This window comes from Cupressus sempervirens, chromosome 6, assembly GCF_028749045.1.
Source record: "Cupressus sempervirens isolate cs-2001-9-10 chromosome 6, ASM2874904v1, whole genome shotgun sequence".
Classification (NCBI taxonomy): Eukaryota; Viridiplantae; Streptophyta; class Pinopsida; order Cupressales; family Cupressaceae; genus Cupressus; species Cupressus sempervirens.
Window position 1 is genome coordinate 684693914 of NC_143123.1, and position 72089 is coordinate 684766002.

Sequence of the window (72089 nt, forward strand, 5' to 3'; positions counted from 1 at the left end):
AATAAGTAAATAAAAGCATTTTATTTTTTATCAATTAATAATTACAAATGTTAATTTATCTTGTTTTTCATTTTTAAGTTTAAGAAAATTGAAATAGTTTTAGTTTTACATTTAAAATGATTAATAATAATCTAGGATTTTATAACAATGTGTTAATGGAGTAGTTTTGCAATGGGTATTGACATCCTAGAAATTTGTACTACTTCGTTGGCTATGTGAGCATCGATGCCTAGATTCAATGATAAGTGCTAATTATAAAGTGACGTTTGTTCAGTCATTCATTCTCATTGTGAAATCATATAGGTTCAATATATATGTAAAGTACAACTCATAAAACACGTTATATAGATTAATGAGTATAATAGCAATTATATGTTGAGGTGATAAAATACAAGTAATTGATAATAAGTCTTTTTCGTTTGAGGAGATAGACTTGGATTTTTCTTTTGAGTGTATAAAGGGTTTTTATATTTTTATTTTTTGAGGAGTTCATAGAAAGATTTTGAGTGTTGATTGGGGTGATTTTGAATTTGTTTCTAGTTCAATATCAATTGAGAGGATATTCAAGAAAATTAATTGATAATGATGTATTGATAGGACAAAAAATCCATCAGTAATTAATTAAGTTTATAAAAAAAGTTAAAGACTGTATTGATATGATGAAAAAAACATTAATTATTAATTTAGTCATTTGTTTTGGTGATTGATTATTATTGAACAATTATTTAGTTGTTGATTTGATCATTTATTTAGTCACTTATCTCTGTCTAACCCTATGATTTTACCAAACAACCATATTAGTCATTTTTTTAGTCACTTATACTCATAAATTACAAAACATTACAAGAATTTGATCAATTTTAGTCACGTGAATAAAAGATTTGGTCACGTGGTCTTTTATTTGCCAAAATTCTACTAGTGTCAATGGGCTTTTTATCCAAATTGTGCTGTTAAATTGTTCTAAATTATTGAGCAGTTTGGATTAATTACAATATGTCTTCATCTCCTGGCGAAACCCTCATTTTGAAATTTATTATCTATGCCAGGCACCTAAGGTTTCTCTGAGACTTTCATCAAAATGCCTTACCCGAAGCAAACCCTTGTTTTTAGGCTTGCACTTTTCAAATTTTAGACTTTCAAATACCTCAAGAAATTGGTGCTTTATGTTAACCTTCTTGTTTCTAATGAAGGCTCATGTGTCTTAAGTGTGTGACTAACAAATATGGTTAGTCGTAAGGTCAAAGCCCTCTATCAAACCACAACAACAAATGGCGTGACCTGGTGAAGCAAGTTTTTTCCTTTGATTGCTTTGTCATAGCAAATTGGCAATTAAGTTTTTCCCTGACCGTGACCGAGCGAATCAATTGAGATGGCTTTGATCTTACAGTTGCCTTAGTAATATGTTATGTCTAATTTTGGTCGCGACTGTGTGATGATGCTTAAGAGCTTGTAAACAATCTTCAATCATGGGTTTGCATGAGGTTTAGTCTAATCTTGTGTTTGAATCACAAAATGGCAAATTGCTATGGATCTCATGATCGTCAGAGTTAGATCGAAACCATGGGTTAAGGTTACGAAGGTGCGACATGTCACCATGTGAATTGATCTTGGTGATGTGGCAATTCAGTGTCAAAGCGATGTGGCATAAAGGTAGTTTATAATTGGTCAAGGGTACTGGCATAAATAGCAAGCTGAACTTTTCTAGGACCATCAGATTGAAGTTAACCAAGGGTTATCGCTTTGTCATTATAAGAATCTGGAGGTGTTTTAATCTTAGTGAGATAGTGACAGGGTGACAGTTGTTACGTGGACTTGACTAAGCTAAAGTTTTTAAAGAAAACGTTTCCACTGTAGATCAAGATTGAAATCAATGGATGTCTTTATCTCGCTATCTAGAGTTGCAATGTTTTCACTCATAGCGATGTAACGACAGTATGACACATGGTAATGGGCTACTTTCAAAAGGATTGTTTTTGTTCACATGGTTGCAAGGTAAGGTAAATAATTAAGTTTTTTAATTGTGGCCAGGTGAAAGGGTTAAAGAGATGCTAAATTGCCCAATCGCAATGTTAGCTAACTGGTAAGAGAAGTAAGTTGTGACCCGACAAGGATGGTTATAAAGGCTTGATCACTTGGTCGCATAGTTAGTGAATATAAATGGAAATTTGACCGTGACCATGCAATGCAATTGAATTCAAAGTTGAATGTGATGGTCACTTGGTCATAAAAGCAAAGGCTTTAAACATGTAACCATGTGCGAGGCCGTGACTTTATGAAGTAAAGGTGATCATAGGGTCATTAATGTTAAGTTTCAATGTTAGCACGAGGCAGTGACCACGCGATTGAAGTTAAGTAAATGGTTAGAACCTGTGATCGCTTGGTTGCACGATTAATTGCCAACAATAGAGGATAGACCACAAAGTGGTAGAAAGAAGTGAAATGTTGTGGTCATAGGGTTGCGAGGAAGAATTGTTAAATGAGAAATGATTGTTAGAAGCCTCCTTGTGACTTTAAAGGTTACGTCTTGTCAAAGGGTGCATAAAAGAATTAAAAAGTTGGTTGTACATGTCATCGCTCTGCACTTTTGCAATTTTTGAGATTTCTTGCACATGTTGACATTAAGAGACATAAATACCCCTTTGTTGCTTTTGTCTCCATTAATAGGTTGATATAATGAATTCCTAAGTTACATTATTTTGCATAAGTTCAGAGACAAGAGTTTGAGTGCCAAGAATTTACAGAAATTTTCAATATCCTCAAAACTAGTATTGACAGAGATTATTCCAAAATCTTCAGTTGCAAAATAGTATGGCGCAGAAAGAGGGAAAGATGATAGCTTAGGTTGATATGGAAGAATCTTCATAGGCCACAGAGCAGGCAAAGCTAGAATTGGCAACTTTGTATGCAAAGGAGTGGGTGTATATTCTCCCATGGTCTTCTCATGCTCAAACTTTGAATGCTCGTGTCTTCAAAGATGTGTAATCCTTCTATAGGGACACCATTGTGCCTGAAGCCAACAGGAATGAGTTATTCTAGTATTTTTATTATAATAGGTATGCCAAATCACCAATTTCCAACCCATGGATCAGAAATATGGCAAAATTGATAGTACTAGAGGTGATAGTTGATGTTGATTTGGTGAAGGCACTAATCAAATCTTACAACCCAACAACCAAGGCCTTACACAGAAAGGATATGAGTATCCTATGCAGATTGGATAGGAAACCTTTGTTGAAGCCTTTGACCTAGGAGGACCTCTCATAAAGAAAATTGAGAAAGAGAAAATGAATGAGACCTTCAAAAGTTCAAAGTGTTTCTACACTAGAACTGTCATGAGGACGCACATTACCAAATCAAAGAAGGAAAAGGGGAAGTTGCTTAAGAAGGTAGGGGAACTAATGCCTTTGGAATTCTTCTACAAATATTTCAAATACACCATCTACGCAATTAGAAAGGTATTGGGAGTTGATGGCACCATGAATGCCTTGGGTTATGAATATATCATGGCATTGGATATCCAGGATCCAAATCACAATTTCTGTTATGACTTTGTGGAATACATCATTGATAGGATGCATGAAGAAATTGAGGCAACTCAGAAGGAAGACATGGGAAACTTTAGGTTTTTCCATTATTCACTATTGTTGCACATTATCTTTTTCAAGAATATAGGGTATGTTAGTCTAGATTTTATTGAGGCTACTAAGGAGAATGGAGAAACCCTACATGTGCAATTGTGGACTCGCTTCTGGCAAAGGTTTTATCCCTATGCTAGTACTATTACTTTCTATAATGATTTTGTATTTCCAATCATGAATATGCTAATGGATATAAATGAGAGAATACCCAGGGGAGTAAGAATGGTAATTAGACCATTTGCTTGCCCAAATGAGGATAATGTACTTAGCCATGATTGGGCTAGTTTGTTTCTATTTGAAAAAAATTCAATTATAAGAGTATTTGGATGTCCTCAGCCTCCCCATGTACTACCTAGACATGTCCTTGAAAGATTAGACTAGTTAGCATTTTTTTGGAAATTAATAAATTATGAATAGAGAGTATTTAGGCCTTGCTGTTAGGAAAGACTCTTTTGTAGCCAGAAACACAAAGATAGGAGATTTTATGACAGGGAAGGATGCCATAGAAGAGATAGATCAATGTCTATCTAAATTCAAACTTCCCTTTGCCTCGACTAGAAACTATGATCCAAATGATTTGGCAAGGAATGATCTTAAACAGATGAGGAAGTACACTCTCCTTGGCAGCAAGCCAATTTGGGAGGAAGATTGCATCATGAACTATTTGCAAACAGATGTACATAGAGATAAAACTCAGAAATGGTGAAAGATAATGAAGATAGAGGAATCCATGAGGGCAACAAACACATCTTTCAAGGGTTTTCACCATGATGCACCATGTCTTGATAGGTAGAATAGGTGTCTAGACAATTTTGATGAATTGATGACACAAGTGCCTACAGAGCTTAGAGATAGAACAGAACCTCAATCTCCTTAGCAGGAGGATGTTATAACTATAGAAGTTGAGGATGATCAATTAGAAAGGTCTTTGTGGGCTAAAGGAAAAAAGAAGCAATAGATTATTTAGATCCTTGACAAAGTCAGAGGAAAGGCATTACAAATTATGCCTCAAAGATTAAAATATTTGATACAGTTAGACACAATTTTCTAATCAAACAAGCAGGTGAGCATGAAAAGATCTCCAATAGAATTGAATTGCAGATTCAGATGTTGGATGAAAGAATAATTTAGGCTAAGAATATCATAAAGGATGACCAATTTGTAAATTTTGATGAATCCAAGTCATTTATTTATAAGATAAAACAGAATGAACTCACCTTACAATTGCAACCTAGGGATTTACTTGAGAGAATTGTAGAATTCGTGCAAAGGTTGTAGGAGTATGATCTAAACAATGAGAATCTCATAGTTGAGGAAGCAAGAGCATTAGTAATGAGAAGTGAAATGTTGCTTTTTCTTGGTTGGGAACTTAGTTCCTCTTTTATGTTAGACCAGATCAGAAAACAAGAAAAATCAGTCTCTTTTGAAGAGACTAACATCTTTGGTGAGTTGCAAGGGGCTGGTTTTAACATAGACAGTAAGACAATGGTAATATGGAGCATGGCTCCAGATGATAATAAACCAACTCTCATAGATATAAAGGAGTCCCCCCAGGAAAAAGTAATTTTTTGGAATGTCTCCACTATATCTAGTGACCAAATCCACAATCTAGTGAATACAACATCATTGATGGGGAAGAGCAAGATGGATACATTGCAAGAATAATTGTACACAACTTATAGCATATCCATTGATGCTAGACAAAAATACAAAGAAGAGTTTAAGAGGATTTATTGTCCTGGAGAAGAAGATAGATGACATGGAAGATGAGATAAGGAACCTAAGGGTTGTGGCTAGACCAGTTACTAAGGTGAAGGACCGTGAAGCTCAGACTCAAGCTAACATTGTAGTTGTGGCAAAAGCCCAAATATGGATATTGACGAGTGAGATGGTGCTAAGGAAGTGGAAATTAAGACAATACATAATTTCCTTATGCACAAAATTAGTGCCTTACAAGTTGTTTCACAAATTGTGCACAACAACTACATTAGCTTGCAAGGAGCTAAATACAAGTGCTCAAAGGCAGTAGACCTTTTATCTCCTTGTGCCCATTTTTTTTGATAATCTGGTCCCTCTGCTTCCCCAGAAAAAGGAATTACCCAAGGTGGTAATCATTAATACTAGAAAAATGTTAAACAAGGCAAGGGAGCTACATGGATTCTTCACAGGAAAGATTTAATTGATCCAAGGGAAAATGAAGGCAATTGCTGTGGGGATCCCAAATTTCATTCTTGCTATTTTAGACAATAATGGAGCTTTCAAGGAATGGCAATAATGATCTTCTTATTTTGAAGATATTTTGAGACATCTAAGGTTTGTAGCCTATTGCAACAAGGCAACATATGTAAATGATGTCTATGATTTGATTGATTTTATTTTTAGAATAGAATCATATACAGGAAAAGTCCTTGGAGAAATAAAGGCTATTACTGATTCTAAGAGGAATAAATGCATAGAAGAATCGAATGAAGTTAAGGATGTTATCTGGCTTGAGATAGACATAGATGTGGCTATATGGGAAGTAATAGTGGATATTAAGGTTCTACCATCCCAAGAAGATGATTAGACAAAACCAACAAAAGGAATGCTATGAGAAGACAGAAGGAGACGGAAGAGGACAAAATAATTAAAGTAAAGACTTCTACCATAATGTCATCTACTTTTTGCACCCACTTTCCTACCTACTTTCCAACTACCAAGGAATGAATTAATGAAATCTTTCAAGAGGTTTTGCCTCCTATCTTTTGACTAAATAAGTTTTGACAATTGCTTTCCCATCTGAAGCTTGTTGCAATCCTTTGTATAAGGATTCCCAAGATGTGGAGTAAGAGGTCGATAGTTTGTAGAATTTTCATGTTTTATGCCTTTTTATAGTTCGTCCAAGTTTTTGTAATTATATGAATGTAATCAGTTTTGTATACTTGAGAATACAATAAATACCAAGTATCAATTGTTAAGTTATGAGTTGTACTTTGAGTTTTGTCAGTATTGTATTCATTTTCAAAGGGAAATCAATACAGAAGAGGAAAACCTACATATATGTGTCTTTGAGTTTTGTCTCCTTCCTTGGATATTTGCGATCTTGAGATTGAAATGAACAAGTTTCTTTTAGTCTTATTCAATTTGGATGAATTATGTACCGTTTACTGATTGCTTGCTATTAATTCAAAGAATTAAGTAATTACTTTCTATAAATGATAGAGTTTAGGGTTTATGAGAAGGATATGATAAGAATGGAATTTAGAGCTCACTATTGACAGGATTTAATTACAAGTTGATTAAATAGGTCGGAGTTGCTGATTTTGACTCTATATAACAATGGACAAGACATTGCTCACTAAATTTTAGTTGCAAGTTGATGATTCATATAGTTGCTGAACACATAAAATCAAACAATCAATTTGCCTTTTTATGTAACAAAAAACTAAATTTGATGGTCATTACTTGTTTGCAATATCTTCTTAGTTATAGTTAGCTACTGTGATAAGGAAGTTGTTGACAAATCATAGAAGAACATTGACCACTTTCTGCTGTAGGGGATAGTTTTGAAGAGAAGAATATCATAGAAGTAGTCATATCAATCCCTAAGGTTTACCCACCTTGGCCTTGCAGAGCCTAAAGTAAAGGGAGTCCTAGTGATTATGTTGAAGTTGGTCCAAAGCTAGGATAAACCCAGCTGAATATAGGTTTTAGCTACTCCTCAGGTTTGGTCTCTATCTCGTGCACCCTGGTATTAGGTTCAAAGCAACCTAGTATGTTCCTTACCAGTAATAACTCCAATAGGTTAGAAGAGAACATGCCACAACTTCTAGCTATGAGGATTGATTTGGTGGTTTAACAAATGAAACGAGTGGCTAGGATATTCAATAGATAAACTTTTCTTTTTTTATTTTATTTTTGGTATGGTTGGTACTTTTGGTTACTAAGCTTTTTAATTTTTTCTCCAAGACAATAACTAATTATTAAGTATGTTTTGCATCTTAAAATAGTAGCTTCTATCATTATGGTCTTTTCTTATTTCATAATATATATTTCAATTTTTTTAAACACCATTTTTATTAAAGCCACATTTTTATTAATGTAACATAGGTGCTTCTTGTCACATGTGTAGACGATAAATAAGCTATTCTTCATATCTTATGTTACATCATTAAAAAAAAAAAAAAAATTTATATAACAATTGTATTGAGTAGTCCTTTTGAAAAACAGGACTAGATCTTATGACCTCCTAGAAACTTACCAAGAAAACGTAGACAAAACCCCCTAGTCAACATCATTTTATTTGTCAGGCAAGAGTCTACAATGCAACGGTAAATTGTGAGCCTACAATGCAAGCGTAAAAATGTAGACTTGGTTGATTATCTATAAAAACAATTAAAAAACATTTTATTTGCTACATTAATACAAATATATATTTTCTATCTAGAAATATTTTATTAAATTTATTAGTCAAATTCAATTTTAATTTTTTAAAAGTCACCATAATTTTAATAGTTTATTTATTGTAACTACCCTTCTAGACGCCCCCCATCCTAAAAACTAATACATTATTGAACTTATATAGGTTGACGTGTAATTCACTCCTGAAAAAATAAAAATAAAATCAGAAAAAAACACACTCTCTAACGGCTATTTCAGCTAGGCATCGATAATATCTGTATATTTTAGGACTACTCGGAAAATTTCTAATTTTCTCCTCAAAGTACAGCGCGGGAAATAAAACAAAGCAGAGGATTGTTGGCGGGAGTAGAGCAAAGCAGAGCAGCGAAAGAAAAACAGAAACCAGCATTAACAATGTTATCTGCAGGGAAAAGATCTGGGAGGAAAACAGCCGAAATGGATCAGAAGTCAGCCACTAAAAAGCATACGCGGAGCACCAAAAAGGAAAAACCTCTGGTCGCGAAAACCTCACCCAGTTCTCCCAGTAAAATACAGTCTGTTTTGGGCTTCCCTTGCAAGAAGCCTGTTCGCCTCAGTCCCACATTCTTCTCCAAATCTTGCAGCTCTGCTAAGCATCCGACTAATACTCCTGCAGCTTTGGACATTCTCACGCCCGAGAGGAAATGCACTCCCGCTTCTTCCACAGCCAAGAGTAAAGGCAAACGAATTGCTAAGTCTCTGAAAGATGTCATTGAAGAGGCCAAGAGATTACAGGCCGATGTACATTCTGAAAAGTCCACATTGCACGAAGAGGGGAATGAGCAAGATCAGGGCCAGGGCTCTGTTCGAACGGAAGCTAAAACCCCAAAGGCTGCAGATTTCAAGCTTCCTGAAAAGTAATCACGATTTGGGTTCGGGATTTGTTTTTTGATTGACATTTTATTAGTTTTCTTATACATTTTAGCATTATCCGGGTTTGGATTTCTAAGGACATATTGTATTCTAGTTTTCTTAGAGGTCTAATCAAAATCTGCGATTGCAATATTTTTTAGGACATGTAGGATTATATGTTTCCTACAGATCGAATTAAAATCTGGGTTTGCATTTTCGAAGTAGAGATGTGATTCTGGTTTTCGTTTGATTAATTTAAAGGTTTGCTGGCTTGGCTGAGTTTTTTGATGCCATGGAGGCTGCTATCAGATTGCTCCGACTCCGTAAGACAATCAGCACATTTGGCAACATCTGCCCCCAGGTGGAAACCATGACTCACAGGTATGCAGTTTATTTTGCGCTGTTCCTATGCAGAACATTTATTCACATTGCTAAACATATATCCACATGCGATCCATCCCTGCAAAGAGGAAGTTTTAGATATGAAGTGTCAACGGTAGCTAAACTTTAAATGTAACTAAAATTGAAGCTGTCTGTGTGATGCATTTTATAGTCTCCTTTATTACAATTTATGAAAGCCTGGAGTTTCACAACTCATTGGCACCTTTTCAATCACAATTTTCTGCATAATGAATATAGTAATTTCTTTCTTTGCATCTTTACGGTTCTGTGCTACATTTTATCCAGTGAAGTTCTCATAATCTTGCCCGTTGAGATTCCTAGGTTTTTCTTTTCAGTGAAAAATCATTTTCATGTAAATTGATGGATGTTGTAATCAAGTTGTTTACTGGCTTTCCACAGAGTTGTTACTGTGTACTTATAAATTGTAATAATGTAAAATCTACTGACATACCACAAAATACCATAACAAATTCTACCTCTTACAAGTGTACTAATGAAACTTGAAGAAGCTACATGAAAAACTAAATCATACCTTCTTTGCCTCTTTCTTCAGCTTTGTTCCATTGCTATCCTCCTTTTTGAGATCTTGGTTATTTGTTTTACTCTCAAAACTTTAAACTTTCCAAAATCGTTCATTGATTTGGATTTGTGGTAACTAAAATACAAGCCAAAATGTATTCTTGAATGCTGAAATGCTCTGATAATGATGACAAAGATGCAAGTTAATATGATGACGGATTAAGATGATGCTATGATACTAAACATGAAAATGCTATGCTAATATAATGCTATTATCAAACAAAAGCTGAAGGCACACTATAATGATCTCAAGAAGGCTCAAGTCATACTCAAAATCTTCAAGAATACAAATTGCTAATTAGTCTCAAATGAGGAAAAACAAGCTTATTTTATAGGCAATTGTTAGCCTTGATCACATGTGCCATAAATCAACGATTAATAGGATCTGGTTGGAATGTGAGAGAAAAAGAGGGGGAGATGTCACTCCCACTTCAACAACATGGATGATTATGTGGGAGGGAGGGAAATCGTTAGTGCCTCTCCATGACTTGTGACAGAATGGGGGGAGAAGAAGTCAAATATTAGGACCTATGAGTCAACCTTCATTGAATGACGAGGATGGACAATTCACTAAATGATAGTGAAGGTGGCAAAGATTTTGTCTCATGAAGATGCATAGGCAAAAGTCTTATCTCATAAATAAATGTGACACAATGCAAGGCAGGAGATTCCCCAAAGGAGATGTCCTAGCTCCCAGCAATTCACCATACAGTGGAATATAAACAATAACATAGAGATTTAGATCCAAAATAATGCCTACTCTCGTAAGAGAATCATAAGATTTACATCCAACATGCCCGACTGTAAGGCCTTTTGGGTTATGGCCAAATACAATGCAACTACAACAGTAATTTTCCAAGAGCTTTGAGATCCAACTCCTATCTAGCCCATATCCACAATCTGGTAGAGAATTCCAAAAAGAATCTAAAATTAATTTCTTTAGCCGCATATGGATGAGGTGACAGGTCAACTGAACTGATGAAGTGGATTTGACTTAGTTATGTGATGAAAAGATAATTTTATAATTTCAGGAAACTATTTAATTAAGGATTTTAGAGATCCTAGGCTTCAATCAGGTGAATCAACTAAATAAATTAAAGAATTCATTTGGTAATAGATGAATGACCAATAATTAAATAATTAATATTTAATTAATTTTCTCAAGGCATTTTTTGGTGTATACAATTACCATCTTGTAATTTTTTTTTGAAAATGGGATAGTGTATTAGACATTGAAGCAAATACTACAAAGAGGAATACCTAGAAAGCCAAAAAAAGGTAATTGCAAAGACATCAACATATCCATGAGTCCAAGAGCTGCCAGTCTACAATTTTTCTTTGGAGCCAGCAGTGAAATTAGGCTATGTACAAAATCAGGAACCAATGTATGGAGAAGAGAAAATTCACCAACCTAAAGACCGGTTAATATCTTAAGGGATGAACTATGCCTTGCACTGCCTCACTTTTGCTAGTGCGCTGGTGAGCTAGGGGATCACAACAACCAAATGGCCAAGGAATTAAATCAGTTGAGAGAAGAAACTGAAACATCTATAAATTTAGAATAAATAATGATATTGATAGATAAGGATGTGACAAATCCCAAGGCGCTCAAAAACATGAGAGAGATAAAAGATATTACCAAATTGCGGCGGCAAGTGAGAGAACAAGAGAATGCAAGATATTGCCAACAAGATAGAGGAAGAGGTTTTATGTGCTGGAACTAAGAAGCTTGAATGGAGCAAGAAGATGGATTTAAAAGGGAGAAAAGAAGGGAAAAAGAGGCTTTTTCAAGCTGTTAAAGAAGATTCCAAGTTGTTTTCATTGACCTTGAACAAGTGCGAAACACTCAGCACCAACATTTGAATGTTAAGATGTTGTGGCACACATTTGTGGCATTTATACCATTTAAGAGAAGAAACTAGAATATCTATAAACTTAAAACAAATAATGATATTAATGGATAAGGTTGTGATAAATCCCAAGATGCACAAAGGCACAAGAGAGGGAAAGATATTACTGGATCGTTGTAGCAAGTGAGAGAACAAGAGAATGCAAGATATTGCCAACAAGATAGAGCCAGAGGTTTTGTGTGCAAGAACCGAGAGAGCTTGAATGGAGCAAGAAGATGGATTTAAAAGAGAGAAAAGGAGGGAAAAAGAAGCTTACAAGCTGTTTCAGAAGATTCCAAGTCAGTTTTCACTGACCTTGACAGGTGACATGTGGTGGAACATTCAGCATCTACATTTGAATGTTAAGATGTTGTGGGACACATGTGCGGCACATGGACATCTGCACAACACAATATTCCAGAAAAATCACACTCAGAAACTATAAGTGACAAAGACAGTATGCTGTTAATGCAAAGGTGACATTGAAAGATAGCTGCTGAAAAGGACCTTGAGCATTTTGAGAGGGAAAAGGCCGATGCAAGGGCTGAAATGGACCTACACAAATATTAGGGGAATGGACACTAAAGTGGCCAGAAAATTGTAGTCTATATTGCAGATGGATTAGCCTGTGCAATTTTCAACTGTACACAATGATGGTAATGCCATCATTCATCACTATGACAAAGCTGTTAGATTATATGGTCAGTGGTGTTGGTTTGTATCCATCTGGCTTGTTTCTATGGAACTAAATAAGTATGAAACCGCAGAAATTATCTGGCTTGTTTCTATGGAACCAAATAAGTATGGAACTGCAGAAGGTATCACCGTGAGACAGATTGCTGTGAGAGTTGTATAACGACTTGTAAGGCTGCAAGCAGAGGGCTTTAGATTGTGTTTTGAGAAAGCAGTTTCTTGCTCAGGCCAAGCTCGAGTAGCAATGAGGTTGAGCTGGTACGTTGGCCTGTGCCAAGTGAAGTCATCAATGGTTATAGTGGTGGAGATTTCCTGTCTGGTGGCTTGCCACATGCAGTATAGGGCATGCCTGTTTTACTCTCACACAATCACTAAAATCTTTCATAGAAATTCTCTGACAAGAGGAAAGTTGATTGCCAAGATGGTTTATACATGCTACTGTACACGTTGATCATCCTGTCAGTGCTGTTGTTCACCTAAAGGCATAGTAAAAGAGATATTCATCTTCTGCATGGCTTGACAATGGGAGAGAATGTTCAAGTTCACCTGCACCTTCTCTAAATATAATTAGAGCAGGGAAGCCCTTGCTCCTAATGTAATCTAAGCATTCATGTGATTTGCACATTGTTGATAAAAGTAGTCCTAACCACCAATCATGTTGCAGTCATTACAATATTTATTACTGATCAGATAAGGTGCTGCTGGACAATCGAAGATTTCAAGACTTTTACTAATCAATCCTATCTTCTGTGCCTCTTTTCTAGAAAGCTTATCTTATCTAGTTTTTAGTTTTCTGCAGTAACCCATGCTCTACAGACCTTGAGTTATGATTCATTTATAAATCATATTATTAGTTGACAATGCTGATGTTTGATAGCTTCAATCGGATAAACCTATTATATATATATATATATATATATATATATATATATATATATATATATATATATATATATATATATATATATATATATATATGAGTGTGTGTTCTTTATATATGAGATATAAGGTTATTGTTCTATGAGAAAATTAATATTATACACACACACACATGGCTAAAGTAGTTATTATATTAATTATCTGATTAATGAATGCTCTGATTTAAGTACATTACAAACGGCAATGATGGATCGAGCTTTGAATACTCAGATATTTGTGCAATGCCTGCTGGGCATTATCTCCAATATTAGGATCAGACCGAGATACTTGTTGACTAATATCTCAGGATAGATCGATAGATCTGTGCCCGTAAAGGATCGTGTCCAAATGTCTTTATAAGCTGACAGGGTGAGATGGACCAAAGCTCAATGCCTCCAATTCAGGTGCTTGTGTGTGGGATCAATACAAAAGGGGCAGATTGGACCGTCTTATCACCAGTTTAGAACTATGGCAATCTGAATGCAAAGGATCAGATACTTGCCTCAAATCATGAGTGCTAGAGAGCTCACAAATCAATGGAGCAACAAACTAGCAGCCCCTTGGCATTGATGCTAGTAGGTACAATCAGATTCAATGGGCCAACTCAGTAGGAAGCGTGTTTGAGCAATTGTGAGTCGTTGCTCGAATCCGTGCTTCAATATCTGTTCTTTGAATAGTCTACTGGCCAGTGACCCAAATGTCATGTGACGTGCTTAGGTGAATGTTTGAATGTGATCCATTTTGGAAATAATTCGCATGGAACAAATTCATTGCAGCATTTGAAAAGCATTAATATGACAGCAAATGCCTCAAAGCATTTATACAACCCATTAATAATATTAGTCTCGATATCGGAAGGAGGAGATATTAAAAGGAGGAAGCAGGTCAGAACAAATTCTTGGCACCATATAGCAACACCTTGAAGGATGCAAAGGAGTTGAACACTAATGATAAACAAATATATTAAATTGCAATCTGCAACGTACGATAAGGACTATGTGAACTATTGGGCTTCCACGGGTTGCATCTCTTGTGGGGCCCAAGTCACATCCTAAGATGTAAGTAAGGGCATGGAATATATTTGAGGAGTCAAACATTGATTTAAAACGTTGGTGTATCAAAGTCATAAAGGCCGTGTCCCACCAATCAAAGTAGTGTGAGCAATTTGAGGTACTTATGTTTATTAGTTGCTAAGGAATAACTTATTAAGCTTGGGAAACATACTCAAAGTAAGACAGATCGAGGTTAGTTCATAATTATTATTGTTTTGATTTATTACATTTATATATATAATGTGGAGAATTATTGAATACATATAAAACAAAGAGTTCTTTTGTGATGTTATAAATATAAGGAAATACATATACTTGTTATTAAATTAATAACATTTAATTCTAAGTATTGTATTCCTAATGTAATAAACCTCTCTTGTATTTATTGTGTTTTTATACATGAGAACTATTTGCCTTGATCTTTTCCAAAGATGTTATTGCAGGAAAAAAGGGTGATTAATATCAGATTAAGAGGGATCTTGACATTTCATTTGAGGCAACCTTGAAAGAGAGGGAGCAGACAAAGGATGTGATTCAGTCAACCTTTGGTGATCTTAGTCTCATTGATTCAAAGGGAGTAAACCATGTTGAGATGGATTCTCCAGTGAACAATAAATTGTAGTAGTCAAGAGGATTGTGATTCATAAATATACTTCGTGACTATGATTTTAACTGGCCTACTCTTGTGTACATCATGAGGAAGTAACGACTTCCAAATGATGTCACTTGTATTTGCAAAAGTTATTGTAAGGTGACGATCTTACAATAACTTGTATTATTAGATCAAACAAATTGAGTATATGGTGAATATTTTGCATCTCAACATTCTGGAAGGCCATTACTCAAAGAGTATTTGGTGAATATCGTTGATATTTTGGGAGGCTAATACTCTTGATATTAGATGTGATATCAAACCTTATTTTGAGTATTTGGTGAATATCATTGATATTCTGGGAGACCAATACTCTTGATATCAGATGTGATATCAAACCTTATTTTGAGTACTTGGTGAATATCATTGATATTCTGAGAGACCAATACTCTTGATATCTAATGTGATATAAAAACCCTTTTGAGTACTTGGTGAATATGGAATGTCTATATTTTGGGAGACCAATACTCTTGATATCAGGTGTGATATCAAACCTTATTTGTGTACTTGGTGAATATCATGTGTTGATATTCTGGAAGACCAATATTTATGATATTGAATGTGATATCAATTGGTGGAAATCTTCTAAGATAACAAATGAGATATCCTTAAAATTGTTATTTGTAATATTATGTTGAAGTAATATTCAATTTTATGTGGTTATCCTTCTAAGCTAAGAGGGAGTGTTGATGTTTGATAGCTTCAATCGGATAAGCCTATTATATGTAAGATATAATTTAAGGATTGTTGATGTTTGATAGCTTCAATCGGATAAACGTATTTTATATATATATATAACAATAACCTTATATCTCAAAAATAAATAACACACACACACATACACACAGAGACATGATCAAAGTAGTTATTACATAATTATGTGATTAATTAATAGACATGTCCTATGAAGGGACATATCTATTCATGGCCTATTCTCTATATATAAATCAAAGAGGATGTTGCATTTGGAACACATATACCTAAAAAAGGCAATGTAACTACATTTTCAGCGGTCGTCTGGAAATTAACAGACAACAGCCCATCCATTGCTGTTCATCTTCCATACATTGCTATGAATTTGTATTTGCTACTCACTCTTCCACGAGTCCAGCTCTACAGAGTTGTAAGCAGATGAAACAAGATATTCTGAATCTGAAGTTGTGAAGCTCTGCTCTAAAGTAGAGCGTAATGGTGTTTGTGTTTTTGAAGAGCTGAAGTTCAGTCATATGTTTGTGAGGTGTGATGTTTATTCTGATCAATATAAATCAATATATTTGTTTTCTTTTATTTCTGCTTCCTCCATATTCCTACAATTGGTACCAGACGAGGGAAGATTGACGGCAGTGTTGCAATCTGAAGGCAGAGAAGCTGACAAAGAGAAGACACAAAAACATATTCATGCTAGCCACGGGAAGGTGGATCTCAGATTTATGAAGATTGATTGCAGCCAACTGATACACAAGGAGATCACTGAAATTGACAAATTTGCTGCTAAAGTTATAGTGTTTATTGCAAGTTATGTTTGTATAAGATTTAAAAGAAATCATCAGAAGGTTGATTAGATCAGGAGCTGTTTGGAGAGCTGGTAGTTGTGAATCCTTGCCACAAGTGCTCACTATTAAAGATCTTAAGAAAGTTTCAAGTTTATCAAAGACGATATTGTCAAAGAAAATTAAGGTGCAAAAATAAGGAAGAAAGCTGTGCAAAGGCTGTAGCTGTCAGTTTTTTGATGATGTTAAGTCATTGCTTTTGAAGGAGAGATCAGGGGTTTAAAATGATCATAAATTAAGCCAAAGGTTCTGTTGAAGAAATCTAATAATGCAGGGATAAATTGGTTGAATGTCATTAAAGTTGTTGCCCAAGTCATTGTTTGGAGGCTGTTTTGAAGGAGGAATTTAAAGATTTGAGGAACCTTCTGCATAAAGAAGAGTTTTCAGAATTAAATAAGCAGTTGTCATAAACAATGTAGGTCACAGCCATTGAGAAGGAGATCATGGCAAGCTTCTACCCAAGTAAAAGGAGATTTAAAGGTTGCTGACTATTCTAAGAATTTAAAAATCGTGGTGTTTCTGCAGTTGCTAATGTTTGAGTGAGATCAGGATCGTGAGGTGACTGTGGGCCAGAGAATTTGCAGAAGATTCCATTGGTTTTTTGCTATAAAAGGTTCTGATTCTTAAGTTACAGTAATTTTCAAAGGTCATTGAGTTGCAAAGGTGTGTGAAGTTGCTGAAGAAGGGAAATCACAAGAAAAAGGATTGTGGTTTGGAAAGAGGTAATTAAGCAAGAAGATCCAAGAGGTAGAGAAGAGACTGCTTTAACAGTTGAAGCAAACTGACGCCAAGTTCATCAAAGAGATCCAATACATTAATGAAGGTTTATAGCTGTTTTTGCTATTGGTGACTGTAAAGCCAGTCATGGAATTTGAAGATAGGAAATTTTCTTAGTTGTTTGAGGATGACATTTATTTTGGATAGAAGATCATGAGCACTTGAGCAGGGGATGCCATACATACTATATTATCTCCATCGTACATTTTGAGGTTGGTTTTGTAGAGTGTAGGGTGTTTGATATGTTTCTGTTCAAGACAGGGATTATAAGCTGATCAAAATTGTTGACCAAGGAGGAAAATGTCATCAAAGTACAGTTGCAGCTGTTGGAGGAAATGTGTTGTTTTTTGATTACAAATAAATTTGTTGAACTGTACAAAAGATTAGAGGAGGATATCAGGTGTTTGTTATGAAAAGATAAGTGAAATTGTTAATAGATAAGTGAGTAATATGGTTGAATATTGAAGCTTTCTAAATTTGTATAAGCAATGTTTGAAGCCAGCAGAGCTCACTGAAACCAGGGTCCCTGAGCACTGGCAAAGTGATCTGATGGGAGGTGTTGAAAAAACAAATAAATGTATCATACCTAAACTTACAATGAATTGTTGACCAAGCTGACCAGAGTTCATGGTTAGAGCAACCGAACAGAATCATGTGATTTTTTAAGGTATGATCTCAAGAACCTGAAGATTAGATGCTGAAGCATCAGCGAAAGGGACTGAGAATGCAATCAGAATTATAGTTGTGATTAAGAGGAAGTGTTTGAGATAGTAGTTCAAGTTCCATCTACCTATAATGTTGCAGTCATTACTGCAATTATTAGTGATCAGATAAGGTGCTGCTGGAGAACTGAAGATTTGAAGACTTTTATTAATGAATATTATCTATCATGGCTTCATTTTACAAAGTATATCTTACCTAATTTTTACTATAACGCAGGCACTAATGCTCTGCAGACCTTGTGTTATTATTCATTTATGGATCATAGTATTAGTAGACAACAGCCCATTGGTAGCAATTCAATCTTCTGAGTTTGTAATTGCCACTCACTCCAGCCTAACTCTACAGAGCTGTAAGGAGATATAAGATGTTGGGAGTCTGAAGATGTAAAGCTCTGCATACAAGAGTGTGTAATGGTGTTTGTTTTTGTCTAGAGCCTATGCTCAGTCATATGTTTGTGAGATGTAAAGTTTATTATGATCAATATAATTTATATGTTTTTTTACTTTTATTTCTGCTCCCTCCATATTTGTACACACGTGACCAACAATGAGGATGGTATAGTCTACAACACTTCATATGTTTTTGTTGTTTCATCTTAGTGACATTTTGGATTTGAGTGAGACATGGGGGAGAAGACACGATCCCTATTCTCCCAGGTCTTGTGCGGGGCATAAGGAGGAATTCTTAGACAAGAGGAGAGTTGTTTGCCTAGATGGTTTGTGCATGCTATTCTATAATGTCGACCACACCTTCAAACCATGCCTTCTTTATAATGTTGCATCAGCATATTCTTCTATCATTGCATATACATTTCTTTTATATCTGCCTATAATCCTTTTTTATTTCTTTATATATTCTTTTTTTATATCTGCATATACTCTTCTTACAATTCTGTTATAAACTCTTCAAATTTAAGTTTGATATAAACTCCTGCTACCCTCAAACACACTCTACAACTTCTTAATATATCTTCCCTAGAGTGGTGTCTTATTTACTTTTTTTATCGCTCCTTAACTAATCTTAATTGATGTTCTTAATTTTTGAATTCTTCTCTAATTCCAACCCGATTATTTCATCTCATTTTCCAAATTTTCTTGCTCCCTTCCTGTTCCATTCAAATGAACTTGTTTCCTTTTTATATCTTCGGTTGAGGGAGTCAGCTCTTAATTGCATACCTCTTGACCTTTCATTAAGCTTAATTAACTAGTAATGATATTTTACTATTTATTATATTTAATATTTTATTTTATTGATTATTATCTATTATTAAATCCCATTTCAGAAGGCGCCATTACTTATATAATATGTTGCAAATGTTCAAATATATGAGTGCAAATCCTTGATATAGTTAGAGAAGGGAACCCTTGTTCAATCTCCATATTCTTTTGATGCCATCTAAAAAATTGTGTTATGTGCACATGCCCAACATGGCTGCAATTTTTTGAGGATAATGTTGTTGGTCCACAATCTAATGATAATACTGAGAGGCAGGGTGAATCAGTATAATACTGATAACTTCAAACTTTAACACTTAACTTGTCTTTTGTTATGTATGCCTTAGGCCAAACTGGTTAGTAGATAAGTGACGAATCATTCAAGACAGAAAGGTAACATCACATAACACAAATTTATCTCATGGAAACCCGATTAGGGTGAAAACCACGGTTGTGAGGTGGTGCTCACGAAGCTTGCACTCTTCCAAAGTAAGCTAAGTCAAGAGTTCATCCCTGTTAAAAGATTACAAAGACACTACCAAGTGTCATCCAATTAAGGGAGTTAGTAGAGATTGGAGTCTTTACTTGATTAAATGTAGCTTGTTTAAAGGACATAAGGCACAAATGAATGTCACTCTGTTAGGGGATTTAATACAAAGGACTTGTTAGAGTTCACCCTCAATGGGATTTGTTGTTGTAATTATAAGAAAGCAATAGAATGGTTGACCTATGACATTAGCTACCTGATGTAGCCTGATTTAGATCTCCTTTATGCTCATGGACTGGTCTACAACTTGCTGTCCTCTCCCTCAACTCTGCAACTCATACCCAATTGTTTATGTGCTTGACTTCTCTTGGTTTTAGCACTTTTTGCACTCTGTGTGTTTGGTTCAATGGCTCTACTCAACAGACTTAAACTCCACACTCTATCTTTATGTTTCCTTTGCACCTTCTCTCTGACGATTGCAATCACCTAGCTCAATTATGCAATCCATACTTGTTAAAAATGATTGACTATATGCATTCCTTGTTCATTCATCCTCAAATCCTAAACTGTGAATTCAAAATTTGAGTTCAATTGTCATTGTCATGTTCGTTCACCTTCCTATGTCCTGTGCTGTTTTCACAGGTAACGTGTGTCAGGTGTACTTTTCCCATTATGGAAAGTCATGAGTTGCTTGTGATGCTTGTCTACTCTCTGGGTGGAATTATGTATACCCAATCATTTATGTGCTTGACTCCTCTTGGCTTTAACACTTTTCCCTTTGTGTGTTTGGCTCGCTTGCTCCACTCAACACACTTTAACTTCACACTCTATCTGCATCTTTTTTCTCTCACCTTCTCTCTGGCAATTGCAATCACCTAGCTCAATAGCAATCCATACTTTTTTATACAAAAACGAATGACTATATGCATTCCTTTTTCATTCATCCTCAAACACTAAACTGTGAATTCAAAATTTGAATTCAGTTGTCTCTGTCATATGCGTTCACCTTCTTCGGTCCTGTGCTGTTTTCACAGGTACCGTGTGTCAGGTGTAGTTTTCCCATTAGGGTCATTACTTGCCTTGCCTGGGCTTCATCAATCTTTTGAGGTTGATTTGAATGCATTGTAATATGCACATAAAGCAAGTCTTAGACTAAATGTGCATCCAGTTGCCTACGACAATGAAATTCATTAGCACTGTCAAACAATTCCAAAAAATCTATAGTTTTGTGAAATTATTTAAAAATGTAATTAGTGGAAGAATCCACATGTTTGGAAGAAGACAGTTATCGACAATGACCATAAGCTTTTACAATTCTTGCAAACATAAAACAAGTAAAAGCATCATCAGCAAACATCTATGTGCAACAATTCAATGATTCACTTGAATATCAATTATAAACAAGGGAGAACCAAGTTAATAGCTGGTACTGGTTGCCTTTGCAATTTTGCAAATGCAAAACAAGTTGTAGAACAAGCATCATCAGAAGACAATTCTTGCAAACATAAAATAAGTAGAAAAAGCATCATCACCAAACATCTATGTGCAACAATCCAATGATTCACTTGAATATCAATTATAAACAAGGGAAAACCAAGCTAATAGCTGGTACTGGTTGCCTCTGCAATTCTTGCAAATGCAAAACAAGTTGTAGAACAAGCATCATCAGAAGATGGTGCAATATCTGCAACAATGCAACAATTTCCTCTGAATATCAATTATAAACAGTAGAGAACCAATCTAATAAATGGTTCTTGTTTCTCCATAGTTCTTGTTTCAAGCGGACAGGAGATATACACACAGTCAAAGTTTTATGCAGTGGATCCATTTTCTTTTTACACTTTAGAGAATAAAAGTTGCTAAGTTCAATCCTGATTTTTATTTTCATATTTATCTACTGCAGATGCCTTTGGAAACAACAGAAACATTTTCTCAGCAAGATTTTGTTTTAAAGGTTTTTTAATTGTCTGTGTTTATGATCCTTCAGACAAGGATTAAGTGTTGAAGAGGGCAGGTAAGTTATGGGTCTAAGCTAGGATTTTCATAAGGTTATGATTGATTGACATGGCATTTCAGGACAAATGATAAGAACATAGCCCCACAAAACTGGTAGATAACCCTTTAAAGGGCAAAACTATTTGGCCACAGCTACAAATGTCTGCATCCAGAAATCTCCTGAAAATCTGAGGAACAACATTATGAAAATGTGCTCTGCTTAGATAAATTTGGTCCTGCAGAACTACATTGAAAGGTTTGTTGGTCACACAATATGGTTTTAAACGAAAGGTTAAAGTGCCAAATTTGTTTGCTCTCATCCACCAACCTAGTTAGTCTCTATAATGGATGACTTTTGGATCCCAAGGTTACACCCAGGTATTAATACATGTTAGGCATAGGGGAGGGAGGCAATTACTTGCTAGTGCTCCACAAATCTTTATAATGCAGCTAAAATTCATGTTAGTTATATAAAAATCTGACCATAGCTTCATGATTCACATGCATGTGAAAATTAGGAATTTCTATGCTATTGCATGATTAATCAGTTCCAAATGTAATCATTTGGGAAGGAAAGTGCATTTTTGTGAATCCACTTAGATTACCCAATAGATTGGTTTTTTGTTGTAAGGCTATATAAGTTTGTTAACTGGCAAACTATTTCTTTATGTTTCTTTATATGCTATAAATGCTTCTTTGTTTATTAGCATGATATATTTTCAGATCATGTATTAAACAAGTTCTTGCACACTACTATGGTTACAATCTTAAATTTTAAAAAGTGTAAAGAATGGAAAAAATAGAGTTGTGAATGTCTTATATCTGCCAACTTTGTAATTTGGCAGAGGCTGAGACGGAGACTTACTTCGTCTTTTGCTGCCCCATCTACTATGAGATCAGAGAGAGATTCAACTGCTTTTTGAGGGAGGCTCAATCCCTCCCAGCCTTTTTTACTTATACAGACTACAGCTGCCTTTCACTCTATTTTCAGGAGAGACACAGAAGCTATGGGACCTCTCCTTGCAGTGACTTTTCCCACGGAGATTGCATTCTGATCAGCTCATCATCTCATTCTTCACAGTGGTTCTCCCCATGGGTACCAAGCGGGTGCTGGATCCCTTGTCAAGGTCTCCTAGGAATGTGAGACTTTGCAGATCCTCCACTCAGCAGCATCTTTCTTCTTCCAGCACCTCCTAGGGGTTCTTGGAGACAGCTTGCAATCTCCTGTCCTATGGCCTATCTGTCGATTCTAGACTTTTTCCTCGATGATCCAGCTAGCTCGCTGGGTTGTTTGCTTTGGTGGCTCCCTCTTGCTTTGGTTCTTAGGTTGTTTGCTTTTCACTTTGTATTTCTTCCAGATACTGTTTGGTGCTCTTGCTATACGCTGGGTTGCTGCTCTGTTTCAGGCAGTCTTCTATGTAATGCCCCGCTCGGAGATCCTTGGAACAAGTATTCAATATAAGCCAAGATTTTTTTTTTTACGAGTATGAATGCACATGACAACATCATACAAGGATCACAAAGATCGCAACGGAAGACTTCACCACAATCTCGGCAACCAACAGATCTCCAAGCGCAACTACCAAACTAACACACGCAAACAAAAGCCAACAACAACCACGCACAAGATGAGGGTTCGAAGAAACAACCGCACATCAACAAAACACCAAGCTGGGGTAGAATGCAAAATCTTGAAATTTGGCTAAGTCTGAAATCTTGAAGCCCTAAAATTTCCTAGAATCTTTATCTTATCTCCGAGAGGTCTGAAACCTATCTCAAAAGATTCGTCGCATATTTTAAAATATATCTTAAGTATAAGGAATTAAACGATATATTTTAAACCCCAAGAGATAGACTACTGAGACACACACAACAAAAATCAAAATAAGACACCACAGGGTTGAAGAACATTGAAGAGGGTATCCACATCAACTCTCAAACAAATCGACCCAGATAGAAAAGTGCTCGCTGCCTGCCCGCACAGGTTTTTACAAAAAACCAAGCGATACTTTAATACAGCATAGAAAAGTATCGTGCGACATTTCTAAAGGAGGGTGACACTTTTAGGGACTGGGCGATGCTTCTCCCAAAGGCGTGCGACACTTTAAGGGTGTCGTACGACATTTTTCACAAGGAGGTGCGATACTTTCTAGTATTGCGCGATATTTCTCCAAGAGGCATGCGATAGAATCAGGGGACACACAATAGAGTTTCAATGGCGTGCGATACATTTTTGTGTCGCACCATGCTGAAAAAATGTCGCCCATAGAAACACAAAAACAGTTAAGGAAAACATAATAGGGGAAAAATAGAAAAAAATTGAGTTTAGAACCTCCACACTGGGGAGTACCGGATCCACATCGATCAAGGACCGAACACTCGAGAGCATAATCAACAATATGCCAAGGAACAAGAAACAGGTACATCTGTCCATCTAAATCATAGAAATAATAGAACATATTGAAAGCAACATCACAGTGAACATAAACATCGCAATGAAGAGAAATAACATCACCATAACTGAACATCCAAACTAAGTACGCGATTCCTCCCGACTGTCAATGGCATCATAAGGCCATCATGGGCCCTAGCCATCTCCCGCGCGTAACATCCCAAGCGATCGATCAAATCGTCGGTATTGTTGTAATAGGGATGTCACTACTAAACATGCTGATAATCAAAAGCATAAAGAAATCTAACATGCTAGTAGTACAACAGAAGATAAACCTGCAAGTAGATAACATTACCTATCACATGCTAATCATCATAATAAGGAATGTGTCAAAACTAAGATCATATAAACATGATAAACAACATCCCAATGAAAGCATAAATCACAAGAAGCATACTCCGTAAATCGAAATACCAAGTGAACACCTCCAGCCACGGTCGCACTAGGATATAAGACCGTCTCTGTACACTGGTCCCTAGCAGTGGTAGAGGTAGCTACTTCTCCCAACCACATGGCACTCGGAGGTCCACACCTGCTGTGCTGATGGAGATAATGATTTAACCACAAACACACAAAACAACATCCATGGCTAACACTCACGCCAGACAGTATGATGGCTATAACCAAGAACCTAAGACAATGCAAGGAGTACAGGTCTTGGTCAGACACTCAATAGGCTACTAAGTAGGGGCTGACATCATGAAGAGTCGCTTGGCATCGAAAAGCCCAAGCCCAAACTTGTGCAGATTCAACATCCCTCAATGGAAAGGCTCTAGCACCCCACATTTTTATTATCTTAAATTTTTATTACCAATCACACATTTTATTTAGTTATCACTTAGTTAAAAACTTCCTCCGCCAACCCTCTGGGCACAATGATCATCAGGCTGCGAGATAAAAGCCCTCTCCATATGCTACCCTACCCTACCCATGCTCATCTTACGACAAGTGCCCGTGGGCATGCATGCTCCCATCCCAACCCCAATGATCATAACTTTCGGAAGTACCATGGAAGATCGGGCCTCACAAGTCACCCGACAAATGTACGCACACGTACTCGTGTGTGGCGCACCACCATCACGTAGATCAAAACACAAGGATAGGATGAGAACACAATGCAAAAGATAACACCCAACTGAAAGCAACATGGGAAGGACGAATTCTACACGAATCCCAAAGCCAATAAAACCATACATCATGAAATCACTCAATTGGCCTCAATCCAGGAGTATGGATTCTACACGAATCCCAATGATGCAACAATACCAAACATCATGAACTCACTCAATCGACCTCAATCTAGGAGCATAGATTCTACAATAACAAAGGTCTAAAAGAAATAATAAAACTAGGTATAAAATCACTTAACTAAACACATCGGGAGTATAGATGCGACACGCATCCCAATGCAACATAAAAGTGCAACAAAGGTTTGACTGATATCCAAACGAATCATCAAGGTCCACAACCTACATTGTGCCAAGAAAACTCTAGAAAACAGGGCGGCACACAAAATGAGGTAAAAACTCCAAAATTTGGAAAATTTCAAAATTAAAACCCATTTGGCCTTTGGGCACAAAAACTCCAAAAATCTAAAAATAATCAAGTTTGGACATTGTATGCAAAAAATGGCCAGCATAATAGTGTAAAACCCTAAACCCTCATCTCGAAAAACAGGGAAATGTTCGTACCCACTCAACCGGGTAGAACTAGCATACAGAAACAGAGGGGAACACTAGTTCTCAGCCTCCAAACAAACGGCTACCAAAAACAGAAGCAGAAACAGAGTAGAAACAATAAAACAGGAAAGCCCTACCTCACAGCCAAAAGGGCAAAACGGGAATCTGAACCATAAAATAAATAGCCTGCAGAAGTAGCTGAAAATCATGGCAATTCAAGGTTTCTCCGAGCTGGATCCAACAAGCTCAACCTCACGACGATCTTACACCTGTAGCTCCCACAACGAACAAAATAGTAAATCCTCATGAAGAGGATTTTGGGTTTTACTTTCCAATTTTCTAATTTAAAAGTGAAAAGTGAGGAATTAAATTTTTTTTTTGGATATTTATTCACTTTTTGAGTGAATAATTGATTAGGGCAAATAACCAGCCAACTTAGTTAAACCCCGAATCAACCCAAACGAAAACAGGCTATTCTTATAAATAGGAATTCATCTATGGCAAAGCTGCCAAAAATTAAAATAAATCAATTAAAAAGTCTGAAAACCCAAAAACACATAATTTTTTTTAACAACTTTTGCGACAATGCGAACTTCTAAGTGCACAGACATGCTTAGTGGTCTAATCACATAATGCAAATGAATTCGAATTTAATAATCATCGAAAGGTTTAATAAAACAATTAAAATAAGGATATGTTGGCTATACAAGGACGACATTGGTAAAATATGAATGGTTGAATCACTAACTCCATGTGCCACTGCCACGGATATAAATCCTGCACACTAAACAACACGATCAAGTGCAATTGCATATAATAACATAGCCGAAGCAATAAATGCAATAAATCACCTAATTTAACCATTTATTTAATTATATTAAAATAATCTATTTACATCACTCACATTCGCATAAAGCATAACAACGTAGGAATGAAGTAAATAATCATAGCATTAAATCCATCACCTAACATAATCAAAGGTATGTCCAAATACCAGATAACCAGATATCATCATAAAACACACTGTCATCTCAAAATGGCATCGTCATGCAATATGATCAACTGAACAACATAGTAGTCTAAAATCTATGATACTGAAATCAAAGTATAACATCTGACCCTCAGGTCCTCTCAAATGTAAAACATCACTTAAGTAACAATATTTCTTAGATTAAAATATAACAAGGTAAATGTCCGCAACACATAACCAAATAATCCAACATAAACAATCCATTTCTAATTACTTAAGCATTTAATAAAGGTTGATTAAAGAACAACCAAAAGGCACTTAAAACACATAAGTGAACACAGTCATAAACATGACTAACCATTGCTATAGGAACCTAGTCTAGTGTAGCATGATAATAGTATATAGTGCAATCTCTGCACACATGTCAAGGTAATCATGGAACAATCTCATGATACCACATCGATCCTGGTAAGCACTGGCACAAACCTCAGTGAACGATAAATCATATCATAATCTCATAGATCAGTCAAAAGCATAATCAAAGCAACTGATACAGAAACATAAATCCAAACACTTCAACGGTGTAGACCACTCATGGTCACAATCATGATCCATCACAACAAAAGATCAACAAGGTTGCATCCATCAGAATGACTTACAGAAGTCAAATGGGAGAGGCACTACACTCTAGATCCTTTTGTCGGTCATTAATAAAATTATCTTATCTTCTCTTATCAGTGGACAGATATATGTTTTGGGCAGTTGGACATGATTTATTCTAAATGCACATCATATGCAAAACTCAGTGATGTCAATTACCTGTTTACACCTAACTGAGCTGTGGACCTGTTGTGAGGGAGTTCTAACATAGCACAGTACTCAGAATAATAATGGTATGGATAGAGTTCACTGAAAGAATTAAAATTTGCAGACAAGCCACTGGCTCTTGTTGCACATCTTTGTTTCCGAGTGTTAATATATATTTAAAAAACAAAATGAAAATGATAATTATAAATTCCTATTCAAGAAACTGTGTACTTCTCCAATTAGTAATATGTAAATTGCATGTTTAGGTTTATATTATTGAATAAAAAATATTCATTTTGTAAGTGCTCATTCTTGCCAATTTAAGTTCTGGCATAAGGTGAAATGAGAACTGTGAATTGTTAAGATTGTTAGAGGTTGATCGGGGAGGTACATTTCAGTAAGTTAGTGGGGGCATTTTAAAATAAAGAAAACATTGGTAATTCCAAATATTGTATTTAATATGCTGTGACTGAACTTCAAAATACCACAACAGAAAATAGTGGATATATAACAATTAAATATTCCAACAGGAAAAAGTAGTTTTGTATTGTGAAATGTGATTTCTTCCCTGTTTCAATTTTATAAATGTGACTTGACATAAACAAACTTCTCTCCCTTTTTCAGGCGATTTATGCATGCACATGTGGCACAGATGAAATACATTTTACCAGAAGCGCTGTTGCTTGAGAAGATCATGGTTCATGACGAGAAAACACTCTGCATGAAGGCGGACCTAAAAATCTCTTTCTTGCATGATGCATTAAATAGTGCTAAATGTGGACAAACTTTTATGTCTGCCTCTAAAGTTAATACATCAATTTTGCGGAAGACATTTCATACACGCCTTGAGGAATTTGTGCAGTCACATCCTGAGGTGATAAAAATGAAATCTCTCTATATCTTCTTGTCTTTTTCAAAATTCATAATGTGATTTGTATATGATTTGTGGTCTTTATAATGCAGGGTGTTGATGTTCCAGAAGAAATGTTGCCAGAACCTTTTGCTAAGAAAGACCAGCTTCTTGCAAAGCCTAACATTTTGAATTCTCAACTAAGCTGTACTACTCCTAATCCTCCTCCAGTGCATGAGGAGCACGTGAGCTCTTCTACCATCCCTAGCCTTTTGCCCCAAAGCTTCCAGAGGCGTTTTTCACAGAGAGCCCTTACAACCCAAGCATCTGACAAGGTAGACTCAAGCATTGCTTCTGATCAATCTGAGACGCCTTGTAAGGTGTCGGCCACTAAAAATACTTCTGAAGAAAATACACCCTGCAAGACAGTCCAAGTGTTTGAGAACACAAGCTCTACCATGAGTGAAGGTGTTTTTTTGCCCAAAAGCTTTCAGAGGCGTTTTTCACAGAGAGCCCTTACAGCCCAAGCATCTGACAAGGTGGTTTCAAACATTGTTTCTGATCGATCTGAGACTCCTTGCAAGGTCTCTGCCATTAAGAATTTAGCCGAAGAAAATACACCCTGTAAAACAGTCCAACTGTTTGAGAACACAAATTCTCTTACGAGTAAAGGTTGTTTTTCACCCACCACACCAGGCGTTGACCCTGATTCCAGTCCCCCAAAAACATTTTCTGTCGTCTCCTCTTCTCATAATACTCCTGCAGTTAGGTCCTTGTTGAATTCTAGTAATAAGAATTCCATCAGTAGAAGGTCTCTCCGTTTTGAGCATGTTCCAAATTCACCAGATGTTACCACACGTGATTCATCTCCCAAATCTAACTGTTTTGCTTCTCCAGATTCTTCATGCATTTCTCAATGCTCTGGGCAGAAGTCTGAAATATCTAATGTCAGAAGAACAGTAATGTTCAAAAAATCAAACAATAGTTCACCTGTTTCTATTGGTAAGTATTCTTCAGTCCGTTCAAATGGTCTGAAAAGAAAGGCAGTTGAGTTTCTATCTACAGACAACTGTGTGCTCTCTACGCCTGACAAGTTTGAGGGAATAGAAAGTTATGCTGATACAGCTGATCACTCTCCCTTGAAGAAGGTTTCAACCAATAAATCCATTTGCTCTTTTCTGTCTCCATCAAAAAATTCGAGCTGGGAGAAAATCAAGGGTGAGGAAACTCCAGAGAAGGTCTTCCTTAGCACTCCACCGTTGCATCCTCGCAAGAAACATAGACTTAATGCAACTGAGCTAACTGCCCAAATAAAAGCCACCCAGTCTTGCCCTCAAACATTTTCTCCAACCATCCAATCTCCAAAAAGAAATAATATTGATCCTTGCAAGGCAGATGTTGATAGAGAAGCTGATGCTACAAATAAACCTGAGAATGGAAGTGTCAGTGTTCAGGGGTTGTATCCGGAAGGACTCGATGAAGTTAACCAATCAGAGTGGGAAATCCTTCAGACACTTTCCCCAAAATTGGTGCATGAGGTAAGGCACTCCCTTTATGTGTTTGTTGATGCTATTTATATCAGTTTCTGCATGCCAACGTCTACCAACTTTTCTGCAGTTAGATCAGTTCTATATGGGAAGTTAGGTAAAGATTAACTTTATGAAATTGAAAGATATTAGGTAAACATTAAATTTATAAAACTAAAAGACATTATTCATCATTACATCTTGATTTATTACAGTTTTAGGTGCTCTGCTCAATTTTGGCAGTGTTATGTTGTGCCATAAACTGCATATCATTAAAAAAATGATAAAGCCATTGCACCTGTTATTTAACTTGAAGGAACTTTTGGAGTCTTACCATTCCACCCGATGAAGTGAATTAAAATCCCAAATATCACCGAACTGCTGCAGTCCTTTTTAAATAAATAATGAGCTTGTTTAGGAAAGTTGATAGCAAGGGGTTGACTATGGTATTGAACAAGTCTGCTCCACCAAATAGAGGAACTTGCAAAACTTGACCCCTAAGAGATTCTCTCCATTTCAAAAAATTGCAAACTTTTTGCCAAGTCTTCCAAATGAATTGCAATGGAAATGAAGCTCTTAAATGAAAGAAGGAAGCCATCAAAATCTTATCAATCCAGCTCACACTTTGCCATTTGTTGTTCATAGATACAATAGAAATATGGTGCTGAACCTAAAGATTTCAAGGCTCTTCACATTGACAACTCTTATGATCCATTTTGCGGATAAGCATACTCCTTGAGTTTTAGGATCCAACAATCCCAAACCCACCCTTATTTCTAGGTTGTCTGGAATGTAACCAAGATGAGGCTTTAAAGCCATATTTTCTTTCCTAACCAGCCTGAAAAAGTTGTCGAAGAATTTTGCTAAGGCCATCATATCCTTTTTAAGAAGTCATTTAGCAAGAGGAATGGTATACATTACACCAAAAAAAATTCTATTCACTACCTAAATTTTGCCGGCAAGTAAAAGATATTTGTTTCCCCAATTAACTATCTTATTTTCCAATTTGACTTAAAACCAATTCCACCTATCAACAGGAGAGAAGCCCAAACCAAAGGAAATACTCAAATATGTGGTAGTTTGGCAATGTTTAATTTGTTTCCATTCTCTGAGAATCCAAAAGAGGGCTGAATCAGAATTGATCATAAGGAATTTTGCTTTATGTTGAGCTAAATTGGAATCTGACATTGAGCAACATAGTTCATTTTTAATTCTGAATAAACAGCAAGCTGTCATCAGCAAAATGAGAGTTAAGCACCACTGCATTGTTAGGAATATGTATGCCTATAATATGGTACATTTGACTATATTTCTGCAAAAGATAACCAAGTGCATCGACATCGACCACATAGACGAATGGTGATAAGGGGCACCCTTGCATGATAGACCGCTGTAAGGGGAACAAATTATTAAGATAATTATCGATAACAAGCTGAGCTATAGTATCTTGGAACATGTTTGCAGATTTTGGGACCAAACCCTAGTCATTTGTAGCAGTCTAATAATGTCTCCGTCTCATTCTATTATAAGGCTTATAAAAATCAAGTTTCACAAGTAAAGCATTCTGCCTTGATTGTTGTGCTCACAAGTTTCCTAGGCAAGGATTAAGTTATCAAGAATGAAACATCCCCCTAGGAACCCAGTTTGTTCCGGTGTAATGATCTCTTTGGCCACCTGCTTGAGAGTTGGTCACCTACTCTATCAAAATAAAGGCAATATGAACCTTGACTCAAAACATCCAAATAAATGAGGTAGAAGTCATCCTAAATTTGCTGATACATAGTTTGATAGAATTCAATAGAAAATCCATCAATTCCAGGATTTATGGCGGTGTCCCTATTGAGATATTTACTATAATAAACATCAGCCTTTCTTGGAATCATGTCCTTGATATTGGCTTCCAATGTGAACTGGACATCAAGCCAACAGGGATGTTCTTTGACGAGTTTTTCATAGAAATTGTGGAACAAATCTTTAATATCATCTTGTTTGGTGAACACCTCCCCAACATTATCTTTAATAGTCAACGTAATCCTTCTTATGCTTATTACCTTCCTTAATCCATTGTAATTTAGCTCTGATTTTGGTCCCTTGCCCTTTATACAAATCGAGATTATGCAGCTGAGCTTCAATGGCAGCAATAGTAGTTTGGATGTTAAGATTGCTAAGATTGGAATTGAACAAGTTTCTATTAAATTCTAGTTTCCCTTTAAGGGATTTCTTTTTATATTTTCACTTCCAAGCCATTCTTTTACCGAAGGTTAATGAAAAACTAACATGTTATGATAGAGCTTTCTGCCACCAAACCCTATAAGACTCCAATAGAAGTCTGGACACCAACCAAGGCAGCAACACGAGAGAATTTTCACACGTGAAGTATTAGGTTTGAAGATAATGTTATGTGGAACAATCTTAACCTCCTTTGCCAATAGACATAATATAGGAAAGTAATCAGAAAGGAGAGTAGTGTAATTGACTTCGGCAAAGCAACCATTAGAAACTTAGGCTAATGGTAGGTTAGGAGAGATATAGAACCTATTAAGTCTGCTAAGTTTCCATATCAGCTCCCTACAATTAGACCAAGTGAACCTACTACGTTGGGATGCTCCTTGTATTTGAAAACAATATTGTATATTTAAGCTGATTGGGATGTTTGTTCACATGCTAAATTTGACAGAAGTATTTGGGTTGGTTGCATGCAATCCAGCTAGGCTGGGTTTAGTACTTTTAGTGACAACAAAGATAAGGTTAATGTATATGTCTTGGTTATATTTATAAAACTGATAAAGTTTAATAGTTTAATTGGATATGCAGATAAGAATAATCTATATGTCTAGATAAATATTTGTTATTCCCACAATTGAAATTTGAGATATTACATGGCATGAATTCTCAGGTCTTTGGAATGTAATACTCGAACACTTATGAGTGGACAAATATTTCATCTTCGATAATATTAATAAATATTAATTCTTCAATTATAAATTATGTATATTCATTATTTTTGTTAAATCAATATACCTACTTGATAAGCTAAATATATCTGAAATATTTTTTTGTGGAAAATGATCGATGCTTAGTTTCAAGTATTGAAGTCATTGATATGTACATAGATAAAATATTTCTTTTTGGAAACTTTTATACAGATAAACTGAAATGCTTCTCAAATTTATTTTTTTACAAACACACCTTAAAAGGGTTGCTAAAACTTTTAATGCCATGATAATAATGCATATTGTTCAAAATTTATGATTGTAAATTAAAATAAATATTTTCTGATTAATGTATTTTGTTGTTAACAAAATTATTATTATAGATGAAATTTCTATTGTTGATTATTGGTATGTTTTATTTATATAAACTGTGAAAATAAAACAGCTTACCTTGTGATCGGTTGCACTCTTCTGATGTCTGTTCCAGTTTTCACGATTCCCCATAAAGCTTACATATATCTGCAGGTTCATGAGAGAGAACTGAAAAATCGAAGTGGTGGATTGGGTGCATTGGCTGCTAAGAGGCGTCAGCAGATGCTTGCATGCTTGCCCAAACTCTTCAATATGATACGTGATATATTTCGTTCAAGCAAGCGCTCAGTCCTCACACGGGAAGAGCTAATTCACAAAATAGTATCAAATAATTTTGATGTTACAGATAGAAGTAAGTAACCACTTATACTTTGGCCTTATGCTGCAAGGAAAATTCTGCACTTTGTCTCATTTCATGCTCTTGAAAAATTTCTAGGTGAGGTTGAGGACCAGCTGATGCTGCTCCAGGAATTAGTTCCAGAGTGGATTTCTGGAAGGACGGCTATCACTGGTGATTTTCTTTACAGGTAATCCCTTTTGTTAAAAAGAGAATTTGTGTGGTGTTCCATACATATCTAGATGGTAATGTGATACGTTTTTGTTGGTTGTCTGCAGCATTAAAATTGACATCGATTTGCCTGCCATTCGAACGAAACTCGTCAGTGCCCTGTGAAAGGCAAAATTCATGCTGGAAAAGCACCTGGATTACATATAGCCCTTATGTAATTTCAAGTAGATTCATAATAACGTGCATTGGCTCTCTCAAAGAAAACCTAGAAAAATTATGTATGCTTCTTATAAATCTATAATATAAAACATGGTTCAACTGCAACATTTTTTTGGTTTCCAGTTAGTGCTGGATCTTCAGCAGTCAACCAATCTTATTAAGTTATAGATGCTCTTCCAGCTTGATCACATATTTGCATTCACCATTTGACTCGCACAAATTCCGTAATGAAACATTTGCCAGCATTCTGGGATTTGATACCTTCTTTGACTCTATTTTTAATGTTATTTTACTGAGATTTTGTGGGTGACATTATTAAGATGAAAAAAAATGAATAATAAGAACTCTAGTTTTTTCAATTAGTCCATAGGCTATATATTGTGTGTACTTTTGATCTGAACGCTCTCTCACGCCGGATATCTCTGCTGAGAAACAAGCCATTTCAAGCTACGAGCCAGCAAACTAGAAACTTTACAACTCACCTGAAAAATTAACAGTCGAAAAACAAGCTGAGAAATAATGTACAAATGGAATTGGATCTCCAAATCAAATTAAATATTCTGCAGGAGATCAAATCAATATTTGTTTTTAGTAAAAATCTTGTTGTGGCTCAAGTATCCAATTTTTTAAAGTTCTCATATATTTGCTTTTGCTTGTAATAAATATATTAAAGTTTCAGCTGTATAGATATTAGTTTTTGTTAATCTGCAAACTCTACCCTTTTTTCTCTTTAATGTTGAATCAAGTTGCAGCGTATTAATTGCTTAAACCAGGCAAACATTGAGTCATGCAATTTTATGCAAGGCTTTCGGCAAAGGGACTAAGTACTTATCAAATAAAGTACTTGATCACCACTCTTGAAAATGCCAGGCAATAGAGTCAGATTTCTTTTGCTGTTATGTGTAAGTCTTAAGTCGCTAATCAGATATGGGGTAGGTGGGTTCAACCAATTTTTTCCGAGAGTTGGATTTGATTTGTTTTGTTTTGGAACATTTGTACAAAATAGATATGGGAACTATGTGAAAGAAAGAGGGTTTTGCGTTTTGAAGGAACACTTTTTAAAGGTTTTAAAATAAGATCTTGAATGAAATTGTTGAAGCACTCTGTACATTCTGTATAGACCTATTGCTTTGAAGATTCATTATTTTGTTGACAAGCAGTTGTATATGTTGTATCTTTTGATGTTTATGTTGAATGTATGGTATGTATACCTCATGATGTTTTAAACCATTATGCTGTATATATTAGGTGATTTCATGTAACCCTGAATCTCAAGGACGAAGGTAATATAATTTGGAACAGATACCATGTTTTGTCCATTTGATTTCGGTTTGTTACATTGATAAGAAGCTAGCAAGGCTCTGTAAACAGTGATTTGATTTACAAGCCAGCAAAGAATGTTTTTTCATCCCTACGAGGGTTTTCCATTCAATAAGAAGCTAGCAAGGCTCTGTAAACAGTGATTTGATTTACAAGCCAGGAAAGAATGTTTTTTCATCCCTACGAGGGTTTTCCATTCATGAAAAATAGTGTCATTTGATCTTGCATAAGCACTATAGACCTTGTTAAGTTGATTTTTTTTTGCATCACTTCTTGGGGTGATTTCTATATACACTGTTTAATTTTCAACCATAAGCATCTTTAATTGAAAAAGAAGTTTTGCACTTAAAACATTTATACCCTTTAGCTCATCTTTAGACATTCCTCACACATGTAAGGCATCTTGCAAGTCAACATTCATAGTACTTCTATCTCTCCCATAGAGAAAGATGTATGGAAATCATCAAGTCCATATTTGACGCTGTATTGCCAATGCTAGTTGGAACAATTAGATTGTCCCGAGATTCGGGCAAACATGAAAGAAACTAGATTCACTTACCTTCATTATCTAATTTAACTTATTGATTCAAGTTGACTTAAAATCATATTAAATACATTTGAATGAATTATAATAGATTACCTCTCTTTCATTTTTAAAGAATACAACCTCATATAAAGTTATTGACGAAGTTTTAGATTGATAAATGTCATGTATGTTAACATCCAATTTTTTTGGGTCTTAATTAACAACTAACATACTCATCGAAAATTTGTTATTACTTTGTTTCATAGAGAGTTACATCAGTCATGTTCACGTGAATGAGATTACTGTTAAAATCAGTTAGACAAAATTTCTTAACTAAGAATTCAAAATACCATTAATAAATTTATCATAAAAGTTAAAATCCACATGCCGTGAAATTTGAACTGATAAATTATTATAAGAAGGCTTTTGCAATCACCTAGATTAGTCCACAAATACTACTATAACAAAATCATATGACGATTATCATTCAATACTATTATATCAAAATCAAGTGTTGATTACCATTAAATACCACTATATCAACTTAGGGTGTCACATATTATTGTATCAATTAGGGCATCGATTACCATTGAATCATTTAGGGCTTTAGATACTATTGTATCAATTAGGGCTTCATATACTATTGAATCAATTAGGCCTCTCGATATCATTGAATCAATTAGGGCTTCGGATACCACTGTATCATTTAGGGTTTCAGATACACTATCATTCTTTTCCTTCCAATTGCTTAACTGTGGCAATAACTCAAGATTAGAAGCTATGCTCATATTCGATATTCATATGAATGAAAAACAATCCATAAATCTATCTCTTGCATCTAGGTGTAAAATAATTGTAACAATGAAATAACTCAATTAATCTTATCTTCTTGCATATACATTATAAAAGTAACAATACTTTTTTTCGACAACAATTGAACGTATAACTTATTTTTGTCTGTTGTACGTCTGACAACTTGGGGAGAGGCGAAACATTGTCAAGGGCTTTACCACCCAACTTCGGACCTTAACTTATTCCCTACACAATCTCCAACAAAAAGGACCCTCTCTACTTGGAATTAAACTTGGATCATCTATCATCTACTGAGCATCCTCGTATCTAAACACACCATTCGACTTGATAGTAGGGATTACAATAATAGGATCATGCATGAGTTATTTAAGTGTTTCATTAAATAGTTATTCATATCTGATTTCATTCTTAGTACTTGTAGGTTATCTCCACCTCTTCACTATTTCAATGACTTCTTTGTCGGTGAATTCTAGGTGCCTAAAAGATTATGATCATTTTATTTTATTTACACCTCTTCACCATTCCATGGCTTCTTTATCAGTGAATTCCTCGATGTTTGTAAGATTATGAGCATTCTAATATTACTTACACCTCTTCACCAATTCTTCGACATCTTGTCGGTGAATTCGTCAATGTTATAAGTATTTTGATTATGTTTGGAAAAATTATGATAGCATGGCATTGATGTTGATTCACAATCAATCAGGTTTTCTATAGCTACCTTTTGAATTCATATATGATGTAAATCACAAGGATACAAGATGAAGATCTTCAATGATCTCTGTGTAATGCAGGGGACCAACAACAAAGTATTATAATTTGATCTCAGTCTATCAATGCCTAGACAACTATGGATGGATATTCAATTCAGTTTAGAAAGGAGTTTGGAAAACATATTTTGTTCTATTCACAGTCCTATCATTATGTACCGACTGCAATCAGACATTATACTTAGTGCAAAATCGAACTATGAATTACAAATGCTTTTACTGTATTTCATTCAACCTTGGAATGACTAGCCGACTACAAATGAACTTAAAACTTAGAAAAGAAATGGTAAAGTATGACATGCGATTGTTTAAAATTCGTGACCTGTGATCAAGACGTGGCTCCTCTTGCCTTGACCAGAAGTCCTGCTAGCTACTAGCTCACCCACTAATTGATACTAGATCTTAGACTTCAGTCATTGGTAAAATAAAGAGGAAATAAGGAATTCGAGATTGAGAAGACAAAAGTTGGGGAATGTTCGACTGAGATGTCTAAGCTCGACTTAATATGAAAAGGATCAAATAAATAAAAAATTGACAACATGGGCATGAAAGCCTAGGTCACACAAATGGAAAAGATAAACTTCCAAATATTTATAGATGAATGATGAGCTACTTGATAAGAATCTAATGATTGGTTTCAGATGCTTATGATCTTGATTAGATGTATGATGATCTTGCATAGTATATCATGTTTTTACCCTTTGACACACTACTATACAAATATAATACACATGCGATGTTGACATTACATATTCAATTGTTGTATATTGTTTTGGAGATATTCTATCATGAGATGATTATTCTAATGAAATGATGTGCATGAAGGCCAAGGTTACATAAATGGAAAAACATGGATTTATTAGGATTTTGTGTGAAATTGTTTTGTTATTTCCTAGTTCTTGTATAGTAGGATATGATGACTCTTTAGCCTTATGAAGAATGAGAGTTACGACTAGTTCTAAAGACCTTGGATATGAAGTTTGCAAGCTAATCTATTTTTCAATCAATGCATGGGGGGTTTTGTTTATTCAACCAAGTCGTACCTCATAAGTGAAAGAGATTTGAATAGAGTGTTGAGCACTGCTAGTGAGCCCATAAAAATGTCTAACTTCCTACACTCTTAGTTATGCTCCTCTCTTTGTGAGAGTTGCACAAGTCTTCAATGATTCTACCTTGTTGTTAAGCTTTGGAAAAAAGTACATTACAAAACTAGGAAAAGTATGTTATACATATTAGAAAAGAGACTACAAAAATAATAGACTTAACTTCTCCAACTAAATCCATAAGTACCTGTAACTTTAGAGAAAACTATGATGACTTCTTGAGTGTTGTTTGTTGGTTCTCAATGATCATTTTGTTGAGGCCTATATTGTGCTTGCTATTGTATTAAGGTTTCTATTTAAAGGAAACGGGAATGAGAATGGTGGAGTTAGTGTTATTGGAAAATGGAGACAGTTTGGTGTTTGTTGGCACTCGAGGTTTGGCTCTTGATTTACTATTGATTTGGGACCTTTTTATGGCTCAAGGTGGACTTTCTTTTGATCTTGGATTTGTAGTGGATGCTTCACTTTTCATGTAGCCATAGTCTTTTCCTCACCATGATTTTTGTTAGACTGGTAGCTCTATTATTTGTTCTTGATGCTATGAATGCTTTTATTGTGCAAGGACTCACATGCCTTGATCCTATTATTTATTGCAAGTTCTCTATGCTCTTGCAACTATTTGTGGATGAAATTTCCCTTAAAGAATCTCGGCCAGATTTGTGCTTATTTCAATTTCTCAAAGTTGAGTGTTTGAAGGGAGGGAGCATTTTTTTTCCCCTTGCTTTAGTTGCCCTCCTGTATTTAGATAAGTCTCTCTTTTGCCCATGCTTTTTGGTAGTGATCCTCTATGATCTCATCACTCGATTTAGTTGGGACACCCTCATCATAGATGGAATTTCTTTGTTATTTCCCACTTCTTCTTCTAGAGTAGGATATGATGACTCTTCAACCTTATGGAGAATGAGAGTTATGACTGGATCTAAAGACCTTGGATACAAAGTTTGCAAGCTAATATATTTTTCGATCATTTGGAGTGGTAATTATGTTCGATGTGGGTATTTCTTCAACCGATGCATGGGGTTTTTTGTTTTTTCTCCCCCATCCAGGGGCTATGTACCTTGTTTGGTATTTTCTATGGTGTTGTGGCTCCTATGGTAGTTGGTGCACCAAGTCGTACCTCATAAGTGAAAGTGATTTGAACATAGTATTGAGCACTGTTAGTGAGCCCATAAAAATGGCCGACTTCCTACACTCTTAGTTATGTTCCTAGCTTTGTGAGGGTTGCTAGTGGGTTTTGTTTGTTCTCCCTCTTCCAAGGGCTATGCACCTTGTTTGGTATTTTCTATGGTGCTAAGGCTCCTATTGTAGTTGGTGCACTAAGTTGTACTTATGAGTGAAAGAGATTTGAACACAATATTGAGCAATGCTAGTGAGCCCATAAAAATAACTGACTTCCTATACTTTTAGTTATATTTCTCTCTTTGTGAGGGTTACTTGTGGGTTTTGTTTGTTTTCCCTCTTCCAGGGGCTATGTACCTTATTTGGTATTTTCCATGGTGCTATGGTTCCTATGGTAGTTGGGGCACCACATTGTACCTCATAAGTGAAGAGATTTGAACAGAGTATTGAGCACTGCTAGTGAGCCCATAAAAATGATTGACTTCCTACACTCTTAGTTATGTTTCTCTCTTTGTGAGCGTTGCATGGGTCTTTGTCGGCGTAATTAAGTATTTACAAATTACACTTTACTTAAGTTTACTTAGGATAATGTATTTTTATATTAGTTGTCATATAGATACCTAAGAGCTTGCATTCTATTTGAGCACATATTGTCTCACACCTCCTTTTGTGAGATCCACCTTTGTGTTCTTATTACATTATCATCCTCTCATTGTTGCACATACTTTGTTACACAATGGAGGATAATCCACCTTTAGTGGACATGTGATTCCACCTTGTGTGGTTGATAGCTTATCTTTATCACAATTCCTAGCTATCATGCATTGCCTATATATTAAGGCATATCTATAACATAATTGTATATTTGATTATCCATTATTGATTGATAATCATTGAATCAAGTTATTTAACTATAATATCATTTTCTCTCTTGTGTTATCTATTGAGCTTCTCGATCTTGGCATTTCATTCTTTTTCTTAGGAAAATCTTTACATGGTATTAGAGCCAAAAGAGCATTCATTGCATAGATAGTGGAGAGCTTTTTGCTTCTTTTTTGAAAGGGCACGATTTAGATCTAGGATCAACAGTTTGTTGGAGCATCTAGAGCAAGATTTGACCTCACCATATAGTAGTTGGTGCACAAGTCATACCTCATAAGTGAAAGAGATTTGAACAAAGTATCGAGCTCTGTTAGTGAGCCCATAAAAATGACAGACTTCCTATACTCTTAGTTGTATTCCTCTGTTTGTGAGGGTTACTAGTGGGTTTTGTTTGTTCTCCCTCTTCTAGGGTCTATGTACCTTATTTGATATTTTCTATGCTGTTATAGCTCCTACGGTAGTTGGGGCACCAAGTCGTACCTCATAAGTGAAAGAGATTTGAATAGAGTATTGAGCACTACTAGTGAGCCCATAAAAATGACTGACTTCCTACACTCTTAGTTATGTTTCTCTCTTTGTGAGGGTTGCATGGGTATTTGTTGGTGTAATTAAGTATTTACAAATTACACTTTACTTAAGTTTACTTAATATAATGCATTTTTATATTAGTTGTCGTTTAGACACCTAAGAGCTTGCATTCTACTTGAGCACATATTATCTTACACCTCCTTTTGTGAGATCCACCTTTGTGTTCTTATCACGTTATCATCCTCTCATTGTTGCACATACTTTGTTACACAATGGAGGATAATCCACCTTTAGTGGACATGTGATTCCACCTTATGTGGGTGATAGTTTATCTCTATCATAATTCCTAGTTATCATGCATTGCCTATATATTAAGGCACATCTATAACATAATTGTATAGTCCATTATCCATTATTGATTGATCATCATAGAATCAAGTTAGTTGACTATCATATCATTTTCTCTCTTGTGCTATATATTGAGCTTCTCAATCTTGGCATTTCATTCTTTTTCTTACGCAAATCTTTACATGGTTTTAGAGCCAAAGTAGCATTCATTACATAGATAGTGTAAAGCTTTTTACTCCTTTTTTGAAAGGTCATGATTTAGATCTAGGATCAGTAATTTGTCAGAGCATCTAAAGCAAGATATGACCTCACTATAGTGTCTGGGTGGCTGTTCTAATGAATTTTGACTATAAATATACCTATGTTAGGTACAAGTCAAATTTGTGGCAAATATTTTATTGAAAAACTAGACTTGGAATCCCAATTTACAATTTGGCTTTTTATCAAGCCGTCAATGCACGTGGGATTAATCCCACGAGAGATTTTCTCATTTGAGATCTCGGCAAGACCCTTGAATGATCTGATTTGCAGTGAACATCCCCATCAGATCACACAGACATTGGAGGCAATTTTGTTTTGGCGACATTAAATTTTTTGTTTTGTTTTGCCTGATTGACACCTAAATCACTTGGGCAACACCCCACACTTGCGAGCTCTATCTAGTCACAACAAATCCAAACACAAGATACACTACCCGATCTTGCATTGAATTCTGAGTGTGGCACAGTCACAACCGATCAAAGAGGTCATTAGATTTACATGGGACACGTCAGACTACCAACAACTATTCAAAGAATACAAACTCCATCCACGCCAAGACATGCAACGTGGGACTGCTCTATTTTACAGACCTTGATTTTCCCACTTGCAACTTGTGGACATAGTTAAACCCCACAGACAAAGTACCTTCAACATTCTAAATAGACATTGTGGCTGATCAGATCTGGTCATCGGCATTAGATTTCTGAACTTTACACTTTCCACATGGCCAACAATGAGACTCATCGTTGCCCACGATAGATGGACTAGCACTCCCGATCTACAATCTTTAGTAGACATTTGATCATCCTAGTCGGCCTCGCTGTGATTGCCTATTTGCTATGTTTCATGGGGTCTGAGCATTATAGGTACAATCGCCGCCCTACTAAGGATAGGAGCTGAGCTTCCATGATCCAATCAACAACGCCATTTAGATCAATTGTCACATCATGGGAAGACAATTTTCCAGCCTTTTGGGACATGGAAGAACACTTCATGTACAATGTAAATATGAATTTTGGAGTGCAAAGAAGTTGGTTTTCTATTTTTAATGCTTTGCCCTAGGCGAGATATGAGGTACCTGACTAGGAGCAATTTGAGTAATAGTGGATGGACGGATGACTCAAAGCATTGGTAAGAGGAATCAAAGGGCACGGAGGAGAAGAATGGAATTTAAAGAATGTGTTCTATGAAGGGTTTGGCAAGTTGAGTCAACTTGCTAAGGTTTTGTGCTTCATGAAGTCATCATAGTTCAAGAGAGTTTGAAACCCTTGTTATTAGGCCTATTTATAGGAAGGTATTGTACATATGTCTTGGGGGTCTAGACCGCTAAAAATCTTTGAGAACTTTGAAAAGGGCATCTAAAGGTGTGAATTGTTTGGGGGCTTGTTTTGGAAGTTTTTGAGCTATACCACAAAAACTAGATTAGGAGGCCTAATTGGGCCTAAAAGGCTAGTAGCCCAATTTCATAGGGATTCTTGAAGTCGACAAAGAACACAAATGTTGTGGTAGAAAATCCATGTTCAGTTTGAATGAAATGAAGGGAAACAAATCCTATCGATCCAAGATGATGAAGGTGGTAAACCTCCAAAGGTTGGGCGTGAATTCAGTGGATTGAGGTTACAAGAGGTCAAGAAAAGTATTGCACTTACTAGTGAGGTTTATTGAGGAAGGGGAGTAAGAAATACTCCTAGGAGTTAGGGTAGTAGAGAGTTGTAAAAGAGGTTTAGAGAAGCCTAGCTAGAGTCCTGAGTGAGAGGACCTAGAGAAAGACTAAAACCTGCCTATCAAATTAGTATCAAAGCCCTTAAAGATTTGGTCCAGGACATAGTATGGTGACCAATGTAGAGTTGGCCAATGAAATTACATAGTTGAAGGATGCAAGTAGACTCCTAAAGGAAGTCCTAGAGGCTATGGAAAAAAAACTAGATTAAGTGGCATATATGACTAATAAAGTGAGACATGGTGGATGAGATCCTTGAATCAAACCCTCTATTGTGAGAGGAACAATTCCTCAAGGCTATAAAAGCTCCAGGAGGGAAGGAATTAGAAGGTGTTCCAATGTTCAATGGTAAGATGGAACCAGAGTTGGTGATGGAATGGATAGAAGGGATGGAAAACCACTTTGAATGTGAAGGCATTACTGAGGCTCAAAAGGTGAAGGTGGAAAAGTTTAGAATGAGGGGACCGGCCCTAACTTGGCAAAAGTTTCTCCAAAAAGAAAGGGAAAAAGAAGGGAAGAAACCTATAGCTTCATATAAGGAAATGGAGGCTAATGTAAGAGAAAAATACTTACTTGAAGACTAAGAAATACAATTGCACAAGAGAAGACCAAATATCAAGCAAAGAGGTTCGGATATAGATGTGTATATAGAGGAGTTCCATAAGTTTTGTTTTAGGTCAAAAGTGTAGGAAGATGAAAATATCAAGGTGGATAGATACCTTGGTGGGCTTAGATGGAGCATCCAAGAAGATATTAGTCTCTTGAGTCCAACCATAGTCCATAAGTGTTATCAATTGGATCTCAAGGTAGAGGAGAAGAATAAGAAAAAGCAATAAGCTCATCCCAAGAGTAGGGGTAGGGGAGAGACTCAAGGGGTCGTAGATAGATTTAGTGGTAGAGGAGGTGAAAATTGATCTCAAGGAGAGTCCAAATGGACTGAACAAAACATTGATACAGGTGGAAGAGGATTAGGTAGTAGTAGAGGAAGATTTGGTGGTTTTGGAAGAGGATCACACTTTACTAATATGAAATGCTACAATTGTGGGCAATTAGGCCATCTCGCCTATACATGCCTTGATAAAGCATCTTCCTCACAATAAAAAAAGAGAGTGTCTTATGTTCTAGAAGAGACAGTCAATGTCAAATCCCTTGAAATAAACCTTGAGAGTGGAAAAAATCTCATATTTAGGAGGGTGTTGATCATGGAACCAGTGAAAGAGGAACCCAAACAAAGGAGGGAACTGTTTAAGGTAAAATGTAAGATCCTTGACAAGGTCAACAAAGTGATAGTTTGAGGGTCTACAAATAACATCATATCTAAGGAGGTTGCGTAGAAGTTAAAATTAACTAAGATCCCTCATACACATCTGTATAGAGTTACTTGGTTGAACAAGGGCCAAAATGTCCAACAAGTGTGGGTTGAATTCTCAATAGGAAAGTACCAAAACAAGATTATATTTAATTTTCTTCCCATGGATACTTGCCATTTTCTCTTATGTAGACCCTGCCAATATGATAGAGATGCTATCCATAAGGGTAGGAGGAACCAATACGCTGGGCTCAAATACCTTATTGATGAGTGGAAAGGAATTCATACATGAGCTCAAGAGAGGAGTGGGATTTTCCATTGTCCTAAAACCTAAGGAGAAAGAGAAGAGAAGACAAACACTAGTACCTATAGAAGTCTAATCATTGTTGGATCAATTTAGTGACATAATTAGTGATGGAGCACCTGCAACATTACTGTCATGTCCCCTTTTCAAATAATTAAAAATAATAATCTTTGCTAAGGCAGGCAGGCCCAAAAAGGTGAAGTTTTGGAAAAAGGGGATAATCTTTGGAAGCTAATGGACTAATAAATAAAAATTATTATTAAAATATGTTTTATTAACCCCTCTTGGACGTGAGTTAGGGTTATGCCCTCTTTTAAGGGGTTTGAAGGCATTTTGGGCTGATTCCAAAACTTGATTTTTGCTCATTTCTTTGTTGTTCTTCAGAGGCTGCCAAACCTGTGGAGAAGGAGACCCAAGAACGGGAGTTTGCAGGTTTCTAGGAAGGCTAAGGATGGGAGTTTGAAGCCATTCCATGTGCATGCTCATGCAAAGTTTTTCTTTGTGCTGAACAGTGCAGATTTGTGGGTTTTTGGGTGTGTTTTTTTGTAAGAGTTTGGTGTTTCGGTTGAGTATTTCATATCAGTTTGGGTTGCTGCTGTATTTCAGACTTTTAGATGTTAAAATAGAGCTGAATATATGTATTTGGTTGTGATTATACTTCTGTGATAGATTATTAGTGTTTTTGTGGTATTTTTGGGCTATTCTGTGTTGTTTTCGGGAGCCTGAAGAGCATTGTTTTTATCCTCCGTTTGGGAGCTGTTGTGTAAATGTTATATAGATCTGGAAATGTCATTTTTTAGGCTGTTATGCTGCTGAAATTTCTATAAAAAATGTCCACTTTTAGATTTATTGATAATATGTGAAGTTGTGAAGTTTTTGGCACTATTTCCGGCATACCCGATTTGGGGTTTATTGAGAAATTGGTGGATCTTTGAAATATTGGTTGTTTGATTTTAAAGATCTGATTAGAGGCTTGGAATATCATATAAAATTAGAGAGAGGGACATTTCAATTACTGCCTTAGAGAGCTATTAGTCATCAAATTGACTTTGTAATAGAAGCATAATTGCCAAACAAGGTAACTTATAATACGACACCTGAACATAACAAGGATATAGAAAGATAGGTTCAAGAACTCCTTGATCAAGGATTGATAAGGTGTAGTATTAGCCCATGTGCCATTCCAGTGGTTTTGGCTTCCAGTAAAGGAGGTAACTGGAGAATTTGTACTGATTCTAGGGAAGTACATAGTATAACAATTAGGTATATATTTCCTATTCCTAGAATAGAGAATTTGATGGATTTTTTAGGGGAAGATAGGTACTTTTCTAAGATTGACTTATGAAGTGAAAATCACCAAATTAGGATGAAAGAGGGGGATGAATGGAAGCTAGTCTTTAAAACCACATTAGGCTTATAAAAAAATACTCATGAGTTGACCATGAGAAGTGCCTTTACTAAGCCTTTTGATGCATTTTTAGAAATGTTGATGTTGGAACTGTGAAGAACCTCCTTATAGCAATATCGTGAGAATGCTCGAAATAACAGAATACAAAGTGATAGCAGAACTCAGAATGAATCTACTGATCGCAGGCCACTTCGAGGGGGTAACCTCCTTTGAGCAAGCTCAATACAATAAATTCGTCCGTGCCCATCAAGGGCCTCAACCTATTCTTATATACTGGGTACGATCTAGAAAAGTAATACTACCTATGCATGTGGGATAATAAAATATACTCACGGGACGACTTACAAAGCATATGCGTCCAACAACACTACTCTAACAAAATAAACAGAAGGAACACACAGGTTCCTAACATCCCCTCTCCCTTAGAAAAAAAGCTTTGTCCTCAAAGCTTAAGGTGTGGAAATTGTTGTTGAATCTGAAGAAGGGGTTCCCAGGTAGCATCCTCTGGTTGCATGCCATGCCACTGAATCAAGACCTCAGAGATGGAGCGAGAGCGAAGCTGGCGAGTGCGCTGGTCAATGATTGCCACCGGCTCCAGGATAATGGATCCTTCCGTATCCATTTCAGGGAGAGTAGTTTGTGCTCTGACAGTGGTACCCAGAACTTTCTTTAGACAAGAAACATGAAAGACTGGATGAATGCGGGAAGAAGGAGGAAGTTCCAGTTTATAAGCAACTGAACCAATCTTCTGTAGAACCTTATAAGGCCCATAAAATTTTGGGGCCAGCTTATGACGCCCTTTCAGCTTTAGGGAGGATTGTTTGTATGGCTGTAGACGAAGAAAAACCATATCCCCAACTTGAAATGAGCGCTCAGAACGGTGTTGATCTGCTTGCTGTTTCATCCGATTACGGGCCATGTGAAGATTATCCTGTAAGGTACGAAGAATCTGATCCCTGCTGCGGAGAACTATGTCAACTGCCTGGACTGGTGAGCTGTTGGGAGTGTAGGGAAGGAGCACTGGAGGTGCCTGACCATAGACTGCTTCATATGGAGTCATTTTAGAGGCAGTGTGGTAAGAGGTATTGTACCACCATTCAGCTAAAGGGAGCCACTTGGCCCACTGATGTTGCTGTTCGGAAGTGAAGCAACGAAGATAAGTTTCTAAGCATTTATTGACAATTTCAGTTTGACCATCAGTTTGTGGGTGATAGCCCGAACTCATCTTCAGTTTGGTGCCAGTTTTCTGAAACAGTTCAGTCCAAAAATGACTGGTAAAAGTTGCATCACGATCAGAGACAATGGAAGAAGGGAGTCCATGAAGACGAAATATCTGGTCCATGAAGATTTGTGCAACAGAGGAGGCAGTATAGGGGTGGCTGAGGGCACAAAAATGACTATATTTCGAGAGATGATCAACCACAACCAAGATCACTGTCTTGCCACCGGATTTAGGAAGCCCTTCAATGAAATCCATAGAAATATCAGTCCAAATCCGTGTAGGGATGGGCAATGGTTCGAGCAAGCCAGGAAGGAGGGTCGTTTCACCCTTGTGGCGTTGGCAAGTATCACATTCAGCCACCATCTGTTGAATCGTCTGTTTCATCCCTTTCCAAAAGAAGTTTCTCCTTGCTCGCTCATAAGTTTTGAGGAAGCCTGAGTGCCCTGCTGAAGGAGAAGCATGGAGTTCATAAAAAATAGCCTGATGTAGAGCTGGGTTCTGAGGAAGCACTAGCCGACCCTTGTATCGAAGAGAAGCACCATCCCAAGAGTAATGTGGTATAGCAGAAGGATTATTGGCTAGCTGGTGAATGATTTGAGATAAAGAAGAGTCACTGTCATAGCCCTGCTGAACAGACGCTAACCAATTGGGAATGGGCATAGAAATAGCGGAAAGGGAAGCTTGATTATCAAATGTGCGAGAAAGAGCATCTGCCACAATATTCTCCTTACCCTTCTTGTAGGTGATCTCATAATCATACCCCATGAGTTTGCTGACCCATTTCTGTTGTGTAGGAGAGGATACCCGTTGTTCCAGGAAGTATTTCAGACTTTGGTGATCGGTTCTGATGCAAAAATGACTCCCTAAGAGGTATGGCCACCACTTCTGTACAACATGCAAAATAGCCATCATTTCTTTTTCATAAGTAGAGAGGGCTAGATTCTTACCAGAGAGGGCTTTGCTAGTGAACGCAATAGGATGGTCATCTTGCAGGAGAACAGCACCCAATCCATTGCCGCAAGCATCACTCTCAATAGTGAAGGGTTTGGAAAAATCTGGCATCGCGAGAACAGGTGTACTGCACATAGCCTGTTTCAGTTGTTCAAATGCAGTCTCAGCAACAGGGGTCCAGGAGAAGGCATCCTTTTTTAACAGAGCTGTCAATGGTGCTGCAATTTTCCCGTAATCTTTGACAAACTTGCGGTAGTAGCCAGTCAACCCCAAAAAACCCCGAAGGCTCTTGAGAGTTTTAGGATGCGGCCAAGTTTTCATGGCATCTATTTTTGTAGGATCCACCCGCACTCCATGGTGTGCAACAATATGCCCGAGATACTCCACTTCCTCCTGGCCAAACACACATTTAGATAGTTTTGCACAGAGTTGATGATCAGAGAGAAGTTGCAAGACAAGCTCCAAATGATGGAGATGCTCAGCCCAAGTTTTGCTATATATGAGGATATCATCAAAGAAGACCAGAATGAATTTCCGGAGGTATGGTCGAAATATGTTATTCATCACTGCCTGAAATGTTGAAGGAGCATTCGTGAGGCCAAAGGGCATGACTAAAAATTCATAGTGACCATCATGTGTGCGGAAGGCAGTTTTAGGTATATCCTCCTCATTAACCCGAATTTGATGATACCCAGAACGAAGATCTAACTTGGAGAAAAAATGAGCCCCATGAAGTTCATCAAGAAGTTCATCAACAACTGGAATGGGAAACTTGTCCTTTATAGTGAGATGATTAAGTGCTCGGAAATCAATGCAGAGTTGCCATGACCCATCTTTTTTGCGAACAAGCAGAACTGGAGAAGAAAAGGAACTGGTACTAGGGCGAATAATACCTTGCTTCAGTAAGTCACGGACAAGTATCTCGATTTCGGTCTTCTGATGAAATGGGTAGCGGTAGGGCCTGATGTTGGGTGGAACACTGCCAGGAAGGAGCTGAATACGGTGGTCCTCTGGACGAGAAGGAGGTAATCCCACAGGTTCAGCAAATATACCAGAATACTTGTCCAAAATGTGTTGGAGATCGGCAGGAGTGCTAGAGACTGCTGATGGCTGCATCTGAATGGAATGGAGCTGAGCGATGACACCATGTGAATTCTTCTTAAGAAGTTTTTCCATACGGTGTGAACTGATGATGCTGAGAGACCCTGGTTGTAAGCCTTTCAAAGTGTGTTGGTGCCCCTCGGCTGAAAACTGCATCCAAAGTTCAGCAAAATCCCAGAGAATGGGGCCAAGAGTGCGTAACCATTGGGCACCCAAAACCACATCACATCCACCTAAGGGTAAGGCAAACATGTCAGAGCGCATGTTATAATCTCCAATAGAGAGACACACATTGCGACATTTCCCTTTACAAGGTAAAGTGCCCCCATTGGCAATCATGACTTCAAAGCTAGAGCAGGGATGGATAAAGCAATCAGCCTGTTTGGCTATTCGTGGATCAATGAAGTTATGAGTGCTACCAGAATCAATGAGTATAGTAAGAGGGATCTTCTTGAAGAAACCCTGGACCCGCATGGTTTGTGGAGTAGTGACTCCTGCCAAAGCATGGACAGATATCTCTGGTGGAGCTTCTGGTGAAGGAGGTTCAGGCTGGTGAGGCTCAACCTCATCATCCACTGTTTCCTGAGCATCTACATATTCTTCCAGTTCCGGTGGAGAATCCACATCCAAGAGATAGAGCTTTTGCTGAACACATCTATGGCCTCGAGACCATTTCTCATCACAATTATAACAAAGCCCTTTGTCTCGCCTGACTCGCATCTCTGTTTCAGACAAGTGCTTGATCGGAGTAGTTCTGGGAGCTGGTATGACTGGAGGGTTGTGAGAACCTGTATTTCTGAATGGAACAAAATTAGATCTGGAGCGTTGTAGAGCACTAATCTTGTCTTCCGCTAACTTAGCCAACCCAAGGGCTTCCATCATTGTAGTAGGTCGAAACATTTTGACTTCTGAGCGAAGTGCATCCTTCAGACCACTGACAAAACAACTACGGAAGAATTCATCAGACAAGCCTTCTGTGTAATTAGCTAATTTTTCAAACTCTGTCTGGTATTCTCTTACAGTGCCTGTTTGACGCAGTTTAGTGAGTGCTCCTGTGAAATCATCAAAGGAACTAGGGCCAAAGCGCTCCAAAATGAGGGTGCACAATTCTCTCCACGTTGGGCCTACATTAGCCTTGATGTACCAACGGAACCATTGAAGAGCTTCATGTTCCAAATGAAAAGATGCAAGGGGGACTTTGTGGTTATCCAAAGTATTATGCAAGCTGAAATACTACTCTGCCCTATAGATCCATCCAGTCGGATCAGAACCATCGAAGCGTGGAAAATCAAGCTTTGGTCCACGGAAATTGCCAGAAGAGGACCCAGTATCTCCTGAATGGTTTCGGCTCATGGCTGACTGCTGAAAGTTAAGACCCAGAATTTTGTCATCCAGATCTTGAAGTTTGGTTTTGAGGGATGCAATTTTCTCTTCCATGATTTTTGCTCCTGTACGCGTAACAACCATAAAACAAGGTTTTTTTTTTTTTTTTTTTTTTTTTTTTTTTTTGGAATGGGTAGAAGATGAGAAACAAAAACTTTTTTAGTTACGGCAAACTTGGATTTGGGTAAAACTCATATAGGAAATGGGTGTTCGACGGGTGGTGGGAGACTATCTGGGGACAAGGAAAAAAGAAAAATGAGGGTTTCAAGGGTAGGGAGGCGAAATGAGGCGAACAGTCCAAGAGGGATAAGGGAGCAAAATGAGGAATTGAATCTTGTGGCTCAGTTTGGTGGCGATTGGATGAGAGGTGAAAAAGATAGGGCAAACCCTAAAATTAGATAAATGAGGGATTTAGGGCTTTGATATGTAAAATTTGGGGTTGGGTCGCCAAGGAAGGAAGTATGCGAAATGATATTGCAGACGTTCTGCGGAAGTATGAGCAGAAACAGAAAGCAAACAAGGAAGCTACGACTAAAAAACAGACAGAACAACTGAAAAGAGTTATTGCAATAACAAGAGATATTAGAAGTGAGAGGAACCTGAAGGCCACGACAGAAAAAAAAATTTGATGTAATTTCCACCCAGCGAGCCCAAGAGAGTGCTCTGATACCAGATGTGAAGAACCTCCTTATAGCAATATCGTGAGAATGCTTGAAATAACAGAATACAAAGTGATAGCAGAACTCAGAATGAATCTACTGATCGCAGGCCACTTCGAGGGGGTAACCTCCTTTGAGCAAGCTCAATACAATAAATTCGTCCGTGCCCATCAAGGGCCTCAACCTATTCTTATATACTGGGTACGATCTAGAAAAGTAATACTACCTATGCATGTGGGATAATAAAATATACTCACGGGACGACTTACAAAGCATATGCGTCCAACAACACTACTCTAACAAAATAAACAGAAGGAACACACAGGTTCCTAACAGGAACAATCAAAGTTGATGGATATGGGAATTTTCAAGTCTTCAAGGTCTAAGGAATTTGTGGCTAATAATGGGAACCAGAGAAATCAAGGTGACAAAAGTTTCAATAACAAGAAAAAGAAGTGGAAGCCAAAATCACAATTAGAGACACAACATCATTCCTCCTTAGAACAAGACAATTCTTCCTCCAACAAGAATGGAAACACCAACAAGAAGGATGAACTATTTTGTGCATATTTCAAGAAACTAAATCATGATGAGAATTGTTGCAAGACTAAGAGAATTGATGAGTTGTAAAATTTATGCAGGAAGGAAAAAATAAATGTGCCAAATGCTTCCAAGGATTTATCTCCACCCACTTCAAAGGGAAAAGGGAAATCACTTATGGAAAGTTCAAGTTCTTCAGGGGAATGGATTCTTGAATCAAGTGCCACACATCATATGAGTTCTTTAAAAGGATATTTTTCTTCAGTGGAGACATCTAAGGTACCTCACATCTTTGTAGAGAATGATACACAAGTGTAAGTTGAAGGGGAAGGACAAGTTGAGATGGAAAATGGAGAGTTAAAAGATGTTATCTATGTTCCTAACCTTATCACCAATCTTCTTTCAATTTACCAAATCACTAACTATGGAGGTGGAAATAAACTTGAGTTCCTTCCTAATTCAGAATGGTGTGAAATTTTAAGGATGATTCATTTCTTGTAGTGGGTAAAATTAATCATGATACAAGGCTTTATTCTTTCTCCCACTTTGTGTCGAAGTCTCCTTCACATGCCTTGTTGACACATACATAATCAAAAAGTAAATTATGGCATGAGTAGTATGGACATATTGCTTTTTGCTATCTTCATCATCTTAGCTGAAAACATATAGTCAAAGGCCTACCTACAATCAAATTTTATAAGGGTGAATGTTCAACATGTTCAATGAATATGCATTTAGAAGAGAAGTTTGACAAAGAGAATTCTTGGAGAGCATCAAATTTTCTTGAATTGGTTCACAATGTTCTAGCAAGTCCCTTTTTAGTGACATTAGTTAGCAAGGGTCACTATGTCCTCAATTTTATTGATGAATTTTCATGCTACACATGGGTATACTTTCTTGATCACAAGAATGAAGTGTTTGATAAGTTTCTAGCCGTCAAGAGTCATGTTGAGAAGTAATCAAGTAAATCCATCAAGGTTCTTTGTATAGACAATGAAAGTAGATATGTGAACTAAAGACTTAGAGGCTTTTGTGAACTTGAGGGTATTGATCTTAGAATCCAGTTACATTTAGTCCACAATAGACATAAGTTGCAGCAATGAGGATTAGAACTCTCAAATCAATGCAAGTTGCATGATTCAAGCTAAGTCTCTTGATCCATCACTTGTGGTAGAAGCTATAAGTAGTGCCAATCACATCGTTAATAGATCTCCTCATAATGCCTTAGATGGAATGACTCATTTTAAAGTAATGTGTGGAAGAAAATTGGTTGTGAAACACTTCAAAGTATTTGGTTGTCCAACATGGGCACACATATCTTAAAACAAATGCAAGACCACCACCAAGGCTTTGTACATTCATTGGATATGAAGAAACTTTTTGGGAATATAAACATATGGCTTATGAGACTTATGAGATATTCATAGAGAAGACTATTCACTTTGAGGAAATTCGACCTAGCTTATCCTCTAATCCTCTCCATACTTCATACATTGTAGAAATTGATAATGACAACAATGACAGTGATTCATGTGGCTCATCTACCTCAACATCAATATGTAAGATTACACCTTTTCTTGGTAAAATTAAGGTTGAAGATGCTCCTTTACCGTCTTCCATTAAAATTTTCTTTGTTAGACAAACATTGATTCAACAAGTTCATTTGTGGGGGACTCTTCAAACAATTGAAGAACAAGGTCACAACATCAACACATTCCACATGCATACATTATTGTAGTGATAGGTCCATGTGATTTAGTACAATTAGGTACACCTTGTCTTCCAGTTCCAGCATCAGGGGATGACTACTGGACGTATATTGTAGGTTTATTTGAGGAGTCCTACATAGAATATTTGGGAGACATCATTGATGATATACATCTTCTCTTTGATGAGGATGATCCTTCTTGAGTTGTTGCCAAGGAACACTTTGACCCTCTTGTCCATTCTCTACATGATTAGTCTCTCGAGGTTGATATGATTGTGGATCCTTATTTACAAATTTTTTAGGTCTCTATCATTAGGGGAGACTGTTGGTTCTTTGGGGAATGTTCTACATCCATCCTTTCTAGACCATGATTTTCTCTTTTCAATAGTTTTTAAAGTGACATCCTTCAGTATCGACACAAGGCCAGTTGAGCAGCCTTCAGAGATACCATTCATCTTGAGGATTCCTCGTACACATGGGGGAGACACCTCATATGTACCTATGTCATCATTTCTTCCTAAGGGGACGAACATCTTCATCATTCATGGATCAAATTCTAGATTCATTTTGGAGCAACTATCACTGATGATAATTCTACATTGGAGGGGGGTTGGGACTAACTTGTCTCCTTTTTTCTTCTTCTACTTCTCTCTTATCGGGGGACTTTTTCCTCTTATCAATTTTTTTCCTTCTCATACTTCTCTATTGTATATACATGATGTATGTTGTAATGGTGGTGCGGTCTTGGTTGCTCCATCCATCCATGCATCTTGTTTGGTTTTTCATCTCTATTTTTGTGGGAGGGTTTTTCCCATGAGGCTTTCAATCTTTCTCCTCTTTATGAGAGATTGCATATACTTTCTCATTTTGTACATGGATACCGATCATGGCCTAGTAGCTGGGACCCATCATACAATTTCATCTAGCTTTTGTAGTCTTAAGTGCATTCCCCTAAGTTGTACTTGAGGAGGGGGGGGGGGGGGTGTGGTTTGATAGTGTAATTAAGTATTACTAACTACACTTTACTTAAGTTTACTTAAGATAATGCATTTTTATATTAGTTGTCATGTATACACCTAGGAGTTTGCATTCTATTTGAGCACATGTTATCTCACACCTTTTTTTGTGAGATCCACCTTTGTATTCTTATCATATTATAATTCTCTCATTGTTGCACATAATTTTTTACACAATGGAGGATAATCCATGTTTAGTGGACATGTGATTACACCTTATGTGGTTGATAGCTTATCTCTATCATAACTCTTAGTTATCATGCATTGCCTATATATTGAAGCACATCTATGATGTAATCGTATAGTCCATTATCCATTATTGATTGATCATCATTGAATAAATTCTTTTGAGGATCATATCATTTTGTCTCTCTTGTGCTATCTATTAATCTTCTAGATCTTGACATCTTATTCATTTTTTTAGTAAAATTATTACAGTCTTCAATGATTGTAACTCATCATTAAGCTTTGGGACTTGCCATCTTTTGCAAGCAGTGGTTTTCTCTTGCTACTTTTCTATGGGTGGTGCCTTTTAAATTTATTTTCCAAGTTTTTTCCCTTTTGTTCTAGACTATGGTGAAAGCTTTCAACATCACTGGTCTTCTTTGTCTTTTTGGCTAGTCTTTCCCTTTTAGTTCGTATGGATATACTGGTCTTATTTTTGGTAGCCAAACATTTTCTACTAGTTTCCAAGGGCCCTTTCTAGCATTTGTTTATTTTTGGTTGAGAATTTATCTAGGTTTTGAGGGTAGCTTGACCCTTGTCAAAGCTAGGATTTGGCTTCACTTTTCTCAAATTTGGGTTTATGCTAGCCTTGTTGCTAGTCCTTTTTCATTTGGTCTTCTTTCTTCATTAGCAACTTAAGTGCATGATGGATTTGTGGGTAGCTCTCCAATATATTGATCTCTTCCTTCTCTACTCCGAGGTTGTCTCCTTTCCTGTTGAGGTGGAAGTGAGTTATACATATGGGGGGTTGAAGTTCCATTGGAGTGATGATTTTTTTTGTTATTGGATGGTCTTAAACATCATTTTAAGTTCAACCATGGAGCTTTATGAAGCCCCTTAAAAATCCCTTGTTTTCCTTCATCACCCTTGTGGGTTGTGTGCTAACTACCTCTTGTTCTATAGTATCCTTTCGGATATGTGTTATTTTTGGCCTTTGTGTTGCAAGAAGATAGTTTTTAAACATCTATTTTGAGGACGAATGCCAAATTTGAGGTTAGTTTATCATTAACGACCCATCATTATAAATTTAAACACCTCTATTAATGTGTTGTTGATCTCTTTGATGCCTTCAAGCTATAGTTATGTATAGGTTAACAACTTTGTTATTTTTTTGATTTTAATAAAAAATAACCATACATTGACTCCAATTTATAGTCAAATGGGAGAGGAAAAACTAGTCATGTTTTACCAAAACAAGGGGTAAATACCACTTAAAAAAATCCACGAGTTGGAGAATGAATAAACATTAAAAATTATAAAATTCCTCATGCATCTCTCGATGATCATCCAAATTTGTGGTGTTTGTTTAGTTCATCAGATTGACACCTTCTATCTTCCCATACATGGGCACCTAATGCATGACACATGATGTCCCAAAGTGGATGCAAGAAAGAGCCTACTTTATCCATTTTAATTTATCTTTAGCACCTCTTCATATTCACCTCTTGAAAGAGCAATATATTTAGCCATAAAGTACAAATATTGAATACTTAGCCATAAAGTACAAATATTGAATATTATTTGTCCCATGCCTAGGGAACATTTCCAAGGAACATGGAGATATGTTAATGGTTTAGGATTTGGAAGGTCAATTTAACCTTATCTTCACATGCAAGACGTGTACAAAACAAGTATGCCTCACAAGCCCTTTTATCTCAAGTGCATGAGCGCAAATTGTAGAAATGTAAGAGATATTGGGATTGTAGTTAATCAATTCTATTTATTTGTCTGTTTGGATGGAAGGTTTTAGATTTATTTATTTAGTTCTATATGTATTGAGTTCCATAAAGTGTATGAATACATATGTTGCGTTCATGAATAATATATATTGGCAAAAATAAAATGAACCCAAATATGGGGTGAAGAGAACACATATTGACCATTATGGAGAATCTATCTACCACAATGAATAATAAATGACCTTGAAACTACTTTATACACATTGTTCTCAATTTATACTTTATAGGAATACAATTGCACCTTGAAATTCCTAATAATCTACCCTTTGTGTTCCTTTACCTTCAACAAACAAAAATTCACATTTTCATAGGAAAATAGTGCACTCTTTCATCTCAGAGGCAGTTTCCATTTTTTATAGACTAACATTCATTTTTTACAATCAAAAGCTTCCATTTTCTAACAGGTGGTTGCATGTTTGTAAATGTGTAAAACATTGAAGCACAGGGCATGCGAAATGTCTACAAATGTATCAAATAAATGTAGTCTTCACCATTGTTTGTGAAATATGCATAAATGTGTTTGTTGAAGAGATTTTAGAAAAAATAAAGATATTAATACAATTGACAACTGTAAGTCAAATTCTTAAAATATGCACCAACATTGGACAAGTGTAAGGACATCAATTTTTGCAATGATTAAGGCCACTTTTTATTTTTGCCTTCTATACAAGCAACAATTTTTATTTATTCCTTCAATTTATTTTAATGTACTTCCATATCATCTTAATTGAAAGTTGCCATTAATTCCCTATGTATAACTAGCATTTAATATTCAACCTTTAAAAATATATATAATCATCTTCTATTTCACTTTATAGATGACGTGTGACTTACATGCATCTCACTCCTTAAATTAGGCAATATATTTTGTTGACACTTTTTGACTCTTTTCTCAAACAATATTTAATGGAATGTGATATAAATAAATAAATAAATAAATATATAGCCTAGATTGCATTTCCCACAAAGCATTGTGAAAAGAAAGTGAAAGCATATGGAGAGAATAGAAAATATAGTAATTTATTTTGTTTTAAGATTTTTTTCTCCATTAAATAAAGTTTTCATTTTCATTATTTTAGATAGGAGGGGTTTAGTTATGATACATGTTCTAACAGTTATTGATTGGATTTTAAAAGTCTATTAGAAATCATTTAATATTGATGTAAAAGTTAACACAACCAAATTAAGAAGCTATCCACATCAACTAATGGATTGTGAAAATTTAATGTTTTAAATTTTGTTGATATCAATAACACACTATTATTGATGTATTTCTGCACAAGTATTTATTAGTTTTACAAATTTTGTAGTGGTCAAAGTGATGGATTTTAGAGAATATGATTTACATGTCACTTCAAAAATATCACTTTTTGATACTTGATTGCATGACATATTTCATAACATTCATGGTAACTATCTAGAAGTAAAAAAAACACTTAAGTCCACCCCCTCAAATGATAGTTATTACTAAAGCTAATAGAAAAATTCTATGAAGTCATAAATACCATCAAACTCACAAAATCAAATAATCTACAATTGAACCATTTAGAGTTTCAAGGGTGAAATATAAAGAGATTAAACTTGATCATGTTGATGTAATTGGAAATGCAATCAAAATAATTTGAAATTCAAGCATTTTAAGTTTAAAAAGGTGAAATGAGGAGACTACACTCCATCATTTTGAAGTAATTAGAGAAGCACACTAGATTGTTAAGGCAATAAATTTCCATCTATGATATTTCATTATTAAATATTGTTAGAAGCTCATTTAGCATGAAGTCATCCAGTTATCCCCCATACCCCATTCTTATAAGACATGAACGAAAAATGGAATTAAAATTAACAAAAATAAATACATAATATGTTCAACTACTTTAGCTTGTTGTCTAAAAAGATTATAGAAGCCCCTTTATTTAATTTCAAACATTATTTCAAAAAAAAAATTTCCATCTCAATTGACAAAGCCTTAAGGAGAATCAATGCGCACATATCGAGATTTTAATTTATTCACACAAGTTTGATATTTTTCATTGATTTGTGGAGATGGAAAATTAATACATTAACTAAGTACAACTTCTTTTATTAGTTTGAATACTATGACATTTGTTAGGTGTAATTAATTTCAAAGCTTAGACTAATCAACTTTAAGTGTTTTCAGATCTGTTCCACCTTTGTAAAATAAATTCTAGAATAGAGTTTATATACCAACTTAAAAAATTGTCTACCAGAAGCTCAATGATAATTTCAAGGGCATGGGAAGCAACCAGGAGAAGGGTTTATTACTTGTCCTCGATGGTAGTGTAAGGAAATATAGAAAAAAAAATTATTAAATTTTTAAAGATATTATTTTACGTTTCAGTTGACAAAATAGTCATGCATTGAAATAAAAAATTATATAAATCAATTGCAATAAAACTTTAACTCGAATTAATTTATAATCTTGATTACAATAAATGATAATAAGTAAATAGTATTATAGTATAAAGGGGATTTCAACTTTTGAGATACATTTTTCTATTTTTATAATAATAATCTTAAATTTCTATAACTGGATTATTGAATTCTATAACAATGAGCTATATATAGGTAGAAGAATTTAGTATGTTCTAATAATTTTATTTATACATCGATTTCTTTCTTTCTTCTTTGTATATAATATTTAAATTTATTGAACAAACCATGTTTTAACCACAAAGCTTGAAATTTTTTTAGAGTGTAGTTTAATTTGTGTGAAAAATATTATATATACTTCGCAAATGTTATATACATGTTATTTTGCAAAAGTAATTTTGTCTTTCATTTAATTCTTTTCCTCCTAGATATTCCTAATAAGTTCTTGATTGAAAGTTGATGCAGAGCCACACCTTGGAAAACACAGGAGGAATCAGTCACTCAACTGAGTTGCTTCAAGGGGCATCTACAACCTTCAGGATCACACACTAAAATCAGATTCAATAAACAAAACTTTGAAAATAAAATCCCCCAAAATATCTTCTTGTTGCCTTCGGATAGACCCGCAATCAGACATGAATAACTTTTGAACCAGAAAAGATTTACTCAATCAAACCATTGATATTTGGTGTAACTAGGTTTCAAACAACATATAAAAATTTGAGAGAAATCCAACAGTTCAAGCTCGAGATATTGACCTCGCATCAGAGTACATTTTTTCTGCAATTGTTATTCCCTAAATTGATTGCCATGAGAAATATATGAAGCATAACAGTAGAACCATAAACTTGAAAAAAAAAACACAGGAGACCAAAAGAGACATAAAACTTCCCATTCCTTCCCAAGTTCGAATCATTTTTTACATAACATATTGGCTTTTTAATAACCAAAGTCTGACTGGCCTTGCTGTCTAGTAGTAATAAAAACGTTTTCTTTTCCATCTAAGAATAGGAATCTGAAAGACGTTTTACCATCAATACCATGCAACAATCATGGATATTCTTGTAATTGCTAAGAATAGGAATCATCAATAGCATGCATCAATCATGGATATTCTTGTAACTGCTAAGAATAGGATTGGCTTTTTAAAGAAAACCGACTTTCCTCCAAATAGAAGAACTATGAAACGGTTTCTTTTATTCCATATCCATTTTTTCGTCATTATGAACACTCTTAAAATTGCCACCAACTTTCTAATGAGATTCTTTTAATTATTGACCACATGGCATTTCTATTACTAATTTTATCCTTTCTAAAACTGACACTAACATCATTAACCCTTTCCTCTAACTCTCTAACATATCCGACTAAAAACTATAACATTTATTTAATAAAAAACCTAATTCTATCCACTAAAATATAATCCTAAATTATTAAAATTGACCATTTAAAATATATGGAGAATCTTGGACCTTTGAAATGATTTAGTAATGAGATGCGCCTGCATCATACTCCTGGGGACAGAAAAATTCAAGTCCCATTGAATTGCTGCAATCTTTTTCCAGAGTTTCCAATTATATGTAAGCAATAATGTCACCATAAGAATGATGGAATTGGTGCCACTTGCTAGAATATTCTGATTCCAAACTGTAGAATGAATACCTTCCATGGTACCTATGTCGAATCTTGGAACAAATATATTTAACAACCTCGTATCACCTGCATAAAAATACCAAATTATCATACCAACATCTGCTTCTCGTTTGTATATCTCTAGAGCATCATAATGATCAACAAATACTTCATTCTTGTCATCAATAGTCTTCTCTTCAGCATCTGATCTTTGCACTACATCTTTTCCTTTCTGATCATTTGTGTCAACATCTCCATCATCTGGGCAAATATTGTCTGCAACCACACCTGTCACCAACTCTTCTTCATCTGCAAGAACCTTTTCCTCACAAGGTTCAACAACAACCTCCTGTTGTTCACTCTTAGTCTCTACACCAACATTCACCTGCTGTCTATGCCCTTCTAATGGATTGTTTTCCTCTTCTTGATCTAACTCTTCATCCTCTATCTGTGTGCTTTGAATCACTTCTTCCTTCTTATCCTCAACTTCCAAAATCTTTTTCATAGGAGTACCTTCCAGAATTGTACTCTTCTCTATTTTCAAAGGACATGTTACTGTTCCAACCACAGATTGTTTGCATTCAAATCCAATAGGGCTTGTCTTGTTACTGCTCTCGTCAAGAGATGCTGCACTTCTTGTTGCTGCACTTTGTGTTCTTGCTGCACTTCTTTCAACTTAGCTTTATTCTCTTTCAACTTAGCGTCATTCTCCTCAAGTCTCCTTCTCAAATTGTTTATCTCCTCTTCTATCTTGCTTAGCTCTTCTCTTTGTTTTCTCCTTTCTTCTTTCTCTCTTTTCTTCTTCTCCTCTATCTCCTTTTGTTTAGAATCCTTTCTCTGCCGATACCTTCTAAAAAGATACAATAAAGCTGCTTCTTCTTGTCCCATCATTCCTTAGCTAGGTTATTTTCTTCTTATCTAGTCTCCTGGACTTCTTCTCAGACTATTTCTCTCAATCTTTCACAATCACACAAACATATACACAACTACTTTTTCCCAAACCTTTTGCTAAGCTCTGATACCAAAAATGATGCAGAGCCACACCTTGGAAAACTCAGGAGGAATCAGTCACTCAACTGAGTTGCTTCAAGGGGCATCTACAACCTTCAGGATCAAACACTAAAATCAAATTCAATAAACAAAACTTTGAAAATAAAATCCCCCAAAATATCTTCTTGCTGCCTTCGGATAGACTCGCACTCAGACATGAATAAATTTTGAACTAGAAAAAATTTACTCAATCCAACCGTTGATATTTGGCGTAACTAGATTTCAAACAACATAAAAATTTGAGAGAAATCCAACGGTTCAAACTCGAGATATTGACCCCGCATCAGAGTACATTTTTTCTGCAATTGTTATTCCCTAAACTGATTGCCATGAGAAATATATGAAGCATAACAATAGAACCATAAACTTGAAAAAAAAACACAGGAGACCAAAAGAGACATAAAACTTCCCATTCCTTCCCAAGTTCGAATCATTTTTTACATAAAATATTGGCTTTTTAATAACCAAAGTCTGACTGGCCTTGCTGTCCAGTAGTAATAAAAATGTTTTCTTTTCCATCTAAGAATAGGAATCTGAAAGACGTTTTACCATCAATACCATGCAACAATAATGGATATTCTTGTAACTACTAAGAATAGGAATCATCAATACCATGCAACAATCATGGATATTCTTGTAACTGCTAAGAATAGGATTGGCTTTTTAAAGAAAACCGACTTTCCTCCAAATATAAGGAATATGAAACGGTTTCTTTTATTCCATAGCCATTTTTTCGTCATTATGAACACTCTTAAAATTGCCACCAACTTTCTGATGAGATTCTTTTAATTATTGACCACATGGCATTTCTATTACTAATTTTATCCTTTCTAAAACTGACACTAACATCATTAACCCTTTCCTCTAACTCTCTAACATATCCGACTAAAAACTATAACATTTATTTAATAAAACACCTAATTCTATCCACTAAGACATAATCCTAAATTATTAAAATTGACCATTTAAAATATATGGAGAATCTTGGACTTTTGAAATGATTTAGTAATGAGATGCGCCTGCATCAAAAGTGAAATCTTATTGAAAGAAGAAAACAAACATAACTTATTTTGCTTCAATATTATGCTACATCCAAGTTTATAATTTTTTCACATTATGTTTTTATTAATTTTGTATGAATATTAATGTATCTATGAAATGTAATTTTTTAAATTTATATTCTCAATTTAATTTTATATTAAAAAATATTAATTTTCTCTTCTTTTGGTATGTGGTGGCAAAAAAATGAGTTCTTTATATAAGTGTTAAAACAGTAACTAATCTTGCTCAACATCTAGGTATATGAACTTCCCTATTCAACTACTATATAATTACTATAATTTAAAAATATTTAATTGAATTTTTTTAAACTTATTGTATAAATCTTCATTTATGCTTTCCGATAAAAAACCTATTAGTGTACCCCTTGAATCTCCTTTAGGAGCAAGTGCTAGTTTAACCTTATCCTCACATGCAAGACATGTGTACAAAACAAGTATGCCTCACAAGACCTTTTATCACAAGTGCATGAGCGCAATTGTAGACGTGTAAGAGATATTGGGATTGTAGTTGATCAATTATATTTATTTGTCTGTTTGGATGGAAGATTTTATATTTATTTATTTAGTTCTATACGTATCAAGTTCCATAAAGTCCACGAATAAAAATATATGTTGCATTCATGAATAATGGATTTTGGCAAAACCAAAATGGACCGAAATATGGGTGAAGAGAACAAATATTTGGCCATTGTGGAGAATCTATCTACTACGATGGATGATAAATGACCTTGAAACTACTTTATATACAATGTTCTCAATTTATACTTGATGGATTCCCAAAATCATTTTCAAACAAAATGATGGGTGTAGAGCCCAACATTCCTACTTGTAGGCTTGGTGATGTTGCAAGAAATGAAAATTTAATATGGCACTCAACTCTTGGATGTTTATGAGACTAGTAATAGTTTTAGCGTCCTAGAACACTAAAGTGCATCCTATTTGAATGCTTCGAACATAATGTTGTTTAAAACACATACATGTCTAAGATTAATTATGGGAATCTTGTCAAACATAGAATTTTCCAATGGTTGGACCTCTAACGGTTGACATGGGCTTCTAAATTTTTTTATTTGTGTCTAAGAGTCATACATATCATTTCCATTCTTTTCTTGGTTAGTAGATAGATCTATTATAGATAAGACATCGACTTCACGTGTCACACATTTTCTAGTTTGTTTTGAGTCTACAAAAACTTGAATTAATTATGTTTTGAGAAAATGATTATTTATAATTGAACATATAGTGGCACCATTACATTTTTAATACAATTACGAATAAATATTTTTCATTGCTAGTCTAGTGTTAGACTATGTCATTGATTTTTTTTGAGTGACATAATACTAGGTGTCCATATAGTACAACTTTGAGTGAATAATCAGACCATTAGATTGGATTCCAAAAAGGAGCGAATAAAATGCATTACAAGAACAAGTTTTCCATTAAATCCTTGAAAGTACATTATTTTGTAGGAGTCCATGAGGATGTCATATTTTGTGTATGATCTAATTGAATGACGAGGTGAGGAAAGTATAATTATATGTTAGAGTCTGAGGAAGTTGTGAAATTTTGTGAGTGTTGTCCAATCATTTATTGTATTAGTTTTCTTATATTATACTTTGATGTAGGAGGATCCTAGGGAAGTTAGCAATCTTGTAGGTAGGGGCTTTGAGATCAGATTTTTGGAGTTCTATTTTGTGCAATTGGAAATGTATACAAGGCATATTGGGCAACCTTTTTCTAAGTGCACATAAATATTGGAGTTATCATCTAGGAGTTAGAGCTATTTTGGCAACTGTTGGTCCTATGTTCCTAATTTACTGGTAGAATTTGAAGATTGTATTGTGAGATTTGACTCGAGGGAGTTGACCTACGCACTTTTTGATTTGGATTATTGGATAACACATGGACCTATTCCTAAGGGCACAAACTTTTATGTGGTCTTTTGAGTTAGTTATGCATTGTAAACTTGGGGCCTATCTTAATATTTGGTTATTTCATTTAATATTTGTTTCCAAGTTGACTTGTGGCTTGGTGAAGTATAAGTAGGGGGGTCTTGTCTTGTCTTGAGACATTAGTGGATCATGAACTCAACATGGAGTAGTTGAGAGGAGCAAAGTAGAGAGGAGCTAGTTGCTAAGTATTGGCTTGGGAAACAAGAAGGTTTCCTAGTGGTTATTATGCCCTACATACATGTCACTACTTTTTGTTCACAAAAATTTGGGTCCCCTCTTTTCTTTTTGGGCTTACCTTGTTCGGGGTAAGTCCCTCTAGTAGATCTCATTTTTGGTTTTTAGATTTCTACTTCATTCTTTGGAAGTGGGAGCCCCATTGGTGTCATGACTTTCAAAAGGTCATGGTTCCTCCACCTAAGTAGAAGACAAGGGGTGTTTAAGTAAAAAGGGTCAAATTTGGGGATTCAAGAAATCCCCCCCATTCACATTTCCCAACATGACAGGGGGAATTTTTAGGGCTCCTAAGGAAGACACATGGCGAAGGCTCACCCAAGAAGGTAAAAGGGGGTAATTAATGCGCCCTAAAAGTAAGAATTATTGGGCTCTTTAAAGATGGTAATACATCTCATTTTCACATTTATTATACAGTTGAAATTGTGTTATGCAAGCAACCTCACAACGATTTTTTTATTTTTAAGATGCTACAATTTTCTAGTTTGACTATTTCAATTGCTTTTAGGGAGATCGATTGAGAAGGTGGTGTGGGTGTTGGAGTAGGCATACCCAGGTCTTTGTATAACACTTTCCAGGTTAGTGGTTTGTTCCCTTCCATTTTTTTGGTTCCTTGTCCTTCGGTTGGTGATATTGTACCCCTAGTTTGTTTGTATTTCATTATGTCAAGGGGTTTGGTGTTGTATTATTTTCTTTGGTGTGTCTTATCTAGTTTCCTGCCATGGTCTAACTCCTTTTGACTTGCTATCATTTTGTAGGAACATGAGTGAAATTATCATGTTTTGGGGTTAAAAGTGGGTTCAACTAGGGGGTTGCAACCTTCCTTTCACCCAAATTGATGATAATTCCCCTTTCATCTACCTTGTTCTCTATGGTGTTATCATTTTTTTGTCATTTCACCTAGTTTTGGTCTAGATTTTGTTGCGATGCAAGGGTGTTTTTGTACAATCTTGTTGGTTTGGCCCAATTGTTCAACCTTACATGCATGGGGTTTGAATAATAGGGTAGTTCTATCTTGTGGGGAGGAGTCAAAGATTTAGGCACACCCTCCTTAGGTTGGTGTGGTTGTGGTTTCATCGCTTTCAAATACAAGCTTACTTTTGCTAGAGTTAGGGGCAATGTGCTCAAAATATCCCTTTTCATGAGCCCTAAGTGATCTTGCAGAGAAGTGGTGGTCAAGTTGTCCTGTGTTGGTGGCACTCCGCCCTCCCCTAAATTTTTTGATGGTACTGGTAGTGGAGGTGAAGGGTTTTCTCCCTCACTCTACCAGTCCCATGAGCGCTTTGCTCCCGACGAAGCATTTTATGGCCCCACTTCAAATATGCTGCTCATTTGAATTTAAATGGTTGTCACATCAAGTCCTTTTGAGAAGCCAACATACATCATTTCCAGTCCTTACACGTCGCACATGTGGATATTAAATGCTTGTCCTTCTATTTTGATTGTACAAGTTGGCATACTAATTTTTTGTGTCATCAATTTCTCATGACAACGACAAAAAATTAGGATCTCAATAATAGGAATTGGTTCTACTTGGTAGGGGTTGTTTCTCTAACGATTTGTTAGCATACTTATAGGTCCAATGATTTGCGCATATTTCTTTGTTGATCCAGTAAGAAGTAACTCCCTTGATTGCAAGGTATGGTCTTTTAAGGTCCCAATATTTTTGTAAACTTAAGTATTTCAAGTTTTGGGTTTCAAGGTCTTCCCTATCATCGTTAGAAAAATAAGGAAGAAGGGGGGACAACCCTAAAGGCCCAAAAAAGAGATTGTGTGCACCCAATATGTATTTAAATTATTACTAAAGTTTTCTTTGTGACTTAGGTGGATAATGGATACACTTGAAGATGAGCTTCTGGGAATGCATAATGTGGGAACTTCCTCTTCCAGGAAGATCAAGAAGGAAAATAAATATTTTGATAACACAAGCCTCCGCCCCTCCAAGGTGGATACTTCACTCAAGTATATCATAGACATGGATAATGACCTATTAGATCAAGGAAACAATGGGAAAGCTATGGCATAGGCAGTTATAGATAACATAATTATACAGGCTAAGTTCTTTCCCTATGCTGCCCAATGTCCGTAAATGATGATAATATATGCCCAAAGGTTTGATGGAGGGAGAGGCATGGTTACCCATGTGTCGAGATATTCTTTGATAGTCATAGACAAGATGGCTGTGGCCCTATGTTTTCATTGTGTAGACCTTCCTAGTGCCCAGATACCGGTCCCTGACAAACTAATGAAGTAGTTTACAAATATTTAGAACAAGGTCAAGACCTTTATCAATGCACACGAGTTGAAGAAGTAAAGGAAGGACCCTAGGAATATGACCCTTGTGATTCCTCGTTCAGACTTCATTGAACCTATCTAGTTTTGTATTTTCTTCTTATACTAGATTATTAAGAAGCATAAAGACCAAGAGTTCACCCCATTGGATGTACTATTTTATAGTTGGCATTATCATGTAGGCCATCCATCTATATTGGGCCACTCTCATTTCATGAACAATTGGAGTTTGACTCATAGTGCTGCAAAATCATATGGATTTTCTAGAAGAGCATAAGAAAGGAGATAAGATCTTAATGATGATTCCTACCTAGTATGGCCAACAACTAGGCAAACACCAAGGCTTCCAAGTTTGGTCCACAGTGGAACAATGATAGTCATGCCTAGTAAATTTAGTCACCCCAAGGGGATACTACCCACAATTACCATCCGATGAATGCTTCTAGCATTATGCAAGGGTAAATGATTATTTCATTGTCAAAAAATCTCTACTACTGTTGGAAGACATTGGGTAGCACATCTCAAATGTGCCTAAGATATTACTAGTAAAATGGGATGCCTATTTCGCCCAGTACCAGAAGTTCACCTATATTTGAGTGACATGTTTTAGTGGGCAACCATTTATGCTTCCCTAGGTTTGGACATACTAGGTTATCTTGTTGGAATTTTGTAGGTAGGCTTTGGAATTTCATGGTGTTTATGAAGTAAAGAAAGTAATGACTATCTCTTTTCCCATTCGGTGTGGTGAATACTTGTGCACTTTGATTCAGGCCCGAGAAGATGAGAGGGAGCTAATGGCCTATGGTTTTAAGAAGTCCTACCTACGGAGACAAGAATTTGATTATTTAGGTTGAGAGAAATGTTCCAATGTAGGTGCCAAGTTTCACATATCACATCTGGAAGACTTCTGGGCCAACCTCCCAACAAAATTTGAGGTACAAAAGAAGAAATACAACCAAATGAACACTAAAAAAATAGAGGATTACAAGCTCCTTTCTTCCCCAAGGGCTTCAAATACCACAAGGATCCTCTCAACAACTATAAGAAATTGGAGGTGGGTCTTCAACCTCTCTCTCTCATGAACTAGGAAGAGAAGGAACTAATGACATTAGAAGGGATAATGATAGAGGCAACTAATCAGATCCAAGAGGAATTTAAGTTGTTCTACACCAGTAACACACCTTATGTTGAAGAGTACAAATCATTCCCTACTTCATCCTATCAATTTCAAGGTTGGGGTAAAGTTAAGAAAAAGGTTTCTGAGTCACAGGTTCAGTCAGAGTTACATCGTGTAGTGGTCACCAAACTCACAACACAAGTAAGGTAGAAGGTTGAAGCATCCCAAAGGCGAGTAGAGGCTATAAAGGTTGGGTATCTAGAATTTACATTCCCCTTAGTAGTGCTCCTAGACCCATTCATGAAAATATAGGGTTGAAGCCCATTTAGGTGGAGGAGAAAGATAAGGAAGAGGAAGATGAACCTCAGTTGGTGAGGAGAAGGAAAAAGGAAAAAAGTAGGAGGCCAAGGAGTAGCCCCACTGCATCCCTAACTAAAAATAGTTTGGAGAAACTAGTTAGCATGGAGGAAGATTCTCTTGGCATTGAGCCCCTTGATATCATGAATGTAGAAGACCCATCATAGATAGACATCTAGGAGGTACTAATTGGGGAAGTATCCAACTCATTGAAGGAATGTGATCCTTCTCAGAGGGTGAAGGAAACATTCAAAGTAGGGGTAGTACCATGGACGATCCCAAAAAAGAAAGACAAGAAGAGGTAGTGCCTATGGACAACCTCATGGAAGGAAAGGGGGAGGGGAACCTGCACCTCCTAGAAAAGGAAAGAGAAGAAACTAAGACACACTTCCAAAAGTAGAGGGAATGAGAAAGAGAAGATCTTTTTCAACACCAAGAGAAAGAATATAACTATATGGGAGAGCAAGTCAGGAAAGTGGTGTTGGAAATAATCAAGACTAGCTAGTTTACTGAGAGGGGAGGGGTGAATTAGTAACCTCAAAAACTTTAAATCAATTCAATACTTGATCCATACATCATTCATTCATCTAATCTACTATTTACATGAGAAAGATATATATTTATAACACATGAACATAGAATTTTGGTGACCCAGAAACCTTCCAAATAGAAAGTAAAACTAGGGTGGGGATGATACCCACAAAATTTTGTTATTGTAGTATGAAGTTAGCCTGTCAGGGCTTACATTGATCACTTCTAATGATTTTCCCTATTAAGTGCAATTTGGACTACTAGATCCACCTTGTTAGAGGATTTACAAACATACAATGAAGTATGCACTCTGTTAGGAGATTTATACAAAGACTGTTAAATCTACCTTGTTAAAGGATTTACAAAATTGATTCACCTGTTAGGATGAAATAGTGGATCCACTTACAACTTGATTTTTGATTAGATCATTGAAGTACAGATCACCTCTTGTGATTGATGAATCTTTGCTGCTCCTTATAGACCTTGTTGAATACTCTGCTCTGCTGCTAATTCACTTTTTATCCTTCTCAAAGCATTACATGTCCATTCCTTTTCATACTTATTCATTACACATGATATAATACATTACATATATACCATTCCAATAATTATAATTGCAAGGTCAGCCAAAACACAAGTGAACAAAATATTACTGAGTTGGCCAAACAGTAGAAAACTCGGGTTCTTCAAGCTGACTTGGTAACCTTCTGATACTCAACATCCACTGCCTCGGCATCATCATGCACTCGGTAGAAGTAGAATCTCAGTCCATACTAATCACACAACATAGCTTCGAACTTGGTAATCATTAGAGACTCGATAGATATAGTATCACTCGATAAAAATTGAATCCTTCGTTTACCTTGTTCTCACTCGGTAAACACTATACTTCCATCACTCAGTAAACACTAGCTTTCATCACACAAAATGATGACTCAGTAGACACTCTAAAGCTTGGTAAACACTGTATGCTCAGTAGATACTGCTGGACTGCACACTCACTCAGTAGCTTCAGGAATGCTCGGTATGAACTGCTGGATTGCACACTCACTCAGTAGCTTCAGGAATGCTTGATATGAACTGCTTAGTGATGAATCTACAAGGTAACCATTGAATGCTTGATATACATTGTAGACTGAGTGATGAAATTGATAATCATTCAAAATCAAATAAGTGTTGTCACTAATGAAAAATACAATATAATGCCAACAATCTCCCCCTTTGGCATTAGTAACAAAAAAATTATGAGCCAAACATTGTGTACATTGACATACTAGATTTGATTTTTCAAAATTGATCTTTGTAAACCTGTTGTATATACATTTCTTACATGTCTTTAAATATCTCCCCCATACATATGGCATGGTATATAGATAGCTTATCACTGTACATATATCAATATATTCTCTCTTGTTTTCTCCATTGTCTCTTACTCCCTCTTTGACATTTACTATCTCTTACTCACAATAATCTCCCCCTTTTTGAAAATAATGCCAAAGGTAATTATACTTATACAAAGACACCAAAATGTGAGAAAAACTCAGAATGTACCTTAAGAATAAGAGTCATGTCTTATCCCACTTCTCTTGCAAAATTTTGCAGGTGGAGAGAGCCACTTGAACTTCTGCAGAAAGTTCAATCATATGATCTGCTATAGAAAAATTGTTATCATGGATCAATGTTTTTGAATAAGCAATGTGCTTCTGCATTGTGTCCATGATAGGAAGGATCATGTTCTGGATGTCTAATAGTGTAGACCAGATCCTTGCTTCCTCTATCAATAGTTCTGCCTGCACATCTGATAGGAATCTGATCTTTATGTGATGTGCGGAACTTGAACTGGGGTCAAGCTGCAACTTTTGAGCACTGACCTTTAGATCTTCATCAATTTTATTCAATTTTACCTTTATTTCTTTTGTGTACTCAGTAACATCACATAGCTTGGCAAAAAGGGATGTTACATTTGTAAAAGAATTTTCAAGATTGCTCAAAATTGAAGATAGTTCAACCGGCTTTATTGCAATGTGCTGAGCAATGTGCTCAAGCACTTGATTATCAAATTTCTTCTCTGCCTTTTCTATAAGCTTCTCTTGACCAGAAGTGTCCTCATTGAACTTTTGTATGACCTCTTCTAATTGTAACAAAATGTGTTGAGATGAATCCACATCAACACCTATTGCCTCAGGAATTATATTTTTAGCACTTACAATTATAGTGAATTCTTTATCTCTCTCATCTCTAAGTTGTTTTTGCCTTGCTCTTTGCTCTAAACGTTGACTGACCAGTCTCATTTCATCAACTGTGGCAGTATCCATATCTATCTTAGGTATAATAATTTCCTTGTCCAAGTCTATATCCTCATCA

General features: G+C 36.0%; 1 protein-coding gene across 1 annotated transcript; it reads left to right on the forward strand.

The window, feature by feature from the left end:
• The first annotated feature begins 8299 nt into the window (after positions 1-8299).
• Positions 8300-34518, forward strand: LOC149554045 (uncharacterized). Its single transcript, XM_089789376.1, has 7 exons — positions 8300-8914; positions 9171-9290; positions 28373-28622; positions 28712-30136; positions 33583-33781; positions 33866-33956; positions 34045-34518. Exons 1-7 carry the CDS (start codon positions 8433-8435, stop codon positions 34100-34102), a joined length of 2625 nt encoding a protein of 874 aa, XP_089645502.1. The 5' UTR covers positions 8300-8432; the 3' UTR covers positions 34103-34518.
• Positions 34519-72089: the final 37571 nt, after the last annotated feature.

Coding starts and splice junctions, on each gene's coding strand:
- LOC149554045 (XM_089789376.1), top strand. CDS start 8,433: ATGTTATCTGCAGGGAAAAGATCTGGGAGGAAAACAGCCGAAATGGAT. Junction 8,915..9,170: donor GATTTCAAGCTTCCTGAAAA/GTAATCACGATT, acceptor ATTAATTTAAAG/GTTTGCTGGCTTGGCTGAGT. Junction 33,957..34,044: donor ACTGGTGATTTTCTTTACAG/GTAATCCCTTTT, acceptor GGTTGTCTGCAG/CATTAAAATTGACATCGATT.